Source organism: Acomys minous (assembly GCF_964271855.1).
Source record: "Acomys minous genome assembly, chromosome: 1".
NCBI lineage: Eukaryota > Metazoa > Chordata > Mammalia > Rodentia > Muridae > Acomys > Acomys minous.
In genome coordinates, this window is record NC_140483.1 from 57878317 (window position 1) to 57939004 (window position 60688).

The following is a 60688-nucleotide window of genomic DNA, read 5'->3' on the forward strand; positions in this document are numbered from 1 at the left end:
TTGTCCTTCTTCTCCCCTTTCTTCTTTTTCAGGTTTTTGAGACAAGGTTTCTCTATATGCAGCTCTGGCTGTCCTGGAACTCACTCTGTAGACCAGGCTGGCCTTGAACTCAGAAATCCAACTGACTCTGCCTTCTGAGTGCTGGGATTAAAGGTGTGCATTGAACTAAGGCCTTTTAAAGCATTCGGCAGAGTCCTGGAAGGGGACCAGTCCTCTTGGGCCACGCTGCCCCCTCCTTGGCTTTTGGCCAAGGTCCACGTACCTTTTCTGAAAAAGTCCAGACAGCAGGTGTTTTAGGACCCACATGGTCTCCACAGCTTCTTGCCTCTGTGTCTAGCACAAAAGAAATCATAGATATCAGGGAAAATGACATTGGGTCTAATGACACATTGCCTATGGACATTCGTGTTTGAGTTCCATGTGTCCCCCTAAGTGCTACAGATGAAACCAAAGGCCTTGCCCTGGCTAGGAAAGGCTTGGGCCAATGACCCACACACCCAGCCCTATCCTCCTTTTTTGTTTTGTTTTGTTTTTGTTTTTGTTTTGTTTTGTTTTTTGGTTTTTCGAGACAGGGTCTCTCTGTGTAGCCTTGGCTGTCCTGGACTCGCTTTGTAGACCAGGCTGGCCTCGAACTCACAGCGATCCTCCTGCCTCTGCCTCCCAAGTGCTGGGATTAAAGGCGTGTGCCACCACGCCTGGCTAGCCCTATCCTCCTTAAACTTTCTTTTTAACCACTAAAAATCCAGGGCCAGAGAGGTGGCTTAACAGTTAAGAGCACTGGCTGTTCTTGTAGAGGACCAAGGTTCAGTTCCCAGCATCCACGTGGTAGCTCACAACTACAGTTCCAGGGGATCCAACGTCCTCTTCTGGTCACCATGGGCACCAGGGATACACATGGTGAACATATGTACATTCAGGCAAGACACGCACACCCAGGAAATAAATACATCTGAAAAAAATATGTAAAAAAATTCTATTTCCCTGTGGACCATAGAACCTCATTAATAGACTGTGGAGAGTTGCTTCTGTGTCCCCACCCTGCCACCACCCTGTCAGAGTGCCTGCCAGAGGCCAGCTTCCTTTCAGAAGTGGAAAGCATGAGTGTGCTGACTAAAGGTCTGAAGATGCGCTTCACATCCACAAGCCGAAGCTGTCCCCCTCTCTTTGGGTAAGCACACGGACTTATGCTGAAGCCAGAGTGTAGTCCACACCTATTTTGTTCTTTCATTTAATCCTCTCATTCTTACCACGCTCTCATGACAGCCAGATGCTAGCGATGTCTACTGTACAGATGAGGAAAGCTAAATTCACAGAAGCCCAGCCTCTGCCTGGGCTTGCAGGCCATGGGCGCGTGGAGGCACTTGGTCTTTTGGTCTCCAAAACCCATATTCTTCCCATAATATGGGCCTTTTCTCAGTCCCAGTGAAATCTCAGAGTGCTCCCTCTGTCACCCCACAAAATGTTCCTTAGGCTTTTTTTTTTATAATCTGGGGCACACAGGTGAAAAGGACAGATGAAGTCCCTACTGACTTGGAGAATATAGTAAAAACAAAAACAAACAAACAAACAAAACACAAACAAACCCCCCAAAACAAAAAAACAAAACCCACAGACTCACTCCTGACTTCAGATGGTGAAGGAGAAAACCAAATGTGATGACAGGATGGGTCTTCTGGGGTGGGGCCAGGGAGAGAAAGCCCTTGGGGGTGATGTTTGAGCAGATCCTGAGAAGGCACCCACCCCTGGGAGATCTAGGAAGAAAGCATTAGGAAAATGGAACTGCAGGTGTGAGTTTCTGAAAGAAAGCCAGTCAGAGCAAGAGGAACCAGAAACAGGGTCAGGTAAACTGGCAGAAACCAGACTGTGTGGATCTCAGCCTTCTGATACAGGAAGTCCTTCAAAGAGACACACAGAGGAGTGGCGGGGTTTAATTTGTAGTTTTAAAGATCACTTTGGCAGGGTCAATACATTCAGTGGAAAAAATGCTGATGTAATGATGGCGGTGGTAGTGGTGGTGGTGGTGGAGATAGTGGTGGAGATGGTGGTGGTGATGATGGTGGTGGAGATAGTGGTAGTGATGGTGGTGGTGGTGGTGGTGGTGGTGGTGATGGTGGTGGTGATGGTGGTGATGGTGGTGATGGTGGTGGTGGTGGTGGTGATGGTGGTGGTGGAGGTGGTGATGGTGGTGGTGATGGTGGTGATGGTGGTGGTGGTGGTGGTGGTAGTGATGGTGGTGGTGGTGGTGATGGTGGTGAAGGTGGTGATGGTGGTGGTGGTGGTGGAGATGGTGGTGGTGATGGTGATGGTGGAAATGGTGGTGGTGGTGGTGATGGTGATGGTGGAAATGGTGGAGGTGGTGGTGATGGTGGTGGTGATGGTGGTGGTGGTGGTGGTGGTGATGGTGATGGTGGTGGTGGTGGTGGTGGTGGTGGTGATGGTGATGGTGGTGGTGGTGGTGGTGATGGTGGTGATGGTGGTGGTGGTGGTGGTGATGGTGGTGGTGGTGGTGGTGATGGTGGTGGTGGTGGTGGTGATGGTGGTGAAGGTGGTGATGGTGATGGTGGTGTTGGTGGTGATGGTGATGGTGGTGTTGGTGGTGATGGTGATGGTGGTGGTGGTGGTGGTGATGGTGATGGTGGTGGTGGTGGTGGTGATGGTGATGGTGGTGGTGGTGGTGATGATGGTGGTGGTGGTGGTGGTGATGGTGATGGTGGTGATAGTGGTAGTGGTAGTGATGAAGATGATGATGCTGTGGTGGTTTGAATGAGAATGGTCCCCGTAGGCTTGGTCATCAGAGAGTGGAACTATTTGAAAGGACTAGGAGGTGTGGCCTTGTTGGAGGAAGTGTTGCTGAGGATGGGCTTTGAGGGTCTCTATGTTGGCCAGTGGATCAGCTCTGAGCTATTCCTCCAGCCCCACCTCTGACCGTGTACCACCATGCTTCCCACCATGATGAGACTGGACTGAATCTCTGAGACTGTAAGCCAGCCCCAATCGACTGTTTTCTTTTATAAGAGTTGTCTTGCTCATGGCGTCTCTTCACAGAACTAGAACGTTGCCTGAGACAGATGGCAATAGTGATGAGGTACGCAGCCAAATGGTAGACGGACCTTTTGGCTTTAATCTCTACTTGCGGATTTGTACTCTGCTTTGGGACAATCATTCGGACACAGAGAAGCGCCTACATCCACCTAGCAGCTCACTGCTTAAGCTAGCCTATGCCACAGTCCTCTGTGCCCTAGACCCAGCTCCTTTCTCAGCCTGTGCCAACTAGCCTGCCTCAGTTTCTATGACTGAGAGGGAGGCAGGTAGAAAACTAACAGTTACTTGAGCTCTTGGGCGTCAAAAACCGTACACATATTATCTTATCTCTTCCTTCTGACCCTTACGACACAGATCTCAGGGAGACTGAGTGCCTCCCTAGAACACACAGCTAAGAACAGAACGTGAGAGTGAGTGGGGAAGTCAGGTGTCCCCAAAGCCCTGTTCTCACCTGCAGTGCTACAGCCTGCTATGGGCCACCTGCATCTTGCTATGCACATCAAACTACCTTTGGTTCTTGCAGTACTAACTGCTTTGTGCTAATAATGCCCTGCCCCCCCCACCCCACCCCCCCACCCCCCCCCGTCTTTAGGTCAGTCCTTTTTTCAAACGGGGCCTTTATATTTTTTTGTCATTTTTTGTTTTTGTTGTTTTTTTCAACTACCATGAGCTACCTTCATACCACTTTCTTCCTTCCCCTCCCTGGGACCAAACTCATTGTCTGCAGTGACTACCAACAACCACAGAACGCCCAGCAGGACGCTGTAGTTGCATTAAAAACCCGAGGTTTCACCTCCAGTGCTGGCACAGCTGGGCACGTAACAATCTTATCTTATCTGCCTATCACCAAGCTATCAGGGAAAACTCACATGCCCTTAACAGGTGGGTGGTGGAACGGATTTGGGCACTAAGAGACCAGGAATAAAAAGCAATGGATTACTGATGCATGCCACCACTTGGTTAGCTCTGCAAAGGATTGTGTTGAGATACAAGCATCCCCAGAGTCACGTGACACATTTTGTTTAAAAACTTTTGTTTGGGGGCTGGAGAGATGGCTCTTCCAGAGGTCCTGAGTTCAATTCTCAGCAACATGTGGTGGCTCACACCATCTATGCTGGAATCTGATATGCAAGCCCTCTTCTGGCTTGCAGGTGTACATACAGATAGAGCACTCATATACATACAATAAATAAATCTTTAAAATTTTTTATAGAAGCCGGGCGTGGTGGTGCATGCCTTTAATCCCAGCACCTGGGAGGCAGAGGCAGGCGGACCTCTGAGTTTGAGGCCAACCTGGTCTACAAAGTGAGTCCAGGACAGCCAGGGCTCCACAGAGAAACCCTGTCTTGAAAAAATTATTTATTTATTTATTTATTTTATTTATTTTGTGTGTGTGTGTGTGTGTGTGTGTGCGCACCAGTGCCCATGAAGGAAGGCCTGAAGAGGACATCAGATCCTACGAGGTTATAGATGACTGTGTGCCACCAGTTTGGGTACTGGGATCAAACGCAGGTCCTCTGGAAAAGCAATCCCTCCAGCCTGGGTTCTAGCAATGGTTGTTCACAGACACATTGTAGAGAAAGGGCAATGTGTATGAGTGAGCTTTCTAAATAGATACTTTTTTCCTTTTCTTCTCCTGTATACCTTTGTATTGGGGAATCAAACCTTGAGCCCTATGCATGCTAGGTAAGTGCTCTACTACTGACTTATATTGCAGTTTTCTATTTATTTGTTGTTTTTCTGAGACAGGGTCTCATGTAACCCAGCCCTTGACTTGTGGCCTTCTTGCCTCTATCTCCCAAGTGCTAGGATTATAGGTGTGTGTCACCATGCCTAATTTAGACAGTGCTAGGGATCGAACCTGCAGCTCTGTGCATGTTAGGGAAGTATTCTATCAACTGAGGCATACACCCAGCCCCACAGTAAAAATTTTAATTGGAAAAAAAAAAGTTTGGCTGGGGTGTGGTTCAGGGTTTGCGCAAGGCCCTAAGTTCTGACCCTCTAATGCTGTTGTTTTGTTTTTCAATGTCTTTTTTTTTTTTTTTCAAGATTAAGAGATCTGTCCTTATAGATTTATAGTCTCTAAAGCATCACAGCTTCTTCTTCTTCCTGTTTCGGAAGAATCTGGCTCACTGTCCTGATTTTCCTCAGGGAAGAAACAGCTAAACGGCCAAGCGAGCAAAGGACCATAAATTCCCTCCTCTTCCTCGTTTCCCCATGCCTGTTACCTCGAGATTGGTATTTTATTTTTCTAGATGACTGAAAGAGGAAAGAGCATACAAGGCAGAGGGGCCCAGAGCGCTCTCCTGGCTCCCTGCCCCTACCCCCTAGTTCATCCTCTCTGCCCCTCCCTCTCCACAGTGGTCCCCAAGGGTTACATCCTGCACTGTGCTATAGGAGTGATCATTCTAGCAAAGCCGCCGCCCAGATGTTTCCTGCTCCCACAGCTGTCTCCTCCATCTCCTCACCTATGGCCCCACAGGGACTGTTTTCTAAAACCACCTGCCAGGGAGGCACTGACTCAGGAAAGCCTAGTGGCAAAGGATGATCCTGCAGACCTGTCCTGAGATTCCAGCCATTGTCACCTGCTCCCTACAATGTCCTCTCCTCGCTGGCCAGACAAACAAACAAACCAGCCAGCTCTGTGCCCAGGAGTGGCAGGGGACAGCCACACTCCCAGGCAAGAGCTGAGGGCTGAGAATAAAAGCCTTGGCCTTTTCAGGACCGCCTTCTACCATACAATGTCATCCTTCGCTCGGTTTCTCTGGAATTCTTCACATCCCAGTGGTGCCGCGTGTGTGTGTGTGGGGGGGGGGGGAGTTGGAAGCTTCTGCTGGCTGAAGGAAGCAGTCCCTGTCTCAGGCTGGGCTGGGCTCCCTGGGGAGGCAAGGGAAGGTACAGGCAAGAGAAACTGCTTCTCTCCCTTCCCTTCCCAGGATGCTCACTCACGAGGAGGGGGCACCAGGGACTTGGGTTTCCCAGCTCAGCCCTGAAATTACTTCCTTTCATTACAGAAGCGTGTAATTTGCCTGGGGGCAGGGGGGAGGATGGGAGAACCCTGAGAAGGAAAGCATCCCAGTGTCCCATAGTTTGTCTCTCTTGTTAGGGTTCAGAAAACAGTGTCCCAAGAGGTAGGCCCCCAGAGACCTCAGTTGAGGAGTCTCTGGTCTCCTGTCTCTTACCCTTCATCTGTGAGACAAGCAACAGACACCAGACTTTCTTCCTTCCCTCAAGATGGGTCATGGATGCTGAGGTCCTTTCCCCGAAGCCAGCCCTCTTAATCCAAATCCCTCTTTTTGTATAAGAGAGGGCGGAAAAGGGATTCATGTCAAGGTCCAAGATCCCTATTCCAGAGAGTCCCACTCCATACATCACAGAGAGGCCAAGGAAAACCCAAACAGCCTTGCTAGGTCCTCCTTGGTTGCTTTTACATCACACCATTTTTCTCTATGGTTGTCCCTTCTTGATCCCATTGACATAAAAATGGAGAGTTTCCCCCTGGGTCTTTGGGTCTTCAGTCTGAAAGTTTGAATGTCACATAAAACTTTGATTACTAATCCCAGCACTCGGGAGGCAGAGGCAGGTGGATCACTGGGAACTCGAGGCCAACCTGGTCTCTATGGTCTACATAGAGAGTCCAGGACAGCCAAGGCTACACAGAGAGACTCTGTCTTGAAAAAACAAGAAACAAAAAACAAACAAAACAAAACAAAAACCTCTTTGATTACAAGGCCAGACGATAGTGGTGCATGCGTTTGATCCCTGAACTCAGGAAGGCAGAGGCAGGTAGCTCTCTGTGAGTTCGAGGCCAGCCTGATCTACAAAGTGAGTCCAGGACAGCCAAGGCTACACAGAGAAACCCTGTCTCGAAAAACCAAAAACCAACCAACCAAACCAAACACCAAACCAAACCAAAAAAACTTTGATTATATAAATATATTTTCTTTCATTAACTCTGCTTTTGTTTTAAAGAAAGATGAGGACAGGGGTCAGCTCTTTCCTCACGACACTATCTTTTACACACACGGTCTTGTGTTTGCACGGGCTCAGGTACTGGGACATGTGGCCAGCCCTGTAACAGTGTTACACTGAGATCGTGCTGTGTCAAGATGCAAATGTGGGCTAGCCTCAGTCAGGTAACTAGCAAGGACATCTGGGTGGGCTGCAGTGGTCCATATGGAAAGCTAAGGGCTTTCTTTGGGCTCCTCTGAGTTGGTTATGGAAAGTGGAGGCCAAGTGTTGGGATTCTTCTCATCAGCCCACTCCACCCTTGACCCTTAAAAGAGGCCCCAGAACAAAAGCATCAAATCAAGTCACACACACACACACACAAATAAATAAAAATAAAATAAAATAAAATAAAGTCCCTAGGGGGAAATCCCAGGAAACCATTAGGTTGATAGTTTTCAACTCAAGGCAGTTTTGTCTCCTGGAGGAACATTTGTGTGTCTGGAGATATTTCTTAAAATTATACCATGGCGGAGGAATGTTGGTACCTAGTGACTGGAGGTCACATGTGCTGCTAAGGCATCCTCCAGCACACAGCATGGGCCCCCAGCAGATGGTCGAGGTTGGGAGTCCCTGATTTAGGTAAATCAACACTTCTGAGATTTCACTTCTGAATTTCTCCTTCCGTCCCCATTCCAAAAGGAGGAATGAGCCAACCTAGATTCCCAGCATTTGGGAGGCTGAGGCAGGAGGATTGAGAATTGGGTATTCTGCAATCCCTATAGGGAGCCAGAGGTAGCTAAAATGGTACTGATGGGATATCCCACGCATAGCCAGCTCCACAAAACTCAGACAGGCTCGGCCTGAGTCCAGCAAAAGAGAAGGAAGAGCTTATGGGATTCTCCCATGAGCCACCTGCCCATCCTTACCCCTCCACTCCAGCATCAGAGTGAGGGCCAGTGGGAGCTCATGACAATGTATTCCTTATCAGAGTAACTGGGGGGTACTAGTTACCTGCTTACCTGCTGGTTACCTGCTTACCATCCATGGTCCCTAACCAGGACCCAACCAGCCAAGAGAAGAGTGGGAGGCAGGCCTGGCTTGTACCCTTCCTAGATTCCAGAACATTCTGGCAAAGTCCCTTCTCTAGATCACTCCACGCGGGTATAAAGACGTAGAGAAGCACCTTGTGGTGCTTACCAGGTGGTTCTCAGGATGATAACAAATAAACAGACAGTGCCCAAGGCAAGGCATGCAGGAGGCCCAAAAGAGGCAAGCAAGGCTGAGTGCACGGCTGTGCGTGCCTGTTTATCTAGATGACGCCATCATTCCACCCGGAGAGAAAACAGTCAGAAAGATGACTTCCCTAGGCAGCAAGAATGGAGGGCACTGTGGCTTAGCTACTGCTCCTTGCTTCAGCTCTGATGTGTCTTTGACCTCTCAGTCCCCTGAGCCTTTGCAAGGTGTTTCATGTGTGTTCCTCCCAGCAATGAGAAGAAGCATTTGTTGAAGCTGGGCGTGGTGGCGCACGCCTTTAATCCCAGCACTCAGGAGGCAGAGGCCAGCCTGGTCTACAAAGTGACTCCAGGACAGCCAAGGCTACACAGAGAAACCCTGTCTCAAAAAACAAAACAAAACAAAGTGAGTCCAGGACAGCCAAGGCTACACAGAGAGACCCTGTCTCCAAACAACAACAATAACAACAACAAAACCAAAAGAAGCATTTGCTGCCAATGCCAATGCAAAGCAGCAAAAACTAGAACTCTCTTAGGGAGGCGTTGGCTGGTTAGTGGAGAACCAGACAGAACGCAGCCCCAGGCCCCTGGTTTTCCTTCCAGTTTTTATTACAGCCACGTTCTTCTCTCATAGCTTTTGGTTATTTGGTGCTTCTTCCAGAAGCTATTCTCGGACACAAGCAATGGGAACCAAATTGCAATCGATCCCAGTTAACTCCAGTCAATAAATATTTGCCCAGGGTTGGGGTATCAGGCTCTATGTGACAGAGGATACATTGCTTAACCACTTCTAGATCCCAGGGTCTTCCTCTTTCAAGGACAGCCATGTCACCTCGTTACATGAAATGTATGAGTGCTGTGTGTGCCGCTCTTGAACGTGACAAATATGAAAATATTTGTTCAGTTGCCTTTCTAGAGTCAGAAGACTCCAAATAAGGCCTCACTCCAGAGCGTCTAATAGCAGGTGGGATTCTCGATGAGTGTGCGTGTGTGTGCATGGTGTACACATGCGGTGCATGCACACACAGATGTACAGGTGGGTTTGCTGTGTATAAATATACAGAACTCAGAGAAAGATATCAGGTCTTTTTGCTTGTTTTGTTTCTTGAGACAAGGTCTCTCTGTGTAGCGTTGGCTGTCCTAGAACTCATTCTGTAGCCCAGGCTGGCCTCAAATTCCTGGAATTAAAGGGTGTGCCTGATGACATCAAGTGTCTTCTATTGCTCTATGCTCTACGATTTATTGCCATGAGATAGAGTTGCACTGAAGCAGAGTTCACTCTTTTGGCTAGGCTGGCCATCAGCCACCAAGGTCTCTCTCTGAGACCCAATGCTGGGTTTACAGGCATGTTCAGTTTTTGTATGTGGGGGCTGGGGATTCGAACTTAGGTCCTTGTGCTTACGAAGCAAATGCTTTTATCTATGGAGTGATCCTCTCACACCTCCCCCTGTTCTAAGACTCATTTATTCATGTGTGTGTGTACACGTACTGGTACACATGGAGGGTACAACTCTTTGGAGTCAGGTCTCTCCTTTTACCATCTGATTTCCATGTGGGATTGAAGTAGGTGGTCAGGTGAGACCGCAGACACTTGCCTACTGAGATGTCTTGCCAACACTGTATTGGGTTTTTTTTGTTGTTTGTTTCTTGCTTTTTTTTTTTTGCTTTTACCTTATTTATTTATTATTATTATTTTTTTTAGAGTATCATTCTGTAACCCAGGTTAGCCTAGAAATCACTATGGAACACATTGGCCTCAAACTTGTAGCTTCTGCCTCAGCTTCTGTAGCGGTAGGGTTACAATTGTGAGCCAGCTACTGTGCCCACTTAGAAGACAGTCGTCTTCAGTCACACGATAAAGGGCAGAGGACTCAGAAGAGGTGGGTGATGGAGCCATGGAGGAAAAAAATAGGTCACATCTTCTATGCCTGATGAGTCCAGCAAGTGGGAGGTGGGGAAGAAATATCCAGGAAAGAAAAAAAAAATTACTTCGAGGTCAGAGAGATGGCTTAGTGGCTACAGGCACTTGCTATGTGAGCCTGAAGACCTGAGTTCAATCCTCAGAACCTATGAAAGGCGGGAGGAGAGAGCCAACCCCACCCAGTTGTGCTCTGGCCTCCATTCACATGGGTGGCATGTGCACACACAATAAAAAGAGGAAGAAAATATTTACCAGGGATGGTAAATGAAGATGCAGTGGTAAGATTTCCCTGGTGCTTCTAACCAAACCATCAGCCTCGTGACAACTGCCTGTGCCAGTGACCTCATTCTAAAGGCAGTGGGGGTGGGGAAGAGGAGCAGGGGGAGGACGGGGAGGAAACAATAAAAACTTAGTTCAGCTGGTCTTTGGGGCTGTACTGGAAACACTCCCTCAGCCCCCACCCCGTCAGAATCAACAGGAGGGCTTGTTAAATCCAAACTTCTAGGTCCTATGCCCAGGTAGGGATTTAGCAGGTCAAGGCGGTACACCCAGGATTTTACATTTCAGACCAATTCCCAGCTAAGGTTGAGGCTTTTGGCCAGGGTCACGTTTGGAGAAGCCCTGATATAAAACCCTTTTATGGGCAGCCAGAGTATCAATTTGCAGAGTCCTTCCTTAATACGTTGCACTCCAACTGCTCTGCTCTGACTCTCGGATTAGAAAAGGGAGATAAATACACCTAAATTCCAAACTTTATCCTGGATTGGGCGTGGTGACACACACCCCAAATTCTAACACCAGCGAGGCTGAGGCAGCTTGGGCTACTGTCTAAGGAAAGACTGTCTCAAAAAGAAAAGGAAACATTGAAAAATGAGAACCAGTTCTGTAAAAACTGGACAGAGCTAAGCCGAGGGGAAGAACACTATCCTAGTTTTCAACTTTTTTCTTTCTTTCTTTCTTTTTTTTTCTTTCAGTACCACACTCTTAATGGGAACAAAACAACAGTTCTCACGACCTTAAATGCTGACACTTGTCCAAAATGTCTAGTGAGGGGAAGTGTGTGTCATGCACATTAACGGAACTCAGTGATAGCAACTGAGCAGAGAAAACTGAAAAATTGACTAAAGCCAAAACGAACAGCCAGATAACACAAGAGGAACTCGGGACTCCTGGGAGTTATCTGTTTAAAAAGCACGAACAATGCTCACAATGATCAGATGGAAGAGCTGATCACATGATAACAAGGTTCCTGACCAGCTGAGTATGTATACAGGCTGACCACTGCCCAACAGACAGAAGTCAAATGCTTCCCTAGCTGTTGGAACTGGGTCTTTCTTCCTAGCAGATTGAAGAACTTGGGGAGGAAGGCATCCATCTAGCTTGTCCTTGGGTTCAGCTGCCAAAATACTATTAGTCATAAAGGGGCTCATGATTGGGCCCCAGAAAAAGCATTTCTAGCATGGCTTTATTATTTGAGAACATGAGGCGTCACATTTCATCAGCTAAGTAGTTCTATTGCTTGCTGAATTGTGGGTCCACTTTTGTGTCTTCCCTTCTGTTTAAATTCCAAAGGCAAAGGATACCAAAATATGGCCATTTCACATACTTTAAAAAACTGCCATTTTCCTCCATTGCTGGGGATGGAACCCCAGACCCCATACAACAGTGGTCAGCAAGTGCTTGACCACTGAGCTCTACTCCCTAACCCTTGACAAGTACTTTTTTGTTTTGTTTCTCGAGACAGGGGTTCTCTGTGCAGCCTTCGCTGTCCTAGACTCGCTTTGTAGACCAGGCTGGCCTCAAACTCACAGTGATCCTCCTGCCTCTGCCTCCCTAGTGTAGGGATTAAAGGCATGTGCCACCACGCCCGGCGACAAGTACTTCTAATCTGCTCTGAAGACCCACACCAACATTCTCCGACTTGAATATGCTACATAACTAGGAATACGGGTTGGAATCACTGGGTTAAAATCTCTTTCTTCTACAAGAAGCTGAAAAGAGTAATATCTTTTCTGTTCTGTGTATTTTCGCTAAGAAAAAAAAATCACCCTAAACTCCACCTTAGTAGTACAGGTGACTTGGGTGCCACTGTCACTCTTCCCCTTTAAAACCACTCTTACTGTGGGCCCGTTAAAGATTACTTTTCCACAAGTGCTTTCTTACCAAGAAATAACTCGTTTACACTTGAGACAACGCGAAAGGCTTCAGTGTTAAAGTAATGGAATTTTGGACTCCAGGGTACCTTACTTGGAGACAACATGGCTGATTTTGTATGAAGCTGCTAGGTCTACAGTGCCAACAGCAATGGTGTGTAGGCAGAGCCTATTTTCCAGGCTCCCTTGTGCTACAATGTCCCTTTGAAGTAGAAAAACAGTCCCTTATTATCTTCATCACAGAAGAAGAGGGCGGGGAGCTGAGGGATGGAGAAGCCGGTGACTTGCCCAAGATCTTCCTGGAAATTGATCTGACTTACCAAAACAAGCCACAAAACTTCTCTGCTGTCACCGGGTGAGAAAAGTGATGGGTGTCTATGGGTCAGGGTGTGTGAAATCAAACACACTTCTTATACCTTAGTGAGTACCCTGGGAGACTCCGCTGCCCCAATACCTTCTAGTTTTCTGTGCCACTCAGGTCAGTTCCCTGGGATAATTTAATTGTCTATCCTGAACTTCAGTTCCTTAAGCCATAAAAATACTGGACATACCAATGTTAGGAGACTTAAACTGCTTAGATGAACTCCTGTCACGAAATCTGATGTACTGCCCATTAAGTTGTGAGTGTGTGCAGTTGGTGTGTTAGAATAGTTACTGTGATCTTCACTGTCAATAAAAACTGCCTGCCAATTATGAGGAATGGGCATTCTAGGAACTGCTGTTCCTACTGCCTGGCATTGCTAGTCTGACTGAACTCAGACTTCAGTTTCCCAGAGCAAGCACCTACTCCTCAGACTGCTTACCAGTGTTGACTTCTAAAGACGGCTGAGCAGCCCAGAGGCCAAGCAATAAGTAGGCTTAATTGCTCCATGGGAGTGGGCGGGGAGAGAATCAAGGAATACCAGGTGAAAGAGAAGATGACCTGCTTTGCTGATGTCCCAACACTGACTCATTGTGCAAGGTCTAGGACAATACCCACACTCTTGACCTAGATACTGCCCATATCCTGCATACCTACAGCCAGGCCAGCACTCACAACAGAGCTTTGGAATCTAAGCTCTGCCATTGTTCCAGGTTTACAAGGATATGCTGTTTATCTTGCATGCAGGCCAATTGCGTAGCTCTCTATAGGACAGCTGGCTCCCCATCCACCTCCAGGGGACTGGGTTTATATCTAAACAATGTATTTGTCTCAGAAAAACCTAAGCCTATGGAAAAGAACTGCTCACTCACAAAAACAAGAGAAGGAAAAAGCAATAGGGGCAACCTAGGCCAGAAGTAGGAGGAAAACAACACTGAGCTTGTAATTGGGATGAGATGTGTAATAGCTATGAAGTTAGGGGACCAATTCCCAGGTGATGATCCAAGATCTAAAGAGAATGTCAGGGCTGGGGGTGGTGGTGCACATCTTTAATCCCAGCACTCAGGAGGCAGAGATAGGCAGAAGTTTTTTAGTTCGAGTCCAGCCTAGTCTACAGAGTTCCAGGCTTACCAAGGTTACATAGTGAGGCCCTGTCTCAACAAACAAAAAACAGAATGTCAACTGAATCTTTAAAAACATTTAGTATCTTACAAAAGAGCTTTGTTATGTCACTATTTTTAACTACTTTAACTAAATATATATTCCCCCCCCCCCGCCCCCGCTCAGTAGATTTTTCTTGTTAGATTAAATTGGTGAACCGCAGAGCCAAGATCTAGTACGTGCCACTGTCTGCATTTGGGAAAGACCAGTGCTCCAAAGCTTAGTTTTGGTTAGCTGTTTCACTAAACACACTTGCCTTTGTGTGGGTGAAAGAAGAATCACTTCTTACTACATATCTAGTCCACTAGGATTACAAACTGGTAGTTATTTTTCCCTCAAACTTAAGCCATCATTTTTCTTGGATCAATGGCTTGGATCACTTACCTTCCCTAGTTTATGCAGTCAGGAACACATACAGACTTCCTATTCCTGTCCGAGATGGGAAAAATACAATTAGACACATATACAACACTCATCTCAGCCAAAGAGGTGGGGAGAGAGAAAAGAGACAGAGAAAACATGAATACAGATGCTTTCAGAGGCCATAGGCATTGGATCCCTTGGAGCAAGAGTTATGGAGGGGGGGCGGCGCGGTTGGAGAGATGGGCTGGTAGTTAAGAGCACTGACTGCTCTTCCAGAGGACTCTGGTACAATTCCCAACACCCACATGGCAGCTCACAACTGTAACTCCTGCTCCAGGGGATCTGACACCCTCTCACAAACATACATGCAGTCAAAACACCAATGTACATAAAATAGAAATAATTATTACATAAAAAAGTTATGTAACCAACAAGCCATTTCTCCAGCCCCTAAAGAGCTGTCTTTCTTATACACTTGAACAGATATTTTATATTTATATATACATACACACATATATATTGCATACATACATATACACACCGCTTAACAGCTAAAACATTATCAATTACTCATGTACACACACTTGACTGCTCTGTTCCTTAGATTTCTTAATAAATCATTCCAGTCAGTGCATGCATGCTTAGAGTACTAAGTCAAGGCAAACAATAATTTTCAACATTTTGTTATCACCCTTAAAGTAACTATTTGCTTTACTAGGCTGGAAACTCTGGCTACACCCTCTGGCTCCCTGTCCCCAGAATTAGCACAGCTCGTGTTCCGCAATATTTGTCCAGGACTTCGCTATTGAAACAGGGAGTACAGATTTCTCCTGGCGGTGGCCCAGCCAGAGCATGTCAAAATGGATGGCTGTTCGCTGGGCTGAGAGAGCGGAGGGGAAGAGAAAAAGCCATCTAGGTCAAGGAGTGGCCAGCCGCTACATAGTCAAGAATAAGGCTCTATTATTTGTTGTGGGAAACCATGTCAGGGTTGAAACCTTCAGAGTGGAAAGCAACTGCAAAAGTCAACACCTGTTTCAAAACAGGGCCAAGAGTTCCCAACTGAGTTTTGAAACCTCAATGCACACATTTATTTTAGGATGCTGTTTTGCAAAGCTTCAGAATTCCACAAGAGAACACGTGCAAAAACCAAGAGCTTTAAAGCCCAGGTGTCTCTTGCTGCATGTTGCAGTGGACATACTGATCACAGATTAAGGCAGAGGCGGCAGGCTGTGCTGATAGGGGGCAGTTGATAAACACAGCATCTGAAGATGAGCTGGAGAAGCAGGCTTGCTGCTTGCTCAGTGTAGGGAAACACTGCCCTCTATTGGCAGAGGGCACTACCGTAAAGTCAAGCTGATGGTTTTCAAAAGCCAAGACCTTGAGACAAGGTCTACTATGTACTTCTAGGTGTCCAAGAACTTGCTATGTAGGCTGGGTTGGTCTTGAACCTAGAGACTCACCTGCTTCTGTGTTATGTGCAAGTGCCATTATGCCTAGCCCTCAATAACCATCTTTAGACATAATCCTGCCCTTCCATTAAATCTGTAATATAAATTTTTGGGCTGGTTCAAGTGTCAGAGGTATGTGGAGATACTGAAGGGCAAAGGAAGGGCTAAGGATTCAGCTTGAGGGTGGAGCCCTTGCTTATGTGCAGGGCCCTAGGTTTAATTCCCAGCACTGTTGGGAGCATGGGGGGGGGGGGCAGGAAAGTTTTCATATGCCCCCTGTTCACAAGTTATTTGAATACCTTCATTTTCTGGTTATGTCCAAAGATGGTTATTGAGGACTAGGGGTAATGGCACAGCATCTGAAAATGAGCTTTAGAGAGGGCATGCCACTATCTCAGTGTTGGGAAACACCGCCCTCTCCTGGCAGAGGGTGATTGCTCTAAAGCCAAGCTTGCTTTTCAATAGCCATCTTTGAGACAGGGTTCCTGGATGTTCAGAACTCGCTCTCTTCTGACCTCAGCAGGCATCAGGCATGAATATGGTGCACAGACACACATGCAGGCAAAATACTCATACACACAGAATACAATAGATAAATCTTTTTAAAAAAATACTGAAACTGCCAGGTGTGGTGGCACACACCTTTAATCCCAGCTCTAAGGAGGCAGAGACAGGTGGATCGCTGTGAGTTCAAGGCCAGCCTAGTCTACAAAGCGAGTCCAGGAGAACCAAGGCTACACAGAGAAACCCTGTCTTGAAAAACCTAAATAAATAAATAAAAAATACTGAAACCAACTTTAACTTGGTGTATATAATTCCATTAATAATACAAAGTTTGACAGGCATGGGGTACACACTTTTAGTCCAAACACTCAGGAAGTAGAGGCAGGTGGATCTTTGTGAGCTCAAGGCCAGCCGAGCATACATAGTGAATTCCAGGACAGTCAGGGCTATGTAGAAATTCTTCTTTCTTTACCAAAAAAAAAAAAAAAAAAAAAAAATGTATACACACACACACACATAATCTCCACAGAAGATACAATCACAGCATTAGAGCAAATATTTGGCTATTTCAGCAGCAAGTAAGAGAAAAAGTTGTGGGGTGGAAATCCCTAAAAACTTAGTCTCAGTTCAGTTCCAAGGAGGGATTATACACATTCCCCAGCTAAGCAGTAACACACCAGACAGGATTGTGCTCTTTACCCTTGAGGAAGACACTTTTTCTTCAGAAAGTGATTCTGCCATCAGTAGCTGGCCTGGTGTTACAAGATGGTTCAGTGTAGTTCCAGGGTGTTTGACAGTGAACGGAAATGTGTGCCGTGAGCATAAAAAGTAGGAAGTTCCATTACACACCTGGCTGTTGCACTTCAACTGGAAGGATCCTCAGATGCCCCTCTCTTCATCAAAAATCAGTCAACCTATCATCCCTAATTCAATGTCTCTAAATACTAACTTCTAGGGCAAGATGAGTTCCTTTTACAACACGGTGGTCACTGTTAAGTTTCTAAACAATTTGGGGAACAGCTGTCCACCCTTCAAGTCAGACGAGCAGTGATGGGCCAAGAAACTGCTGTATAAGTCAGTGTATTTGCTGTGACTATCCCAAAAAGCACACAGAGCACGCAGCTGGGTTATAAAAGCCCTTTTATAAAGCCATTTTTAAACAAAACAAACCAAAAGGTTTACAAAAGAAAAGAAAAAGATACAGAAAAAGAGTAATTTGCTTCATATGTCCCCAAAAGAGAAAGAGAGAAAAAAAAGAAGAAAAAAGAAAAAAAGGAAAAAAAGGAGGAGGGGACACAATGCCAACATGCTCAACAATAAGGGGTTCTTTTCCTTATTATTTAATACAAAATACAAGCAAAGATACACATACTTAAAACAAAGTTCAGGAACAGACAGCAGTCCTGGAAATCCTCCAATCAGAGCAAAGCAGGAGTTTGGTTTTTTGTTTATGCAAATACATACAGATTGGGATATGTAAATGAATCATCACATCAGACCATCACACAATTCTACCAATGCATGTTGCATCTGTAATTCATGAACATGGTCAACAAAATCATGTTCACTTCAACTTGGGTTCATTTAAATTAAAAGAAAAAAAACCCCTTTAAATAAAGTGGTTACATTCAAACTTTAACTTCCTTAGTACCATGCTGCAGATTTCAGCACTGCTAAGGTATTGCAAGAATGCCCAACCCTCTGTTGTCTGATCATGTATGTAGCCACATTGCATGCAGTATGAAGAATAGGATGCCAGGCTCTCGGCCCACAGCCTACGACAGGCTAGCTCTCTGACACTTCCTGCTCAGTAGATGAAATATTAAGGACTAAAATTGAGGAAGACTAGCAATTTTTAGAACTGGCAAATGAAGTCTAAAAGATGAATCAAGGCAGACAGTTACTGAGATTGTGGCGGCTGTGTAACCTGGCAAGTCTTAGGCCTTGCAGGACCGAAGAAGCAATGTAAGGTTTGTTGCAACATGTTATGGTAAACGAATTAGGTAGAACTCTTATTTACAAGTTTTGTAACAAATACTTCCAGAGGAAAAAGAAAAAACTTCACTAACTTCCAGAAGATGAAGGTTTAATTGCCAGACATTTACAAACACGCACTCACACATACCCACACCCACACCACACACTTAGGGTTTTATACATATTATTTTCAGGGCATAACTGAGTACTATACTCCCCAACCCACACCAAAAAAAAAAAAACCCCAAAAAAACCGTAAAAACAAGAAAAAAAAAAAAAACAATTTACCCTCCCCCATAAACTAGAAAATTCCCCCTCACCCAATATACAAAGTGTCTGCACAACTGTGATGCTCTACAGCCACATAGAGCATGCTCAAACAGAAGTCACCAGTTTGTTACTCATTGGCATGGCAACAGGTAGGCATACAGGATTCTGCCCCCCATAGTGGTTATTACAGTCAGCACCACTGTGAATTAGGCTTTGAACAAAAGTATAATTTATGGATTTGATATTCAGAATCATGTATTTTGTCTTCTACGACAAAGGGAAAAGGTTCAAATAGGAACATGGCTATTGACAATGACATCCCAATACTTAAAAAAAAAAAAACCACAAAACCCAATAAACACCCCATCTTCAAGTAACTCAGCAGTTTCCTCCACAGAGAAAATGATAATACCCGACTCTCAAGAGCAACCTGCGGCTTTAACTTTCCCTCCCCTTTGGCAGGAAGCACGGACTGCTTGTTTTTGACCTCTCCCTACACACCATGAAGTGCCTAGGGTGGGAATGTTTCTGGTGTAGCTTCCAGTGCTACAGGGAAAGAGAACTTTTCAAACAGGCACTGACTCCACAGCTTCAAGAAAGCTGTCTGTCCTTGCAGCAGCCCCTAACCCTGAGTTTTATTTACACTATTCCCCTCTCCAACCTGTAGGCCGAAAACCCACTTGTCACCTGCATGTTCTTGAACATTAAAAACAAAAACAAAACAAAACAAAAATCTTTTAAAAAGTATCACCAGGTATGGTGGCATTAATCCCAGCAATGTATTGTGGAGGGTGAGGGGAAAATTCCCAGCCAGGCTACAAAGTGAAACCAGGCCTCAAAAAAAGTCAAGTTCAGACTATATTCATCAAAAGCCCTTCTAGAGTATAACCTTAAATTCTACTACTGATTTGTATGAGGAAGAAAATGCTATTTGATAAGCATTGAAGACTGGGGGGAAAACCCCACAAAAACAATTGTTTTGAAGAAAACAAGAGTTTAAGATCAGCCATGTAGCAAGTAGGGTTTTTTTAAGAGAAGGTGTTTGTGTTGGGGGGGGGGGCAGGGGAGGAGGACTCTCTCATTACCCTAGAAGAAACATCCTACTGTTAGTTTTCCTTTGTAAGGTTAGGACAGAATGGGAGCTATGAAAGCAGTGAGTGTTTCAGCAGACATTGAAAATGTATCCTTTAGGTCCTCTCTCAGGTAGAGGGTTAACAGTAGCAGTAAACTACCACTGGGTGAGACAGAGGCTACCATTTCTGGCCCGGGGAGAGAGAGAAAGGCTTTTACCGAGCCTGGAGAACTAGGATGTAGTGTTAGTCAGCAGAGCTACTGTGATCTGTTAGAGAGGTAAACCTAGCTGAGCTTCAGTAACAAATAGGCACCTTCAAATGAACATCCCATTCCTGAGCACTGCAAAGGTAACGACTGCGCTGCCACTGTAGGCACACTAGGGGGGGTAAAGGACGGAAAATAAGCCATGGAGGCGCCAAGGGCCAGTTATTACGAGCTTTTAGCTAAGACACATGCTCACATCCTTACTAGACCTAACTGCTGAGCACCTGTTTCCAGTTGAGTCACATTAAATGTCTTCCTATTTGCATGCCTGATTCAAAGACAGTGTTATAAACCACTAAAAAAGCGAAAGCAGAGGTCATTCAGAACCTGTGTGCTCACTTGAGACACTAACCAACCCAACTAACCTGTAATTAAAAATATACTTTCAATCTAATGAGTTAGCTTTTAAAGGGTACTCTTAAAATCTAATCTGACACTCATTTTACACAAGTAACCTAGAAGACATTATTTCTCAATTACAGGTAGATAAAATCAGAGATGTTAGTGCAGATTAATATATTAAAGAGACTGCTGAAAAAAAAATGAGGCTAAAGTTGAAAGAGACCCTACCCACAAATTTTCATGAAATATAACCTAAGAAAAGCCCAAATGTCACTAGGAATGTAAAACTGAGTTATAAACCCTTAAAAGGGAGAGATGCCTGGTGGAAACCGTGAGTGTCCTCTTTCTTTAAGGATGGGTACCTGAGCAAGCACACTAAAGCAAATAGAATAATCTGTAATACCCCACTACATAGCTCACAACTATATATTCCATTACATAACACAACAATCCAACTGCTTATGTTCAAGTTTCTATTTTTGGCCATGTTTAATACTCATTTATTAACAGTGCAGGGTTGAAATGACTCTCTGCAACTAGGTGTTTTATTTATTTATTTATTTATTTATTTATTTTTAAAGCAGATCTAAGAATGTTCTTTAAAGTGTCTTAAAAACCAGAGTAAAAATATTTCTTAAATAACCCTTTGTCCTACGAACACCTATAAGAAAATGACATTGTCTGAGACAAACATGTCCCTTAAAAAACACAAAAGCAGAATACTGAGGAAGCAAACTTAGCTTAAGTGCAGAAAAATATACAGAAATTAATCCACTAAATCTTTAATTTAGTAGCAATAACAGGCCCCTTAACCTTTGCTTCTATTGGTGCATAGGGCCTGAATGTGGAGGGTCAAACCTATCGCTCTACGTCCTGACGCTTTGCTAAGGTGTCTAGACTGTTATCAGTGGCACAGAGGCACCTAAAATACGGTTCGCTCACACCGTTGAGGCTCAGGCTTTTGCTTTAGGAAACATGAACAGAAAGGAGGGGTCAGACCAACTAAGAAGCAAATCAACACCACAGTATGGAAGCAGCAGAAGGAAGAGTGAGGTTATGTCATATCATGTTACTATGAAGAAAAGGAACAATTTAAGTATCAAAAGAAAACTGTTTCTAACCCCAAATAAAATGGCATGGTTCGTGGGCCCTTATTTCAATGATCTGTATTCAGAAAGGCTAAACTCATCCTTTGTATCTGAGCTTCACACTAACTCAAAGTTTATTTGCCTAAAACTTTAACATTGTCAGCCTATAAAGAAGTGCACTGTGAAGTGTAGACTCACCTAGCCATTGAAATTCTAAGAAATCTTTTTAAATTTTGATCACTGGAAAATTTTTATCCAAAAAACAGGATATATGTATATATATATATCTCTTTTTTAAAAGATGAGTCAATGAAAAATATGAATGACACAAAATAAAGAGTGATTCTGGTTTTGGTGGCTCATTTTAAAAGAGACTGTTATTCAGACAAAAAGACCACTGGTTTTGAGTCTCTTGGAGAATAACAAATATAAAGTAAGGAAGCCCATACCCCCAATAAGCTCCAGGAACTTCCTTCTCTCCACAGCTAGGGAAATAGCGTGAGCACTGAGTTAACAATCCAGAGTTCCTGCTCACCTCCCAACTGCCTCACTAGTGTAAGTTTAGAGTCCTGATTCTTCTTGACATTCACACCTTAGACATATAAGCCCATGTCAAATGACAATTGCTCATCACAAGTACAGGAAAAGAAGTAACAAATCATTTTCAACTAAAATCTTTCTAGATTTTTGTTTTTTCTGATTATTATCCAAGTTGATATTCTTAACAAAAAGCAAAGTTTCCATAGTGTCCACCTCAAGTCTTATTGCTTTACAGCTTGGGAGTCCTTCCTTCCATTAAAAACACAAAGATGAAACAGTCAGTCCAGTGATGCATTCACATGGCTTTCACTGGGAGAAGAGAGGGACTGGCAAAAAAAGACCATGAGACAAAATGGCAACTTAAACACTTCAACACACAATGGTTCTGAGAGTGAGAGACAGATAGATAAACATTATTTTAGACAAATGAAATAGCACTGAAAGCCCGAGTTAAGCCACAGCCCAAACCGTGTCCTATGTAGGTTTCCTTTTTTGTTTTTTGTTTTGTTTTGTTTTTTTTAATAAAATCTCTCCCCAAACATCACTTTTAATCATCCCCAGATGGGGCTTCATCTTCAGACCCTTCATCTCCAGACTTCTCGAGTGGGGGGCTTGCCGCTGTCTTCTTCTCTGGAGGGCTTTCTGACTCCTCATCCTCTTCTTTGGGAGAAGGAGTTTTTTCCTTTGATGCCTTAGAAGCTGTGGGGCGACCCACTTTCCCTTTGCCTTTCACTGGACTTGGTGTCACTGAAATACAGAAAGTAACAATCAATTTGGGGAAGGAAAGAGAACAAAAAGCCTTTAAGATCTAAAAATAAAGTCTTAAATATAAAAAATAATCCTATCTCAATAAAGAGGAAACACAAGGCCACAGAAAAGACACATTACTCCTAATGAGGACAAGGAACATCTGAGCAAAAACTAGAGCCATCGGCTTTTGCAGCTCCATCACCCTCCACAGTATGACGAGGTGAGCAAGAAAGCAAGGAACTCATTAATTATGTGTGCCAGAATAAAACTGTAAGTAAATATATAGACTTTTGATTTAGTCTAACAAACTAGCTCCAACTAGGAAAGTACCTGGCAGAAGACCTGAAGATCCAAAAGACAAATCCTTACTGTCAAAGGTGGTTTTGTTTCTACTGTCACTATTGTTTTATCATGACACAGGAGATAGACAGGAACAGAGCCTTCCCTAGCTGCTAAGACTGACCCAAGAGCAGTCAATGCTCTGTGAGCACAGTGAGGAATACTGTATCTGAAATGAGCAGGTCACACCCACTACAAGCCAAGTCCACAGGATATATATATATATATATATATATATATATATATATATATATATATATATATATATATATATATATATATAATTTACAGACAGTTGTGTGCTGCTAGGAACTGAACCCAGGTCCTATAGAAGAGCAGCCAGTGCTCTTAACCACTGAGCCATCTTTCCACCCCATTCTTTTTTTTTTCTTCAAGATTTTATTATTTTTAATCATGTGTGTATGTATGTGACTCTGTGTGGGTATGTATGAGTACAGATGCCTAAGTCACCTGGGGTCACAGGTCACCCAATATGACTATGGAACTTGAGTCCTCTGGAAGCATTCTGTATGATCCCTTAATCAGAGCCATCTCTCTAACCCTAGGCTGGACCAAAGGCACATGTGTAAAACAAAATATCGTTGGGTTTCATGTATTTCTACCAAATACAAGGCTAGTGCTGAGGCCTAAGTATAGTTCTTAAAATTTTTAAAGGCAGAAATGTGGTTTTACTTTCACAGGCCTCACCTGTAGCCTTTAGTCTGGGTTTGGGCATTTTCTTTTCTTTTCTCTCTGGTTTGGACTTCTTAACCATCTTTTTGTTTTTCTTTTTTGAACTGCCATAATCACTATCATCATCGTCTTCCATTAGGAAATCTTCATCGCTGCCAGAATCTTCTGAGAGGAAAGAAGAATTTCAACGTCCAACTTAAATGTATACATCCTTCCAAGTGAACAAAGGGAAAGAGTGCTGAGAATGGTTGGAGAACAGGATTTGGGAGTTAAGCATTACTGGATTTAATCAGGAGTTACACTACCAGTTTGGTTGGAGTGCCCCTGGCCCACTGTAGAGTGGGTACAGTATGGACCTTACATATGATACATGACTGACTTGTCATAATTATTTTTTATTTTATTTTTTTGGTTTTTCAAGACAGTGTTTCTCTGTGTAGCCTTGGCTATGCTGGACTCGTTTTGTAGACCAGGCTGGCCTTGAACTCACAGCATCTGCCTGCCTCTGCCTCTCGAGTGCTGAGATTAAAGGTGTGTGCCACCACGCCTGGCTTGACCTGGTATTATTATTATTTTTTGTTTGTATTTTTAATACCAACCTTGAATAATGAAACAAGAAAACTCCATATAAAGCACAAGTACACATAATCTGAACAACCTGTGGGAAAATAATCTGAATTCTGTAATGTTTTTGGCAACCTGAAGCGATCTATATTCCTCTGCCAGGCTAAGAAGCAAACTGTAAACACAGTGCCCATTACTGATGGTTATTATAGTATTTATTCAGTGTTTGAATACAAATGTCTTAGAGTAGAAAACTATTATAAATAATGCATAATCATAGGCTTTCTGAGCATGTAAAGATATTAATAAGTAAAAAATGCACAGTCATTTCTTTTAAGTTCAGGATTGGATAGCTCTATTGTCAAATTCTACTGAATCTTTAAAAATTTTCCTTATATTTTTTACTTACATAAATATATGCATGTGTGTAAGATGCTCTAGAAGAGGATGCTGGATCCTCTGGAGGAAAAGCTGAGCCATCTCCCTATCCCCATAATTTTATCTTCTGTTTTCAGACAGGGTCTTACTATGTAGCTCTGGCTGTCCTGGAACTCAACTGTGTAGACCAGGCTGGCCTTGAACTCACTGAGATCTGCCACCCGAGTGCTAGGATTATAAGAATGCAGCACTGCACCCCGCTGCACAACTTTATCTTTTAACAGGTGGCACCTGCCTAATTATGAAACTGGATGCAAACATTCAGCAAAATACCCAAGTGGTAAACTAGAATTACAAAGAGGGAGCAGGACTGGAGATGAGGCTCCACTGACGACAGTGCCCGCCTAGCACGCACAAAGCCTTGGGCTAGATCCCCACTTCTCCATAAAGCTGGGGCAGGAAAAAAGCCGGGCGTGGTGACGTATGTCTTTAATCCCAGCACTCCAGGAGGCAGAGCACTGTGAGTTCAAGGCCAGCCTGGTCTACAAAGAGAGTCCAGGACAGCCAGGGCTACACAGAGAGACCCTGTCTCGAAAAACCAAAACACCAACCAACCAACCGGGAGCAGTGGTGCAGGCGGATCTACAGCTACACAATAAGTTTAGACCATCTAAACAAATGTCTAAAGAACAGTAGGTAACTTCACGTACTCTCCTGGAATGGTGCCTCATCATCATCTTCTGGCTCTTCCTCACTGCCAACATCTTCCAAGAGCATCTCTCTCTGTTTAGAAGCTGCTTTAGATGCTGCCTGTCGTTGCTGGCGTACATTTTTATGATCATCTTTTTCATCTTCACTGTCTTCTGCAATATAAAAGTTACTGTGACACAGCAATTAAAAAAACAAAAAACAGCCTTACTTCATTCAAAGAGGAATAAAATCTATCCCTAAAAAATTTTTAAACTGGGCGTGGTGGCGCACACCTTTAATCCCAGCACTTGGGAGGCAGAGGCAGGCGGATCTCTGTGAGTTCGAGGCCAGCCTGGTCAACAAAGCAAGTCCAGGACAGCAAAGGCTATATAGAGAGACCCTGTCTCAAAAAACCAATAAATAAATAAATAAATAAATAAATAATTTAAAGCCAAGTATGGTGTTATACGTCTATAATCCCATCTAGAGGACAAAGAGTTCAAGATATATCTGTGCCATAGAGACTGATTTTTAAAAATTCTTGCGGGCTGGAGAGATGACTCAGAGGTTAAGAGCACTGACTGCTCCTCTAGAGGTTCTGAGTTCAGTTCCCAGCAACCATCTATATGTGGCTCACATGGTGGCTCACAACCATCTATAATGTGATCTGATGATGCCCTCTTCTGGCTTGCAGGTGTACATGCAGGCAGAGCACTGTGTACATAATAAATAAATAAATAAATAAATAAATAAATCTTAAAAAAAAAAAAAAAACGTAAAGCTGAATTATGAACTTAAAAAACTATGAACACATGGTTCCTTTACTACTTTAAATTTGTAACTGTTTAATCCTAAAATTATCAATTATACATGAAAACCTATGTTTACTGATTTTAGAAGCTAAAGGCAGAAAAACATTTTACAATAGGAGAGGAGGCCTTCCTTCCAATGATCTCTTTCCTAAGGTATAAAACACACAAAAACAATGCGGAACTACTACTCCTTATAATGAATTGGGTGACCTTTTCAATTTGGACAGGCAGAGGGAAATCTTTAAAAACATTTAGGGGAGCTCGAGATAACTGCACAGACCAATGCTTCCTTTTTCGAGCAGCTGCCAAGATGGCTGAAGTGGAGCAGAAGAAGCAGACCTTCTGCAAGTTCACCTACTGAGGCGTGGACCTGGACCAACTGCTGGACATGTCCTATGAGCAGCTTGATGCAGCTGTACAGCACCCGCCAGAGGCGGCGCCTGAAGCGTAGCCTGTGGCACAAGCAACACTCGCCTCTCAAGCGCCTGAGGAAGGCCAAGAAGGAGGCTCCACCCATGGAGAAGCCGGAGGTGGTGAAGACCCACCTGATGGGCAGCATGGTGGGCGTGTACAACGGCAAGACCTTCAACCAGATGGAGGTCAAACCAGAGCCGATCAGCCACTACCTGGGCGAGTTCTCCATCCCCTACAAGCCGGTGAAGCACGGCAGGCCTGGTGTTGGTGCCACCCACTCCTCCCGCTTCATCCCCCTCAAACAGCCGTGGCCAATAAAGACTCGTGTTCAGTCAAAAACAAAACCAAAAACAAACAAACAAACACGCACATTTAGATGAGCCAGAGATTTGTGAACAGGCTTATAAAAATTACTCTCACATACTGCAATGAATTAACTAGTGTTCTATCAATACAGTTACTTAGTCTGCTAAATGAAGGGTGGGCTGCTAGCTTACTAGCTCTAGACTGAGCTTTATTCAGCATTGTTTTTGTGTGTTTCATACCTTAGGAAAGAGATTGTTGGAAGGAAGGCCTCCTTCCCTCTTCTATTGTAAAATAAGTTTCTGCCTTTGGCTTCTAAAAACATAGGTTTGCATGTAATTGATAATTTTAGGATTAAACAGTTATTTATTTATTTATTTGAGGCTTTTTATGACAGGGATTCTCTACATAGCCTTGGCTATCCTGAAACTAGCCCTATAGGTCAGACTGGTTTCAAACTCAGAGATCCTTCTGCCTCTGTCTCCTTGAGTGCTGGGATTAAAGGTGTGCACCACCATGGCCCAGCAACTAAACTTCATTTCACCAGTGTCACTTTCCTGGGGCTGGAGAGATGGCTCAGAGATTGGGAGCTCTGACTGCTCTTCCAGAGGTCCTGAGTCTGGTTCTCAGCAACCACATGGTGGTGGCTCACAACCATCTATAATGTGATCTAATGCCCTCTTTTGTCACAGACATACATGCAGGCAGAGAACTGTATATGTAATAAGTAAATCAATCTTAAAAAACAAAACAAACAAACAAACAACAACAACAACAAAAAACCAAAAGCAAAAGCAGTTCTTTCCTGAACTTTCAGGTTTCCCTATTTTATTAAGGTATAGTGATCATACTTCTAAGAGTCCCTTAAGTCTTGCCTTAGTTAATGTTTTTCTTCTTAAAAAACAAAAACAAAAACTAACCAACCAAACAAAAACAGGGCGCTGAAGAGTTGGCTCTTTAAATAAGAGAACCCAGGTTCAGTTTCTAGCACCCATGTGATGGCTCACAACCACCAGTAACTCCAGCTCCTTTTCTGGCTTCTGTGAACCCAAGACATGTACATGGTACATAAACATACATGCAGGCAAAACACTCATACATATTAGAAATAAAAACACAGTATACCCTTTTATGTATTCATCCTTTAAGAATAAAAACATACAACACATTCTGATCCTCTCGATCCCCTGCTACTTACTTCACTCTTAACACACACCCCTCTTAATTTCATGGTATGTGTGTTTTAATAAACTAGCAAGTCTAATTACTGCTGTCATGTGTGAATGGGTGGAGGCCTTCCACTGGAGCGCGGGAACTTACCAGTGATCACTTTTCAGTAGCTACTGACTCTCAGAGTTCCTAAGCTATAGCTGGTTGGGTTTTGTGAGGCCCTCTCCTTCATAGTCAATGTTTAACCACTTCTAGTGCCAAAAATCTCATCTAGAGACAAGTAGAGAATAAAGCTGACTATGGCAGACCCTAAACTAAATTGAGTCAGGTGGAGTTGTGATTAATAAAAGTACAGAGCATTCAAAAACCCAATAAAGATAAGAAATTAAAATTAGAGCTCACAAGGCAAGTAAATGCCAACATACACACTACATTATTTTGGGCCTTTAGATAGCAGCAAGGAAGGCAGAGCACCTTAGCAGACTAAAGGGAGCAGAATGTTGTCCATCTTTCGTATTTTTGTTCAACACCAGTCATGAAAAATGACATCCAGGAAGACAAAGGGAAGGCACACTGGTCACAATTAAAGTAGCCAAAAGCAGTAAGGAATACAAAACTCAATCCTTGCTAAACAACAATAGGATTACACTTATCCACAGAGTTCCCGATTAATTAAAAAAAAATATTTTTACCCCTTTCTTAGTTTTATTATTTACATTTTCTCTATGTAAGTAAGCTAGCTGTCCTGGAATTCACTATAGTAGACCAGGCTGTCCTCAAACTCACCTGCTTCTACCTGCTGAGTTCTCCTTATGTAACCTTGGTTGGCCTTGTACTTTGCAGCAATCCTCCTGTCTCAGCATCTATAATGCTGATATTATAGGCATATTCCACCATACCTCATTCACATTAATTTATTTTAAATTAAAATTAAATTAATTTAAATTATTATACTTTCCCCCCTTATGGCTATTGTTTCACATGGCATTTACTTAACTTGCTTTAATTTCTTTATACACATACAAGCAGGGCATGGTGGCATACATCTTTAATCCCAGCACTCAAAATACAGAGGCAAGAGGATCTCTGTGATTTGGAGGTTTATATGAGTTCCAGGACAGCCAGGGACACATGGTGAGACACAACAACATAACACAATAAAATATTTAATTAAAAAAAATTTTTAAATTATTTTTTTTATGAGCTATTGCAGGATATTTGACCACAGTGTAAACCTTGAGATTGCGGGTTTGTTTGTTTTTCGAGACAGGGTTTCTTGGTGTAACCTTGGCTGTCCTGGACTCACTTTATAGACCAGGTTGTCCTTGAACTCAAGATACTTGACTGCCTCTGCCACTCCAATGCTGGAATTAAAGGCCTGCATCACCATTCCCAGTCTGAGATTGTGTTGTTTACTAGAAAAACCTATTTCTAGTTGTGGTGTGGCTCAGCCCTAACAAACACCTTTAATCCCAGAGCTTTCTACTTAAACACTGTAAATAGGATTAAACGAGTCAACCACAGGTCAAGGGTGGAGCAAGCAACCAGTTGATATGGAGTGAACATAAGAAAAAACCATAGAGAATAAGAGGAAGATAGGTGTGAGCTACCACATGGGTGCTGAGAATTGTGCCCAGTGCTCTTAACTGCTGAGCCAGCTCTTTAGCCCCCCCCAATAAAAAGATTTTTACCTCAATTTTGCATGAAAACGACCTGTAGACATTTAAAACCCAAAACAGCCATCAGGATAGAGAATAAAATTTTTACCTTCATGAAACCAGAATGACTGCATAACCCCAGTACTTGAGAGTATCTTACTTACAAAACTGCAATAAATATGACTTACCTGCTGAGTGAGAATCACCCTTCTTGGTCTTCACATCTTTTTCTTCCGAGTCTTCACTGTAAGGCAAAGAGAAAAGGAAAATGCTCAAAAGTCTTAGATCCAAGGCCAAATAGTCACTCACTGGGCATGGTGGCTGCATGTGTAATCCCAGCAGTAAGAATGCTCGACAGGAGTGACATCAGTTTAGGCCCATCCTGGGCTATACAGTGTATTTTAGCTAGCCTGTACTAAAGAAGAGAAGCCTCGGCTGGTTATAGTGACCTTGCCTTGAAGGGGGAAAAAGTACAACCAGATTTCTGGTATCAGAATTAAAACACTTTAATCCTTTCATATATAAATTGTTCAGACAGGTGCTGAGGAATAAAACTGCTTCATTATTCCCTTACTGTACAGGGATGCTAGTGAATAGGTATAGTTTTATTCATCACAGAAAAACAAACTGAGTCCCAAAAATGAAGCAGAGTTTAAAATCTAACTTATGATCAAGTGTATGACTTTCTCTAGTTATTTCAATTAGCAAAGTCAAGGGAAAGCTCAATTAAAAAAAAAAAAAAGAATAGAAAATTCAACAAAACATTGATTTGCAGGTTTAAGATCAATCTAAAGACTAGCCTGAACACTGAGACCCTGCCTGGCCCCTTACCAAAGCCAACTGAACAAACAACAAAGAAAAAATTTAAGTCGTATGTAACAACACCGATGAGATGCTGTAACAAACATAATGTTCAGGCTCCATCATTAGCACTACACTAAGAAACACAATTAGGGAAAGTGAGAGTAAAATTCAACAGGGTAGAGCTTAGAACTCCACAAGCTTTGGGTATTATTCTGCTATGGATCTGACTGAAGAGGAACTACAATGAGGTGTCAATGTCATCTCAGATAGCAAGTTACAAAGTTAAAACACTCGTTGGCTCATGCTCTTAAGTTTGAGAAAGCAGCAAGAAGCACTCCTGGAGCTCACTTCTGATCCAAAGCTGAGACCAAGCTGCTCTGGGAATGAGGCTGACCTGCAGGCTTGAAGTGAGATCCAGGCTGCCATAGGAACTTCATCCTTTTACAGCCCAAAGACTGCCTCCACTCTAGAGTTCTGACAATGTAAGTAAAAAGATAAGAACAACAATGTCTCCTACCTGTCTTCTTGTGAATTTTTTCCAGATCGCCTCTTATTTTTAGCCTCTCGGGGAGATGACCGAATTTTCTTAGCAGGAGGGCCTGAATCTCTTCCATAATCTTCATCTAAACAAGAAAATAAAATTCAGTTAACTATTATAATGCTCACATGCTGAGACATCCCCTTATAGTTTCTTTGATTAAAGGGGAAGAAGGGGCACACTGGAGCACAGGCTGTTCTTCTAGAGGACCCGGGTTTGACTCCCAGCACCCACATGGTAGCTCACAACTCTGGTTACAGAGGATCTGATGCCTTTTCTTCTGGCCTCTGCAGGCTGCAGGCATGCACATTGTGCACACAGGAGGCTCAGTTCTATCTCTACCACAAAATAAATATGTAATTTAAAAAGGACCAGCAAGATGGCTCAGCAGTTAACAGCACTTGCTGTGCAAGCCTGAACTCTGACTTAGATCCCAGAAGCCATGGTAGAAGAACTCATTCCCAAAAATTTTCCTCTGACCTCCGCATGTGCCCGTACTCATACATACATATCACATACAAGCACACACAACTAAAAATAAATAAAATTTAAAAATTCCTCCTCAGTCCCACCCATTTTAATTCCATTTTATATATTGTCTAGCACTTATATAAAAACATCTTTTGGGGGAGAGGTCCTTTTGAGACAGGATCTCTCTGTGTAGCCCTGGCTGTCCTTGAACTCACAGCGATCCGCCTGCCTCTGCCTCCCAAGTGCTGGGATTAAAGGCGTGCATCACCATGTGCGCTCACACACACATCTTATACATCCACAGCACAGCTTACCATTTTACAGCATTCCCACTTAGTTAATGATTTTTCCCATGTTTCAACATCTTCATACTTATTTGAAATTATAGTAATTTGGTTTTATCACGAGCATCTTAGTAAAAACCTAAAATTTCTTAATCTTTTTCTTTTCTTTTCTTTTTTTTTAAGATTGTTGTTGTTGTTGTTTTGCTCTGTGTAACAGGCCTGGTTGTCCTGGACTCACTTTGTGAACCAGGCTGGCCTCTAACTCAGAGATCCACCTGCCTCTGCCTTCTGAGTACTGGGATTAAAGGCGTGTGCCACCACTGCCTGGCCAAGTCTACACTCTTAACACAATATTGTGATCAAGTAAATTATTCCTAAACTTAAATATTAAATATATAATGCACTCTGGATACTTATAGGGAAATACTTCTGATTTCAAATGCTTCATAAGAAAGACAAGTCCTAAAGCTGTTATTCCTCTACCACTTATAATGGTGAGAAACTACAAGTAGCCTGGGACTTGGACAATTATTAAAGTGCTGGGTTCATTATAAAATCCCTAACAGAATTTAACCACTTTTCAAATTTAATCCTAACCATTAATAGCAGCATTTACTTTAATTGTGTGTGTGTGTGTAGGGTGCATGTGATTATGTGCATATGAGCACAGGTGCTCATGGATATTGAGAAATGAACTCAGGCCTCTGCTTAAAAATAACTTGAAGAAAGAAAGAAGAAGAAGAAGAAGAAAGAAGAAGCCGGGTGTAGTGGTGCACACCTTTAATGCCAGCACTTGGGAGGCAGAGGCAGGCAGATCTCTGTGAATTCAAGGCCAGCCTGGTCTACAAATCGAGTCTAGGACAGCCAAGGCTACACAGAGAGACCCTGTCTCAGAAAAAAAAGAAAGAAAGGAGAGGAAGAGGAAGAAAAAAACAAACAAACAAAAAAACCAGATGGGGCTGGAGAGATGGCTCAGCGGTTAAGCGCACCATCTGCTCTTCCAGAGGTCCTGAGTTCAATATCCACCAACCACATGGTGGCTCATAATCATCCATCATGAGATCCAGTTCCCTCTTCTGTTATGAAGGTGTACATGTAGGCAGAACATTGTATATGTAATAAGTAAATAAATCTTCAAAAAACAAAACAAAACAGAGCCAAGGAAGACAAGGGCAGTGCCCAAAATTCTATAGCAAGCCTCGTAACCACATTAAAACAACACAAGCAAAATTTTATTTGCATGTGTATGTTCATGCCTGACACATCATATGTATAGACAACAAAGGACAATTGTGTGAGTCAGGCTGGACATTGAGCACCTTTGCCTGCTGAGCTATACTGCAGTCCTTCAACTACATTTTAAAAAGATGAAAGTCAAGAAGAAAAAGGTCAAAACAGCTGCATGCCAGCTTAAGGGATGTTAAGTATCAATTCTACGTTTGTTTCCTTAACTGTAAAATGAAACAGGAGATTCTATAACAGTGTTAGAACAATTTCTGGCATGTAGTACAATTAATGTTTGTATTACTTCAGTGACAGAATTATGTATCAAGTTTTTAATTCTTTATACATCTCCTTATAAAGTAAAATAATAAAGTAAAAAACTAGTTAAGACCACCAGTTGCTCTTTTAGATGACAAGGGTTCAAGTCCAGCTCCAGGATCCGATGCCCTCCCATGGCATCCACAAGCACTGCACACTTGGTGCACAGGCGTAAGTGCAGACAAACTCCCACACACATAAAATAAGAAAAGTTTCAAGTTTTAATAAAGTAAAATTAGATAATAAAGGCTTATTTTACTTCATTATGCAAAAAGCACAAGTTCCTCAGGCATAGATTTTATTATAGCAATTGCAATAATGACACAAGTTTCTTGTTTGAATCAGGCAGGGTCTTGCTATGATGTCACAGCTGGTCTGGAATTCTTGGGCTGAAGTGTGCCACCTGTCTAGGTTTCCTGAAGAGCTGGGACTACTGGCTCACATTACTGTGCTTAGTTAGCAGTAGGTATTTTAAAGAAATAAACACAGGATCAGAATTACTGGACATTTAACCTTTGGATACTAAAACTAGACAAGGGGGGAAATTCAGGTGTTCATTTCAATGATTTACAGGAAAAGGCTACAGGCCAGGCACAGTGGCACACACACCTGTAATCCAGTAATTGTGAGGTTAAGGCAAAAGCATTTTGAGTTCAAGGACAGCCCAAGCCACACAGCAAACCTCACAAAGATAACGGGCAAGTTCATGATTTGACACAGACCACTGGGTAATTTTAAATAACAGAGACTTCTAAAAGCACGACCAAAAGCACATAAGCTGACAGTTCTGTCAGAATGACGCATGACTGTAGAAAGTCACAAAACATACCTGCATCATCTGATTCCTGAAACTGTGAGTAATCAACGACCTTCCTATTTCTGCAGAAAGAGACACATTTAGACAATTTTAAAAAAGTATGATTTCTAAGACACCAAACACACATTTTAGTCTTATAAAAAGAATACTTAAGCCAGGCGTAATACCTTTAATTCAGTTCTTGGGAAAGAGAGGAAGGCAGAGACTCTGCCTCAAAAAACAAAAACAAAAAACAAAAATGAAACAAAAAACTTCTCCGACTTACAATACTCACCTTAGTGACAACTTTTTTAAAAATTTTTTTATTTTTGGTTTTTTGAGACAAGGTCTCTCTGTGTTAACCTTGGCTGTCCTGAACTCACTTTGTAGACCAGGCTGGCCTCGAACTCATAGTGATCCGCCTGCCTCTGCCTCCCGAGTGCTGGGATTATAGGCATGCGCCACCACGCCCGGCCACCTTAGTGACAACTTAAACACTGTTCTTCTCAAGCTTTACATTTCCCACCTCCCCTAAAACACCTGTTCACCACATGTACTCGTTATACATAGACAATGATATCCACAGGCCAAAACTTCAAGTGTTATTTTACTCATTGTCTCTTTCTTTCCCCCCTATATGTAGCCCTGTCCTGGAACTTGCTTATATAGACCAGGTGTCCTTTAACTCAGAGATTCTCTTGCCTCTACCTCCACAGTGCAACAATTAAAAATAATAGCCACCAACTATTCTTACTGTTATATACACAAACACTTATACTTGAAAAAATGAGATTACTGCTAGGCAAAAAACAGCCTTTAAGTATAACATAATTATGCTATAAAGCACCCAAATTATGTTAAGACTAAGCTTTAGAAGAAACATTTTACTTATGTAGTCAAAAGATGCTTTAAAAAAAAAAAAAGATATCCATGGGGGCTCACACAGACTGAACCACCAACCAGAGAGCATGCATGGACTGGACCCACACATACGTAGGCCCCCTACACATATGTAGCAGATGTGCATGTTGTTCTTCAATGTCGGCCCCTAACAATTAAAGCTGGGGCTGTCTCTGACCCTCTTGCCAGCCTTTGGATCTCCTCAGAAGGAGAGGATGAATCTAGTCCTGTGGTGACTTGGTGTGTGTGTGTGTGCCTGCGCGTGCATAGAAGAGGTTGGATAGGGGAATGGGAGAAGGTGTGAGGGTGTGACTGGAGAGGAGGGAGGGGTGCCGATCAGGATGTAAAGTGAATTTAAAAAATGCTTTAAAAAGATGTATTATATATATGTGTGTGTGTGCTATCTATGTACATGAGTGTGTACCACATGTGTTCTAGTACCCATGGAGGGTACCAGATCTGGAGCTGGAGTTACAGGTGGTTGTGAGGGTGCCTAACTTGGTGTTTGCTTTGAGACAGGTCTCACTGTGCAGCAAAAGCTGACTTCACACTCAGAACTGTGCTGCTTCCTGTCTCCACTGCTACAATTACAGACCTGCACCACACCCAACCAATGCAAAATTTACCTTTAGTTTTGTTCTATGAAAAATATGAAATCTGGAGATGATTTTGAAGTATACAGGAGAATGTGCACGGGTCATATACAGCATTTCATATAAGGAATTAGAAAAGTGTATTTGGATGCTTGTTGTATTAGCGCCAAAGTACCTTTTCAATAAACTCAGTCTTGTGAAACTCGAAACTGAGAAAAATGTACCATGATCAAAATCTAAAATTTAAAAGGAGGATTACTTAAGTACAAGGGGATGAGATGTTCTGTTTTATCTATTCCTAGCAAAAACAAACACAAGTCTTATCAAACTCCTAGTAGGGAGCCAGAAATGGTGGTACACACCTGCCATCCCAGGCCCTAGGAAGGCGGAGTCTAGGTGGACTGGGCTGCAGAGAGCCCTGTCTCAAACTGCTGCTCTTTAAATGTCAAGTGGAGCTAACTTTCCAGTTGAACAGTAACTACCAGAAACATAAGCAAATACAGAATTTCAACACAGCACAGATGACTGAGCTAAACCGAGTCAGGGATCTACCACAAATTACTATGTCCTTGAGTAAGGGATTTCCCCTCACTGACCATGTTTTCTTAACTGTCAAATAGGAGGAATACTACTCAAAAGTGGGGCTAGAGATATGGGTTGGTGGTTAAAGTGGCTCTTGACCAGTTCCATTCCTAGCAGGTGGCTCACAACTCTTCTAACTCTAGCTCTAGAGAATCTTGCCCACTCCTCTGGCTGGCTACACAGAGACCTGCCTGCTCTGGATTAAAGGCTTGTCCCACCACACCTAGGAATACTAAATCTTAGAACAAAGCTACTCAAGAGTGCCCCAGGAATGAGTGCTAGGCAAGTATTGACTACCTAAATAAATACCAGTTGGTATTACTTCTGTCTTCCTACTTTTTTTTTTTTTTTTTTGGTTTTTCAAGACAGGGTCCATCTGTATAGTCTTGGCTGTCCTGAAACTCCCTTTGTATACTTCAAAACTCAGAGATTCACCTGCCTCTGGCTCTCAAGAGTTGGGATTAAAGGCATGTGTTACCATCTCCCGGCATCTATTTCCCCACTTTTATGCTAACTTATTTCCAGCTTTATAAGGCAGTTTCCAAACTTTCCTTTAGGTCGAGAAAAGTAGCTCTTTTATTTTTCAATCAGTTCAGAAGAGGGCATCATAGCTCTGAAACTGGAGTTATGGACAGTTGTGAGCCACCACTGTGTGGTGCTGAGAACTGAACCTGAGTCATCTAAGGAACAGCCACCACTCTAGCCCCACACAGTATTTTAGAGCCATCAACTGAATTACAGCAACTTCCATCACTCAAGTCAACCCGAGTTCCACCCAAACAAATTAAAAAGTTTGTACTAGAAAGAAAATCCCCAACATAAAAGGAACACCCAGCACAAGAACCTACCCACCTCAAGCAACCCAGAAGTACTTACTTTCACTGAAAGACTCTGTATACTTATATTGAAAATGTAACATGACGCTAGAAATGATGGCATATGACTACCACCCCAGTGCTGGTGGTGCAAACAGGAGGTCAGTCCAGTCTATACAGAGAGATTTTGCTTTAAATACAAAAGAAAGAATGTACCTTTGGGACCAGAGTATTTATAACTCAGCAGTAGAATGTTTTATTAGTGGCTCCCCACCAAATGAAATGGGAGTGGGGGAGTGCTTGTTTACAATGAACTATTTGGTACCGAACATAGGTTAAGGATGAAGTAATTTAAAGGTAACAGGATTTTCCCCTTTTTAAAAGTTTTTCGAGGCAAGATTTCTCTGTGTAGCCTCAGCTGTCCTGGACTCGAGTTGCAGACCAGGCTGGCCTCGAACTCAGAGATCCGCCACCATGCCCAGCCCGTGACAGGATTTTAATAGTAGGGCATGGTAGTACAATTGTTATCTCAGTATTTGGGAGGTAAAAGCGGGAAGATCAGGTCAACATCTTCAGCTACACATTTAAGTTCGAAGCCAGCCTGAGCTACATAAGATGCTGTCTCAATACTCTCATCCAAAGCAATAATTTCTACTAAATAGGGACAGAATGTTGAGGGCTGGTGAAACGGGAAAGGCATTTGTCACCAGCTCTAATGACCTGAGTTCAATCTCCAGGACCAACATTGTAGAGAAGGAGAATGACTCCCACAGCTTTCATCCAGCCTCCCCATGCACCATGCACCATGTACACACCACATACACAGTATACAAATAAATGTGTAATTTTTCTTACACACACACACACACACACACACACACACACACACACACACACACACACACGAATGTTGGTTTCACATACCAGGAATATAATTTTTGTCTGCTGTAAGAAAAAGTATTCTTAATCCCAGCATTCCGGAGGCAGAGGCAGGAGGATCACTTTGAGTTCGAGGCCAGCTTGGTCTATAAAGTAAGTCCAAGACAGCCAAGGCTAACAGAGAGACCCTGTCTCGAAAACCAAAAACGAAAAACAAAAAGAAAAAGTATTCTGTCTGGAGAATGAAGAACAGTGTTTTAGAGTTAGAATTTACACCAGGCGGTGGTGGCGCACATCTTTAATTGCAGCACTCAGGAGGCAGAGGCAGACGGATCGCTGTGAGTTCAAGGCCAGCCTGGTCTACAAAGTGAGTCAAGGACAGTCAAGGGTACATAGAGAAACTCGTCTCGAAAAACCAAATAAATAAATAAACAAACAAATAAATAAAATAATTAGAATTTACCATGTTTTGAAATTATTTCACCAGGTTGGCCTTGAACTTACCCACCACCTCTGCCTCCTGAGGGCTGGGATTAAAGTCGTGCATCACCATTGCTAATCCCAGTATTTAGTTGTTTTGTAACAAGTTTCCACATCTATATGAAATTTAAGTAAGGAATGCTGAATTACCACTGGCAATCCACTGTCAAATGCAAACCCTATCACCAGGACACAGAGCAGCCATTTAAAAAAAAAAGTCCAAGGCCCCCTCCCCCCAACCCCCCAGTTTCTTTGTGAAGCTTTGGCTGTCCTGGTCTTGCTTTGTAAACTAGACTGGCTTTGAACTCAGTGATCCAGCTGCCGGGATTATAGACATGCGTCACTGTGCCTGGCCCAATCTACAGTTCAATCAATGCTGACCGCACTGCTATTTTTATCCCAAGGTTAATTAATATTATAAAAAACTGGGGGCTAGAGAGATGGCTCAACAATCAATAGCACTGGATGAGTTTGGATCCGGCACCCAAGTCAGATGGCTCACAACCATATCTAACTCCGATTCCAGAGGACCCAACGTTCTCTTTTGGCACCATCCCTCACACAACCAAGTGCGGATTTCTTCACGGGTTGGTGTTTAACATCTCATTTATCAGATGCATAAGCAATGTATTTCCACTTACAGTCCACAAATCAGTTACTGTGCCTTGGAATCAACTTATTAGTATATAAACAGCATTTTAAAAGAAAAAGAAAAGGTCGGGAGTGGTGGCACCTTTAATCCCAGCACTAGGGAGGAAGAGGCAGGAGAATTGCTGTGAGTCTAGAGTCCAGGGCAGCCAAGACTAACACACAGAGAGACCCTGCCTCGAAAAACTAAGACAACAAATAGGCAGTAAGAGAGAAAGCTGTATCGTAATATTTAAGTTCACAATCTTTCAGGCATTTATATTCTCGTGCAAAGCTGATTATAACATATATTTATTTCTGACCAGAATTCTAACAAAATAGTTTGAAAACAAATTAGGGAAAAAAGCAGACTACAGAGACACTTCAATATTTTGGGCTGTACATTTAGAAGGAAAACTGGATAACTATGACCACAAAAGTGGTATTTTGTTTGTGCAAGTAAATGTCACATGTGTGCAGGTGCTCAAGGAAGAGATCAGAGGAAGGTCTGAGTGTCAATTCCCCTAGAGGTGGAGTTACAGGCAGTTGTGGGCAGCACGGTCCTCCGGAGAGCAGTAAGTGCTCTTAATCTCTGAGCCATCTCTTCAACATGTCCTCTTCTATTTTGCTCTAAAACATGTATGCTTTTGAGGCCAGGTTGGTCTCAAAATGGTGATCTTTCTACTTTGTTTGTTTGTTTTTCAAGACAGCATTTCTCTGTGTAGCCTTGGCTGTCCTGGACTGCTTTGGAGACCAGGCTGGCCTCAAACTCACAGAGATCCACCTGCCTCTGCCTCCCGAGTGCTGGGATTAAAGGAGCAGACCATCAAACCTGGCTCAAAATATTTTTTTGTTTGTTTGTTTTGAGAGAGCAAACATCTCATTCTGTAGCCCAAGCTGGGCTCAATAAAAATTGCTTCTTTAAAGTTTAAACATTACTAGCTGGGCATGGTTGTGCATACCTTTAATCCCAGCATGTGGTGGGGTGGGGGGCAGAGGCAGGTGTGGGTTCTAGGGTCTACATAGCAGATTCCAGCACAGCCAAAGCTGTCACAAAATACCCCACACAAATCCACTAGATTTTGATAGTGATAGGGAGACACATAGTAATATTCAGCAAATTCTGTTATGGATACTAAATTCTAAACAATTTTATCCAAACTTGACTCTTGTCAACGCAATCCCAAAAGAGAACTAAGAACCACTCATGATCTCCAAGGTAGCTTACAATAAGAAAATTGTATTCATTAAATGGTTCTCGATAGGGAGCCCAAACCTGCCTCTACCACTTACCGACTACATCACGTGCTCTACCTACTGTAATTACCATGTCCTTCCTCCTCAGAGCATCCCTTAACATTCTGCTAATTTCATCTTTTCCTTCCAAGTTAATACTGTGTTTTTGGTTGGTAGGTTTTGTTTTTGAGACAATTTCCACATAGCCCCTCTATATGAAATTTACTCACTATGTAGACCAGGCTAAACTCAAACTCAGACATCTACCTGCCTGTCTCCTCAGTGCTAGGATGATAAGTGTGTGCTACTATTCCTAGCCCCTAAATACTACGGTTGTAACAAGTCACTCATCACAAATTTCAAATACCTTCTTCATGCTCTAGTTGATTTTCTCAAAGGATAAAGGACTGCCAAGTAATGCTCAAAATAAATGTTTACAATGTGGTTCATAAAAAATAGAAAGGGGACTAAATGGTGGTTATGCCCTTCCTCCTGCTTTATGGTGCTAACACAATCCAAGATCTCAGTTATCTTTTGCACAGTGGATTTCACACTACAATTCTAACTACTTCCCTCACACCAACATTTCAATTACATCTCTCCCAACTTCCTATCTTCTGCAAATGTCATCAGCATGCGATCAGTCTTCACCTATGTATGTCATCAAGAATAAAATAGCTGCCCCCCCCCAAGGAAATAAAAAAGACAAGAACACGATGATAGGCCAAGAACAGAGAGATCACAACACTCGTCCATCTGACTGAGACATCGCTCTGTCCAGATTTCTCCATTTTTCCAAGATCCTGATGTAAAACTGAAAACCCTTGTTAAAATAAAAACATTTCCATAGAATCTTTTTGTTCTAATAGCCCTTTTTTGTTTCCTTTCTGTGATGCTGGGGTAAAACTTAGGGCTTCATGCATGTCAGCCAAGCATTCTATCAGTAAGCTACGTCCCTCTCATAAAAACCACAACAAAAACCAAAAACAAAAAAGCAAAGACTTTATTTAAGTTGGTGAACTTTTTAGTGCATAAATAAGTATTTAAAATTAAAATCAGCCAGACTGGTCTACAAAGTGAGTCCAGGACAGTCAAGGCTACACAGAGAGACCCTGTCTTTAAAAATCTAAATAAATAAATAAATATCAAATCAGGACTGGGGATACATCTTAGTTGGTGGAGTGCTTGCCCCCCCCCCCACATACACACACACACATACACACAGAGCTTTGGTTCAAATTTCAGTACTATATACAAATTGGGCCTTAGAATCTGAGATTTGTAATCCTAGGAGGAAGTAGAAATTCAGAAACCCAAGGCCATCCTTAACTATAATAAGTTATAAATCAGCTGGCTTTATATGAACCTGTCACAAACAGTAAAATTAACATTTTAAGAGCACACATTTGGGTGTAAATGTATAACTCAGCAATAGAAAGTTGTAATTTACATGTAAAAAAAATTTGTCTCATTGACTGGAGAGATGGCTCAGCTCTTAAAAATATGTACAAAGCTGAGAGTAGTTGTGCATGTCTTTAATTCCAGCAGAGATAGGTGAATCTCTGAATTCAAGACCAGCCTGGTCTACAAAGTGAGTTCCAGGACAGCCAGGGCTACACAGAGAAACCCTGTCTCAAGAAATAAAGAAAAAAAGAGTACCCCTCTTGGGCCAGGCATGGTTCCACCTGCCTTTACTCCTAGCAGAGGTAGTGCCTCTCTATAGGAGTTCCAGGCCAAGCAGTCCTTGGTGGAGTGAGTTCAATGAGCTATGACTTTATAAAGTGAAGCCCCCCATTCAGTCTTTGTAAGTTTATTATGAGTTTTTCTTATTTTTAGTTTTTTTTTTTTGAGGCAAATTCACTATACAGGTCAGGTAGACACTGCACTTGCCATATTCCTGCTTCAGTCTCACAAGTGTTAGAATGATAAGCATATACCATCACATTCAGCGTTAAGATATCCCTAGTATTTTAAAAATTAAAGTCTAGAAATAGTAATTTCTCTTAAAGTCACACATCTTGCTCACCAGCACACTATACACCTGAAAGTAAAGAACAGAAGTTCTAGCAGGCATGGTGGTGACACCTTTATTCCCAGCACTGGGAGGCAGAAGCAGGGGGATCTCTGAGTTCAGAGCCAGCCTGGTCTACAAAGTGAGTCCAGGACAGCCAGAGAAACCCTGTTTGGAAGACCCCTCTGCCGCCCCCCCAAAGTCCTCTCCCCCTAAAAACCAAAAGGAATCAGGATCATCTCTAAGCACACAGTGGGATACTAAACGTAAGCATGTTCTTGTACTTATTTGTTAAATTCTAAAATACCTCCAATTTTCAAATTTCCCCTTTAGCCATGGTGGCGCTCGCCTTTAATCCCAGCACTCGGGAGGCAGAGGCAGGCAGATCGCTGTGAGTTTGAGGCCAGTCTGGTACAAAGCGAGGCCAGGACAGCCAAGGCTGTTACACAAAGAAACCCCCGTCTTGAAAAACAAAAACAAACAAAAAATCAAATTTCCCCTTTAACCGGGGACTTCTTTTTTGTTTGCTTTTTGAAGACAGAGTTTCTCCAAGTAAGAACCCTGGCTGTCCTGGAGAATGATTTGTTTGTTTTGTGAGACAGGGGTTCTCTGTGTAGCCTTGTCAGAGATCTGCCCGCCTCTGCCTCCTGAGTGCTGGGATTAATGGTATGGGGGGGGCTAGCCCTGGCCTTGCACGGAACTCTGTGTAGAACTATTCTGAGCCAGTTCTCATCTTTTATAAGCAACAACTTCTTTTCTTCTTTTCCAGGTTTAAGAGTCGTGAAAGCATCTGAAGTTAAATGATCACCGTGGAGGCAGGAAAATGAGCAGGACTCTGTTAACCAGAAAATCTACGCTCTTTAGGTCCGATAGATGATACCCACTACTATAAATTTTACCACCTAATTTCTTAAAACTCCCTTTGAGAAAAAAAATTCAACAAAAAAATCTTTAAAAGAAAAAAAAAAACAAATAATAAACCAGGTAGTGGTGGTACATGCCTTTAATCCCAGCACTTGGGAGGTAGAGGCAGGCGGATGGATCACTGTGAGTTTGAGGCCAGCCTAGTCAACAAAGTTAATCCAGGACAGCCAAGGCTACACAGAGAAACCCTGTCTCGAAAAACAAAATAAAACACCCCCCAAACAAACAACAACAAAACAAATAATAGTTGTTTTGTGGAATGAGGGGTCATTTTTTGATGACCCGTAATTGCCACCTGGAGTGATTAGCATTAAAGTACTGCAGTGCTCATGCCCACACCCTCCCTGAAAGTACAGTGAGAAAGGGAGAGCTTTATTCCAGTAGTCTCTACTTAGTTTTAACTTTGAATAGCCACCAGACTCTTGGCCACCCAGCAGGAGAGTTGGTTAAAGTGAAAAGAGCTGGGAGTAGTAGTGGCTCTCACACACTACTCAGATGTTGAGTTTGAAGCCAGCCTGGTCTAGAAAGAGTTCCATGCTAGCCAAGGCAGTATAGTGAGACACCTCCCCCTCCCATTAAATAATAATAATAAATAATAATAATGACATTGCTTTAGCGAAAGAAAAAAGTAAATAATACCTAGGTTCTAGTCCCAACTAATGTATGTTACAAGAAACCTCACTTTTACCCAGGTCTCAGTTAAGCGGCCAGCCAACCCACCCCTCCAACCCCGGTTTAGCTCGCTTTCTTCCTAACCCTTAGACTATGACATTAAACAATTAACTTGAAGCTAAGGCCTAAAATAATTGAGCTTCGAATACAAATTCAGTTAAGTCAACTTACTAACATTTCACCACAGGGGGATACTTACAAGTATAACAAAAATATTAATAGCGGGGGTGGGGGGGTGGAGGGGAGGCAGGAGGCAGGAGGGGGGGGGGGGCGCAGGGGGGGGCTGGAGAGATGGCTCAGTGGTTAAGACCTCTGCTCTTCCAGAGGTCCTGAGTTCAATTCCCAGCAACCACATGGTGGCTCACAACTATCTATAATGTTATCTGATACCCTCTTATGCAGATAAAGCACTCATATACAATAAATAACTCTTTAAAAAAATAATAGTGTCTGTTTTTTAATCCTAAGTAAGTATCTTGAGTTGATGGTACCATTTGGTTAATCTTTTTTTTTTTTTTTTTGAGACAGGGTTTCTCTGTGTAGCCTTGGTTGTCCTGGACTCGCTTTGTAGACCAGGCTGGCCTCCGTTTGGTTAGTTTTATGTCTCCAAAGTACTCACTATAACCTGAAAGAGCCATACCGACTACTTCCTAAACGCCTGTAAAGCTTTCACAGAACATGGTAATTTGGAGGTGCGGGTTGAGAGAATGAAAAAAGCAAGCAGGTAAGTAACTCACTTTCCGAATTTCCACCCAGAGAATGCGAGGAGTTCGCAGTCCCAAACTACCACCAATAGGAGATCATCTTGTCAGGGGACACAAATGGTAGGGCACAAAACCCTTGCCAGACCCAAACTTCTCTTTGGCATTAAGATACTTCCCATAAAAACTTGGAAAGGAGAATTGATAACTGTAAAAACATTAAAGAACTCAAGGCCAAGGAGCCTTTATAAGTAACTTCCATTGACTTGAGTCTCGGGGTCGATCGTGTGTGTGTGTGTGTGTGTGTGTGTGTGTGTGTGTGTGTGTGTGTGTGTGTGTCTGTCTGTCTGTCTGTCTGAGGCCTCAAGATCGGACTAAACCCCACCCTTCCACCCAAGGCACATTCCATACACTCTGGCGGACATTAAAGGGGAGCCACACCGAGTGAGAAAAAAACTGGAAACTTCCTGAACCATGCGAATAAAAGTCTGATCGCTAGCGGAACATAGTAGTTCCTTTGCGATTAACGTCGTACAGGGAAAGAGAGGGTTACGGAGGCATAGAGACGTGTATTGGGAATGAGGGGTAACGAGAGCCACACGGGATTTGGGTCGCGCGGCTAACGCGCACGTCCCCGAAGGAAGGGCATTTGCAGGCGGAGGGAAGGGAAAACTTGGGGTTAACGCGTTCAGAACTCCTAGGTGGGGGGGAAGAAGCAGTGGCCCTTATTTTTCGGGGCGTATGGTCAAAAACTCACTTTTTGCCCCAAGGGGAAAAGAAAGCATGGGTCCCACCCAGGCCGGGCTAAGGAGGCGGGGCCTTGCCGCGACACCGAGAATGGAGGCGGGGCCGGGCGGTGGGGCGCAGGCGACCCGCTCGCCAAGACGCTAGGCTTCCCGCAAGCCTTGGGAAAACGAGCTCTCGCGCGTGGACGTCCCCGGCTCGCTGACAGGCTCCCGCAGGGCCCAAGGATGAGGCCTACCGGGGCGCCCAGAGCGCTCCGCGGCGGCGACAGAGCCAGGGCGGAGGTCCCGGGCGGCCCCGGAGCCGACCCGGGCCCTGCGGAGTGAAGGCACGCGCACGGGCGCGCCGCCGCCGCCGCCACTGCCACCCTGCGCGCCGCCGCGCACCCACGCGCACGGGCGCACGGGGTCCCCTCGACAAGGCCGCGCGTGGTAGTCAGGAGCACGACTCCAGGCCCGTCGCCCAGCTCCCACGCCCGCTCCCCGCTGCCCGTCCGGCTCGCCCCGGGGCCTGGAACTCTGCACTGACCTGACAGGCCGAGACATGTTCGCTGTCGAGGCGCGTCCAAGTCGTGGAGCTGAGGACCAGGACCCCCCTCCCCGCGCACTCGGCGCCCCACCCCCCCGCTCCGGCCGGCGGGGCCGCTGCTACCGAGCCCCGAGCTGCTGCTGGCTCCTCACGAGTCTGCGGCTGCTTGTTCCGGGCCCCTGGATCTGACGAGCCCCCCGCTCCCCCGTCTCTTCAAAATGGATGAATCAAACCAGCCGAAAATGCGCCAAAGCCGTGGCGCAACCAAACGCGCTAGGGGTTGTGCGCTCCGCCCCTGTACGCCCGCTCATTGGTGACTTCTGTCAGGCGCGCCCTGGTCATTAGTCCATTTGAATCATCACGTTTCCAAGGCCCCGCCCTACCCCCTGATAGACCCCGCCTCCTCCATGGGGTCCTGTTAGTCAAGATGCGCTGAGAGCGCAAGGCCGCAAAACAAAAATGGTCGCCGATTGCCCGCCCCCCCTGGCTTCCACGCCATAGCTGCAGATTCGTCTTGGGTTAGATCCTGGGCCCCACCGGCCAGAGAACCTGATTGTATATAGAGTTCAGCGTGGGCTAGGTGTTCGTGTAATGGATTTAATTTCTCTCGGCGTGATTATCTTGCAAATCAGGTAATTGTAAGGCTCGTGGCAGAGGGAGCAGATTCGTCACTGTGAGACTACTTCAAAATTGGAGGGAAATTTCTTAGGTTCAAAAATTTGACCTTAATCTTAGAAATCCAGTACTCTGTCTTCAGCGTTAATTTCCCAGGGCGTAGTCACGCTGCTGAAGTTAAGAATTATGCTCACAAAGAATTTCTTTTATCCTTCATTTTCCAACCTGATCTTTGAGAGTTACTTCGTACTCATTACAATCCCATTTCCCGACGTTACCATTTTAAAAAGAAGGGGGTGGATGAAGGTTAAGAGCGAGAGTGGTGACCGAACACTTGCTTCAGAATTCTAAGCCCCCCGCTTAGTAATTGAATAGGTTTCCCTCTCTACACCTCAGTTTTACGGTAAGTAGAACAAGAAACAACACTACCTTACTATTAGAATGAAAGGAGGTGCTATGTTGAAAGCTATGGGCTTAAGTGCCAGGTTCAGTTTTTAATAGAAGATAAAAGCAGTTGGGGCAGCCTCAAGACTGAATGCCTAACTCAGAAGTAGAGTTCAGTGTCCCTGTATTAATAGCTAGGGTTTACTTTGTGCTATATTTTGGATTATATGTCCCCTAGGAACCCATATGCCAAAGACTTAGTAGCCAGCCTGTGGTAGCCTGGCTGAAGTTAGGACATTAGGAGTGTGCTCTTAAAGAGGTCATCAGGAGCATAGCTTGGCCACCTTCTGTCTCTCTTTGCTGATCACAATATGATCAGTTTTACTTTGCTGATATACTTTTCACCACCATGTTCTACCTCTTTATAGACCCAAAGCTATAGGACCAAGCAGCCCCAGTGGAAATAGCTGAAATCGTAGAAAAATAAATCTATTCTTATATTTCAAGTCATAGAAATAGAAAACCAACACACTGTGTTATACGTAGGCTTTGATCTTTGCCCCAGGCACTGTTAATTAGCAAATGAAGGGTGGGGATGTTGCTCAGTTGAATGCAGTTATCCAGCATGAATTCAGTAAGCACTGAGTCCAGCCCTCAGCACCTCCTACAACTGTGCCTAATGACACACACCTGTAATCGACGTATCAGTAGGAGGCCTGCAAGGAGGTAGAAGTTCAAGGTCATCCCTGACTATATAGGGAGTTTGAAGACAGTTTGGACTATGAGAGCCCCTGAGTCAATAACAAAACCAAGTGAAAATATAGTCCCCAAGCAACAGCCACAGCACCATCTGCTTCCTGAAAGTCTCTTAAGGTAAAATCCTACTTCTCTAAGGGAAGAAAGCAGCGTAATACAACAGAGAAGTATTTCAAAAGCTATTCTTGAGCCTTTCCATTCAACATCGTTCCCTCTTTACTTTAAAAAAAAAGGGGGGGGGCGTGGTGGCGCACGCCTTTAATCCCAGCACTCGGGAGGCAGAGGCAGGCGGACTGCTGTGTGTTCGAGGCCAGTCTGGTCTACAAAGTGAATCCAAGACAGCCAAGGCTAACACAGAGAAACCTTGTCTCAAAAAACAAAAAACAAAACAACAACAACCAAAAAAAGGGGGGTGGTGAGGGGAACAAATCTATAACAGCCAGGCAGTACTGGCAAATGACTTTAGCCCCAGCACTCGGGAGGCAGAGGCAGGAGGCTCTCTATGAGTTTGAGGCTACCCTAGTCTACAGAGTGAGTTCCAGGACAGCCAGGGCTACACAAAGAAACCTTTTCTTGAAAAAACAAAAACGAAGCCAGGCATGGTGGTGCATGCCTTTAATCCCAGCACTCAAGAGGCAGAGGCAGGCGGGTCTCTGTGACTTTGAGGACAGCCTGTTCTACAAAGCTTTGAGTCCAGGACATCCAGGACTACAAGAGAAACCTTGCCTCAAAACAAACAAACAAAACAAAACAAAAACAAAAACAGGAAAAAAAGAAAGAACAAAAGAAAGAAAAGAAAAGAAATCCATGACATAAAATTTGCCATCTTAGCCATTTTTTTTTTTACAGTCCAGGTCTTTTATTTCCTTTTGTACATTGGGCCATGAATTCATATAGAACGGGCTCCAGCAGCTCAGGCTCCTTCCCGTCAGCTCTCACAAGTGTGCCTCTCTGGATGGCACAGGCTGGCGCGCCAGCTGAACCCAGGTGCCCTTCTCCCTGGCTTCCTTCTTCTTCTGGTCGTTCTCCATCACGCACTTCAGGAAGATGTCCCCGCTCTTAGAGCGCTTGATGTGCTCAATGTGCACATTGATTCTCTTGGCGAGAATATTGTCCTTAACCTGCTTGTTCACAATGATGCCCACAGCGTGCTGGGTGACGTTGTAGATTCTTCCGGTTTTGCCGTGGTAACACTTCTGGGGCATTCCTTTTTGAACAGTACCCGTTCCCTTGATGTCTACAATATCACCCTTCTTGTGGATTCGCATGTATGTGACCAAGGAACAACTGCATACTTCCTAAAACTCCCAGAGAACATATAGCAGGCGCCCCACCTCTTTCCTTTGTGTTTGTCATTTTGACAAAAGCCGTCTTAGCCATTTTTAAGTGCACACTTCTGTGGCATTAAGTACATTCATGTTGTGCAACCATCACCAAAATCCATCTCCAGAATTTTTTTATTGCCCCCCCACCATGTGTGTGTGACAGCATGAATGTGAAGGGCAGAGGAAAACTCTCAGGAAGAAAAAAAAGAAAAAGAAAAAGTATTAAAGATGTAGGTCTTATCAGCTTCGTAAGAATTTCTCAAAGCAGTCATGACATGAAACAGCAGCCCCTAGTGACATCTCCAAGTTCCATCCTCCTCACAAGTTGCCTCAATTTCATTTGCTCCATTTTTTTTTTGAAGCCTCCTCAAAATTCTCCACATGACCTGCAACTTCCCTCCCCTCCTGTAGCAGCTGGTGCTTTGCCATTCCCGGGTTGTTAGGGCAGATCTTCTGCCATTCTCCTTTACCCAGCCGGACTGTCTGCACCAAACTGAGGTGGGATGCTGGAAAGCATTTCCGCAGGCTCGGCCTGGCCTGTGATAGTGTTTGCTGCCAGAGACACCTGAACTCTGGAGGTGTTCAAATGGATCCCTGTTCCTCTTCAATACCAGAGGTCCTGCGTATGCCTAACTTTTGAAAAGAGAACTGAAGTTCCTCATCTGCTGTGGCTGTTCTAGGAAGCACCTTCTGTCGGCAAATGGTTCCTTTTCTACCAGCACATGCTCGTGCCTGTAGTTTGGCGAGTTTTTCCTGGGTCATGCTAGTTTCTCTCATTTTGTTGAAGCAGAAAAGGGCCTGTGGGCGGGACGGGAATTCGTGCTCAGGAGATCTCTGGAAGACCAGCTGAGCCTCGGTGCACACACACGGAGAGCCAAGAAGACAGCTAGAGGGAGCTGGGAGCCCTGGGAGCTTCAAACAAGTTTTGTGCTTATTCTGTGCAGGGCTTGGCTAGTTTTGCTTTCCTTCTAGCTCTGGTTCTGTTTCTTTTTCTTCTTTTCTTTTTTTTCTTCTGGTCTGTTAAATAGCCTAGATTGGGCTGGAACTTCTGATCCTCCTGCTCCCCACCTCCTGAATCCAGGGATCCCAGGCAGGTGACACATCTGGTTGTTCATATTTTTTGTTTGTTTGTTTTGTTTTTTTGTTTTGTTTTTTGTTTTTTTTTTCAAGACAGGGTTTCTCTGTGTAGCCTTGGCTGTCCTGGACTCGCTTTGTAGACCAGGCTGGCCTCAAACTCACAGCAATCCACCTGCCTCTGCCTCCTGAGTACTGGGATTACAGGCATGCGACACCACACCAGGCCATTTTTTTTTTTTTAACTCTAAGAACTGGGGTTGATGGCACACATTTGTAATCTCTCAGCACTGGGAAGTGGAGGCAGAGAGATCAGAAGTTCAAATTCAAGGCTACAGACGTAATTTGGAGCTATCATGGGCTAGAGACTCTGTCACATTAAAACACCTAGATAGGGGGCTGGAGAGATGGCTCAGAGGTTAAGAGCACTGACTGCTCTTCCAGGGGTCCTGAGTTCAATTCCCAGCAACCACATGGTGGCTAACAGCCATCTATAACATGATCTAATGCCTTCTCCTGACCTATAGGTGTACATATATATTTTATTTTATGTGTATGGTATTTTGCCTCTGTGTGTGTGTGTGTGTGTGTGTGTGTGCCTGGTGCCTGAGGAGGCCAAGGGAGAGCATAGGACCCTCAGGAACTGGGGTTACAGACCGTTATGAGCTGCTATGTGGTTGCTGGGAATCAAACCTGGGTCCTTTGGAGGAGCAGCCAGTGCTCTTAATCACTGAGGCATCTCTCCAGTCCCTAAAAGAAACTAAGTACAATCTTACTTCTAATCTGCTGCCTTTTTGCAACTCTCGATGACTCCATGGGGCAGCAGAGCTCTGTGTCTTTGGTTAGCCCCTGTTCAGCCTGAGGCTAAGATAGGACACAGCTGTATGTCTCTGTCTTCTCAAGCGTTTCTTCCTTCCTTTCTTCCTCTGATGCTCCCTCTGAAACAGGGGCTCAGGCGTTCCGGGTCAGCCCTGAACTTTCTATGTAGCTGAGGGTTACTTTGAACGCATCGCACTCCTGCCTCTGATTTCCAAGTGCTGAGATGAGACGTACGTAGCACCGTTCCTGATTTATGCAGTGTTGGGACTTGAACCCAGGACTTTGTTCATGTTAGGCAAGTACTCCTCTGTCACCTGAGCCACATATCCAGCCCTCAAGTGTTCTGTATTTTTGTTTTTGTTTTTCCACCCCAGCCATCTGTCTTCTTCTTTGCTTTGAAGGATGTTAAGAGCTAAGCTTAGGTGACCATCTGCTGCTAAAACAATAAAGATTCACAACTTGACATTTATTTTAAGCCGAAGGAAAAAAGCCAAAGACTAGTGCTTGCTGTTTAGACACCAATAAAATCTATAGAAAACTCACCCTTGTGGTATTGAAGCTTCACAGCTCTACATATCTAAACCGCTAACAAATACTGTGCTGTAGACTTTGCTGAGAAGAGTGGCCCTGAGGTCTCGCAGAAAGAACGTTGAACTTATAAACAAGAATATTTCTCTTGGGGCTGGAAAAATCCTTTAGCAGTTAAGAGCATTTGCTGCTTTTCCAGAGTACCTGGGTTCCACCACTTGTAACTCCAATTTCAGAGGAATCCAACACCCTCTTCTGGCCTCTGTGGGTACCCATCCCCCGCCCCCCACATACCTATAGGCATAAAGTTATTGTGTAATTCCAATGCTGACGTCTGTCTCCTCCATAACTGGTTGATCCTTGTTCTGAGAATATCCTGTGTCAATGTTGTGTTAACACTGCTCCCTAATTGTCCCCTGATATGCCAATAAAGCAGCTTGGAGCCAGTTTCTGAGTAGGGGAGAGAATAGGCCTGGACTTCCTGCCCTCCAGGGGAGGAGGAGTAGAGGTCCAGGAGACATGAGGAGAGATGAGTTGGATCAGGAAAGCCATAAAGTGCAAGTATCTCTGGGATGTACACTCGGAGGAAACCAGATTAGAGGTTAAGGAAAAGATTAAACTGCTCAGGACTCTGCTGTGACCCTTCTTAAAATCATAGAGTCTCAGCCGGATGTGGTGGCTTACGCCTTTAATCCCAGCACACAAGAGGCAGAGGCAGGTGGGTCAATGTGAGTTCAAGACCAGCCTAGTCTACAAAGCTAGGCCAAGACAGGCAAGATAACACAGAGAAACCCTGTCTCAAAACAAAGTCTCCTTTATTTGGTTGATAGCTGGGTTAAGAAAGAAGCAGAGAGGGGCTGGAGAGATGGCTCAGCGGTTAAGAGCACTGACTGTTCTTCCAGAGGACCCGGGTTCAATTCCCAGGACCCCACATGGCAACTCACAACTGTCTGTAACTCTAAGATCTGACACCCTCACTTAGACATGCATACATGCAAGCAAAACACTGAGGCACACAAAATAAAGATAAATAAATAAAAAAAAGATAGAAACAGAGAAACACAATTTTGTAAAAATAATATTAATACATACCTGCACCCACTCATACAAAAACATGTAAGACAGTAATATGATAAATCTAAAACAAAAAATAAATAAATAAAAATAAAAGAATATCTGTCTCTGGTAGCCTAAGAAATATTCTTGGAATAAACCTAACCAAGAAAGTGAAAGTTCTTGTTGTCATTACTACTGCTGTGATTTAGCACCATGACCAAAAGTAACTCGGGGAGGAAAGAGTTTATTTGGCTTATGCTTCTGCATTATTGTCCATTATTGAAGGAAGTCAAGGCAGGAACTCAAATAGGGCAGGATGCCAGAGGCAGGAGCTGATGCAGAGGCCACGGAGAAACACCTTTGACTGGCTTGCTCCTCAGGGCTTGCAAAACCTGCCATCTTACAGAACCCTGGACCACCAGCCCTGGGATGGCACCACCCACAATGGACTGTGCCCTCCCACATTTCTCACTTATTAAGAACATGCCCCACAGGCTTGCTTGAAGCCTGATCTTATGGAGGCAATTTCTCAATTGGGGTTCCCTTCTCTCATGATTCTAGCCTGCATCAAGCTGACACAAAATTAGCCAGCACAGATGTACTACAACTTTTTTTTTTCGTTTTTGGTTTTTTGAGACAGGGCTTCTTTTGTGTAGCCTTGGCTGCCTTAGCTCTGTAGACCATACTGGACTCAAACTCACAGAGATTTGCTTATATGTTGGGATTAAAGGTGTGAGCCACCATCACCTGGCCTACAATGCAAATTTAAAGCAACAAAGAGCAGAGTGGGGGGCGGGGGCACACCTTTAATCCCAGCACTTGGGAGGTAGAGGCAGGTGGATTGCTGTGAGTTCAAGGCCAGCCTGGTCTATAAAGCCAAAATAACATAGATAAACCCTCTCTCAAAAAAAAAAAAAAACCTAAAAACAAAACAACCAAACCAAACCAAACCAACCAAACAAAAAACCCAGTAGCAACAACAACGACAACAAAAAGAAAAGACATTTAAAAAGATATCAAAAGATGGAGAGACCTCCCATGCATATGAATTAACAGGATTGATATTGTCAAAATTGCCTTCCTACCAAAGCTATCAACAGATTTAAGGCAATTCCCATCAAATTCATCCCAGAAATTAATAATAATTAAAAAAAAAACCTCTGATGTGGAAAGCTCTACAAAGCCAAAACTATCTTATACAATGAAAACATCACCAGAGGCACGCCCCATTCCTAATTTCAAGTTATTTTACAGAGCCACAGTGGTGATAACAGCATTGTACTGGTGCACAATCAGGTACAGTGAAATAGAACTGAGGACGAAGATGTGAGCCCAAGCACCTACAGCCACCCTCCTGGGTTTGTTGGTGGTGGTTTATTTGATTTTTTACAATGCCAAAAACATTGGAGAAAAGACAGCATCTTTAGCAACTGGTGTTGGAAAAAATGAATATCTATGTATAGGAGAATGAAACAATCCTTTTCTCTCATCCTGCACACAAATTAATTCCACACAGATCAAAGATCTCAATGTTAGATCTAAAACTTCCAGAAGAAGTAGACCATTTCAGGCTCAATTAAGACCTTTCTGAATAGGATTCCAGTAGTTTAGGAACCGGGCTAACAATCCACAATTGAGTCCTTCATAAAATTAAGGAGCTACTACTGTGTGCAAAAGAAACTGTTAAGCAAAGAGAAGGCCCCACAGAAAAGGAACAAATTGTTTCATGCTGTACACAGACAGAGGACTAGTGTCTAGAATAGCCAAGAAACTAAAAAACTAAACACCAAGAAAACAAACAACCCGGTTAAAAAGTGGGCTGTGGAGCCGCACATTTAATCCCAGAGGCAGGCGGATCTCTGAGTTTGAGGCAAGCCTGGTCTACAGAGTGAGTTCTTGGACAGCCAGGGCTACACACAGAAACTCTGTCTCAAAAGACACACACACACACACACACACACACACACACACACACACGTATGCAGGTACATAACACACACACCACAAAGTGGGCTATGGAACTGAAGAGTTCTCAGAACACAAATGGATAAGAAATGTTTTTAAAAAGCCACCAGGAAAATGCATTAAAACTGCTTTGAGATTTCCTCTTACCTTCATCGGAGTGACTAAGATTAAGACAACAAAAGACAGAGGCTGGAGAGATGGAGGTTGGGACGAGCTTGCTGCTTACACACAGGACCCAAATTCAGTTCTCAGCACCCACACATAGCGGCTCACAACTACTCCTAACTCCAGCTTCAGGGGATCTGGTGCCCCCTTCTGGTTTCCTTGGACATTTACCTGCATGTACAGGTACCCACACAAAACAGACAGGCAGACAGAGACAGGCAGACAGACAGACAGACAGACAGACAGACAGACAGACAGACAGACACACACACACACACACACACACACACACACACACACACACACACTACACACACAAATTGGAAATAAAATAAATCTTTAAAAAACCCACACCATGCTGGGAAGAATGTAGGAAGGGAACAGGGACCCCTCAAGCACTGTTGGGAAGAGTGCAAATTGGTGCAGCCACTATGGAAATCAGTAAGGTGGTTTCTCAGAAAACTAGAAATAAATCTACCAAATGACTCAACTGTACAACTCCTGGGCACATGCCCAAGGAACTCTATTTCCTACTACAGAAACACATGCTCATTCATGTTCATAGCTATTCACAATAGCCATGTGAAGCAATCCAGACATCCTTCACGCAGTGGATTTCTATTCAACTGTAAAGAAAAATGAAACCTGCAGGTAAATGAATGGTGTTAGGTAACATACTGCGTGCGGTAAGCCAGACTCGGAAAGATAAACATTATTAAGCATAGGGTTAAATATTTAGGTTTGTGTGTTTAATTTGGAGTACCTATAGAATCCAGGAAACTAGAAAGGGACCATTGGTTCGGAGAAGGAAAAGCTATTTTAAGGCAGGAGAGATAGTAGAACACAAAGGATAGGAAGGGACAATATAAATGGGGAGAGGAATGGAATGGTAGAGCCGAGGAAGATCACAGGGGGATTAACAAACATTCAGGATGCGTGAAAAGGCCAGATGGAAGTCTACTAGTTTATATTCTTCATTTGTTTTCTTAATTAAAGAGTTTAGTTGGAGTTACCCTACACAGAGGATTATGCTGGTCCCAGAAGCTATGGGTTGCCAAATAAAAGGTCCAGAGCCAAGTGTGGGTTACTTCCACCCAAGCTGCTAGTCAGAAGTGTTCCATACACCTCCCAAACAGCGCAGCCACCACACTCACGGATCATAGACACGGAAAAATGAAGTTGGTACTGACCAGGAAGTGTCCTCCCTGATCGGCAGCGGCTATCACAGAGAGTATGGCTAGTGAACGCTCAGGCCATACCTGTTAGCAGAGTGCTCAGCTACAAATGAAGTGTCTCTATCACCCTCCCCATAAGGCTCAGGGTCCACTGCAGAAAAGGGGATGAAAGGATTGTAAGAGCCAGAAGCCAGGGCGTACTGGGGTGAACCATGTCTTCTGGGCATGACAAAGCCACTGCACTCACAACAGGCATGGTTGCCTGCTTACGGCCTGTGCCACAAACATCAGGCCATCCGACACTGGAAGGGGTATGTGGGTCTCCATTTTTAACGGGATAGCTGTGTTTGGGTGATGGCTTCTCTGGGAGAGAAAGCCAGTTTTCTTTTAAGGGTGTGGCTCCTGACAGCCCCATCATGCTTCAGAGCACGGTCCTATATCTCGGATTATATGAGCAACAAAACAGGGCTCAATGGGTTATTTTAAAAGATGACCCAAGAGATGGCTCTGAGGTTAAGAACACAGGACCCAGGTTCAATTCCCAGCATCCACATGGCAGCTCGCAACTGTCTGTAACTTGGAGATTTGACACCCTTACGCACACATACATGCGGGCAAAACATCAATGCACATAAAATAAAATAAATTATTAGAAAAATGATGGCACAAAGTTTAGAGGTGGGGTAGGGTGGTAGGAATGGGTCTGGGGACAGTTATGAGGAGGAGAGAAGGCGACTACAATCAAAACACATACAACATTCTTGAAATTTTTTTTTGGTTGTTTTGTTTTGTTTTTCTTGAGACAGGTTTCTCTGTGTATCCCTGGCTGTCCTGGAACTCTCTCTGTAGACCAGACTGGCCTTAAATTCTGAGGTCAGACAGCTTTTCCTTCCAGAGTGTTGGGATTAAAGGTATGCACCACAGCCTGGTGAAATCTCCAAAACTTAAAAAAAAAAAAAAAAAAGGAGAATAGCTGGGGCTGGAGAGATGGCTCAGAGGTTAAGAGCACTGACTGCTCTTCCAGAGGTCCTGAGTTCAATTCCCACAACCACATGGTGGCTCGCAACCATCTAAAATGAGATCCAGTGCCCTCTTCTGGTGTGCAGGTGTACATGCAGACAGAGCACTGTATATATAATAAATAAATAAATCTTTTTAAAAAAAAAGTAGAAGCTGGGCATGGTGGCGCACGCCTTTAATCCCAGCACTCGGGAAGCAGAGGCAGGTGGATCGCTGTGAGTTCGAGGCCGGCCTGGTCTACAAAGTGAGTCCAGGACAGCCAAGGCTACACAGAGAAACCCTGTCTTGAAAAACAAAAACAAAAACAACAACAACAACAAAAAAGAATAGCTGATGAGCTTCGTGGTTTGCTGACCACAGATTTCAAACGTACCAAGCAATAATTTCACCAGGAAAGGAAAGATAACAATATTGGTCCCTTCCCACTTCTCAAGGTTAGCAGAATAATGAGGAAAAAATGGGGTTACTTGCGGAGGTCGCTTATATCTATGAAGCACTGTGTGCATTGGTTGGGATCACATTGCTTTCACTACAAAAAAACAAAAAAACAAAAAAACAAAAAAACAAAAAAACAAAAAAACAAAAAACAAAACAAACCCTCAAAGTCCAACAGCAGCTTTGTTCCTCCAGCAGAAACCACCAAGTGAACAGAGCCTGCCCTCGGCTCAGATAGAGAAAGGCGAGGGGAGGCGTGAGCTCCCTCAGCCTGCAGCACTGTGAATGTTTGCGATGGGGATGCTGGTCCTCTTCCACCTTGGCCTGTTAAAGATCCCTAAGGCATCCACCCCAGCTGTGTGCAGGACTGGTGTGTTTCCTGCAACCTGTGCCGCCTCTCTCAAATATCTAACACACACACACATTTCCACTTGGGTATCCAGAAGCTCAATTCGCCTAGGCCAAGCAAATCGTCTTCCTTGCCCGCATTCTCCTCCTGATGCCCCCAATTCTGTGCGTTATACCGCTAGACGGACCGAGCCATAACTGATGAGTGAGAACTGTGAATAGGTAAGTGGTACACATGATACTCAGGATACGTCATGAAGTGATCCCCAGAGTTAAATTAATATGCCTGTCACCTTGTGTGGTGAGACTATTTAAGGCTTATTCTCATAGCTCATCTCATGAAGACAATCTGCCATTATTAGCTGCAGTTATTATGTTATACATCATTAGGTCTATAAAATATGTCCATTTTATCACTGAAAAATTGCTACCATCTGTCATCTTCCCATGTCCCCTACCTCTGCCCCATGGTACTTTTCCACTGTTTCCTATGTTTTCAAGATTCCACACGCAAGTGAAATATTTGTTTTTGTGGAGCTGGTTTGTTTCACATAGTATAGTGTCCTCTGTGTTGTCATAAATGGCAAGATCTCCTTTTTTAAAGGATGAATAATATTCCACCATTATGGATGCCACATCTTATTTATCCACTCAACCATCAATAGACATATAATCCAATTCTATATCTTGGCTATACAGCAAATATGGGGGTTCAGTCATCTCTCTGTTTCCTTTGTGTATGTGGCAATACTGGATCAAATGACAAAGTTAAAAATTTTTTAATTACATTATTTACTCATTTTTTTTTTAAAAAATGTGCATGCATGCATTCCGTGTGTCCCAGGGTACACGTGTGAAGGTTAGAAGATTACTTGTAGCAGTTGGCAGTCTCCTTCCTCCAGGTGAGTCCTGCAGTCTCCTTCCACCAGGCGAGTCCTGAAAGACTGAACTCAGGCCGTCATCATCAGGCCTCGTGGCAAGTGCCTTCACCTGCTGAACCATCTCTCTGGCCCCAAATTTAAAAAAAAATTTTAAAGGAATGTTTATGCCGCTACCATAATGGCTGGACCAGTTTATATTCCCACTAACACCACATAAGAAATCCCGCCATTGCCCTCATGAACTCACTGCAGCTTCTGCGTGAGCCCTGCAGAAGATTCAGCTAACCTGATCCACCAGCTTTCCAGCAGCAACATTAACTGAACTCATTGGGTTTCCAAAGGAAAAAAACCAGAAAAATAGAAGACATAAGAAATGGAGGGAGTGGTGACACACGCCTGTAATCCCAGCACTCAGGGAGGCAAAGGCAGGTGGATTTCCGTGAGTTCGAGGCCAGCCTGGTCTACAAAGTGAGTCCAGGACAACTAAGGCTACACAGAGAAACCGTGTCTTGAAAAACTAAAACAGACAGACAAATCCCAAAACAAAACAACCCCCCCCAAACAAACAAACAAAAACCCCTAAGATCACTCTGCTTACAGTCCATGGATGGCAGAAAACATTTGTGACACATATGACGATAGATTGGTATACTTAAAATGCCAGGAGCTTTAAAAAATCACTAAGAGGCTGGGCATGGTGTTGCATGCCTTTAATCCCAGCACTCTGGAGGCAGAGGCAGATGGATCGCTAGAGGCCAGCCTGGTCTACAGTGAGTCCAGGACAGCCAAGGCTACACAGAGGAAACCCTGTCTCAAAACAAAACAAAACATCACAAAATCAAAAACAAAACACTAAGAGCCAGGCGCATTGGCTCGATCCTGAAAACTCAGCTCTTGGGATGCCAAGTCAGGAGGATTGTAGTGTATTTGAGGGTCAATTGGGCTACATAGTGGACTCCAGCCAACCTGGGCTATGGAATCTGTCTCCCACCCCCCCAAAATCACTAAGAAGGGTTTGAGGGTGCAGGCCAGTTGTGTTGTGGTTAGCCTATGGGAAGCCCTAATTCAATCCTCAGGTTGTTCTCGTCGCCCTCAGAGAAAAAAAGAGAAAATCCACCCAGAAAAGAATGACAAACAAACAAACAAACAAACAGTAGAGAGACAGATGCCTCTGGGATAACTACATTTAAAAAATGACTGCTTACTGGCTGATCTTGAGATGGGGGAACTTGCTTACCCAAGTGGTTCCTGAGCAATCACAAGTGTCCTTAAATGTAGAAAAAGAGGTGAAGAGGTTGGAGTGATGAGCTGTGAGGGGAAAAAAAATGATCCACTCTTTCTGGAAATGAGGAAGAATGAAGGAGCTCATGAGGCGAGGAGTGAGAGCAGCCTCTAGAAGCTAGAAAATATAAGAAAAATAGGTTTTGTTTCCAATACAAGCCACCAGAGGAACGTAGGCTGACCCACAGCCTGATATAAGCCTAATGGACTTTAGACAACGTAAACTGTGGGATAATAAATTGGTCACTTTGACATCTCATACTTTTGTTTTTCAAGACAGGGTTTCTCTGTGTAGCCCTGGCTATCCTGGACTCGTTTTGTAGACCAGGCTGGCCTCAAAGTCATAGAGATCCGCCTGCCTCTGCCTCCTTGAGTACTAAGATTATAGGCATGTGCTACCATGGTCAGCTCTGACATTTCATACTATTTATTTATTTATTTAGGTTTTTCAAGACAGGGTTTCTCTGTGTAGACATGGCTGCCCTGGAACTCTCTTTGTAGACCAAGATGGCCTTGAACTCAGAGATCTCCCTGCCTCTGTGTCCCAAGTGCTGGGATCAAAGGCATGTGCCACCATGCTTGGGTTTTTTTTTCCAAGACAGGGTTTCTGTGTGTAGCCTTGGTTGTCTTGGACCAGGCCTGGGATTAAAGGCATACACCACCACACCTGCCCCCCATTTTTTAAAGGTTTATTATTGGTTTTTGTTTTATTGAGATAAGATCTCACAACTGTAGTCCATACAATCCTGAAACTCATTTTGCATCCCAGGTTTGTCTAGAACTTGAGGCAATCCTCCTGCCTCAACCTCTCAAGTGATGAGGTATGAAGTGCTTCAGGTATGAAGACATCTAATTTTTTAAAGTTTTGATAATTTGTGTAGGATAATCTTGAATTTACTTTGTAGACCAGGAAGGAAGTCACTGAACTTGGAATCTTCCTACCTCAGTTTCCCAAATAGTTGAAATTACAGGCCTGTACCACCAGTCCTAGCTCTGACATGGCATATAGAACATTCCTTTATTTTCACTAACTCCATTTTCTCATCCCTACTCATGTTATGGTCCGTGTTCCTCTAAAAGTCACATCTTGAAATTTCCAATGTGTTGGTATTAAGAACTGGGGTCCTTGAAAGGTGACTAGTCAGGAGGGCGGAGCCCTATGGAAGAGCTGAGCGGTCTTTAAAACAGGCTGAAGATATTAGGGAGATGGCCCAGTGGGAAAGCATCTGTTATGTAAGCCAGAACCAACATAAAAGCTGAATACAAAAGCGC

General features: G+C 43.7%; 1 protein-coding gene and 2 pseudogenes across 4 annotated transcripts; 1 reads left to right on the plus strand and 2 right to left on the minus strand.

Annotated features, from left to right (window-relative positions):
* Window positions 1-17259: 17259 nt before the first annotated feature.
* NUCKS1 (nuclear casein kinase and cyclin dependent kinase substrate 1) lies at window positions 17260-45848 on the minus strand. 2 transcript variants are annotated; one of them, XM_084793062.1, is made up of 7 exons: window positions 45590-45848; window positions 33931-33980; window positions 30784-30889; window positions 29651-29706; window positions 25126-25278; window positions 23489-23635; window positions 17260-22438 (listed from the first exon to the last, which is right to left on the minus strand). In XM_084793062.1, exons 1-7 carry the CDS (start codon window positions 45604-45606, stop codon window positions 22239-22241), a joined length of 729 nt encoding a protein of 242 aa, XP_084649188.1. In that variant the 5' UTR covers window positions 45607-45848; the 3' UTR covers window positions 17260-22238. The 2 variants fall into 2 exon arrangements, with proteins under 2 accessions (XP_084649188.1, XP_084649187.1); XM_084793061.1 differs by having other exon boundaries at window positions 23489-23638; window positions 45590-45845.
* LOC311603864 (small ribosomal subunit protein uS19-like) lies at window positions 25318-29644 on the plus strand (annotated as a pseudogene). Its single transcript has one exon. The product of its transcript is annotated as a small ribosomal subunit protein uS19-like (transcript).
* Window positions 45849-48279: 2431 nt separating the features above from the next.
* LOC311597366 (large ribosomal subunit protein eL21-like) lies at window positions 48280-48700 on the minus strand (annotated as a pseudogene). The gene has a single exon. The product of its transcript is annotated as a large ribosomal subunit protein eL21-like (transcript).
* Window positions 48701-60688: the final 11988 nt, after the last annotated feature.

What these genes read in the sequence shown, in the direction of transcription:
- NUCKS1 (XM_084793061.1), bottom strand. An exon ending in TCAGGAATCAGATGATGCAG is followed by an intron (nt 30,890 to 33,930) that starts GTATGTTTTGTG and finishes TTTCTTGTTTAG; the next exon opens with ATGAAGATTATGGAAGAGAT. An exon ending in AAAAATTCACAAGAAGACAG is followed by an intron (nt 29,707 to 30,783) that starts GTAGGAGACATT and finishes TTTGCCTTACAG; the next exon opens with TGAAGACTCGGAAGAAAAAG.